At 40.6% G+C, this 53,786-nt stretch overlaps 3 protein-coding genes across 3 annotated transcripts; 1 reads left to right on the forward strand and 2 right to left on the reverse strand.

The window, feature by feature from the left end:
* Positions 1-240: 240 nt before the first annotated feature.
* Positions 241-24,809, reverse strand: LOC115680723 (very-long-chain 3-oxoacyl-CoA reductase 1-like). Its single transcript, XM_056309109.1, has 4 exons — positions 24,516-24,809; positions 23,631-23,962; positions 23,305-23,374; positions 241-486 (listed from the first exon to the last, which is right to left on the reverse strand). The coding sequence occupies exons 1-4, from the start codon at positions 24,807-24,809 to the stop codon at positions 241-243; spliced, it is 942 nt and encodes a 313-aa protein (XP_056165084.1).
* A 2,351-nt stretch (positions 24,810-27,160) lies between these two features.
* On the forward strand, positions 27,161-31,035 carry LOC115681510 (succinate dehydrogenase assembly factor 2, mitochondrial). Its single transcript, XM_030605485.2, has 5 exons — positions 27,161-27,465; positions 27,566-27,679; positions 27,802-27,928; positions 30,585-30,653; positions 30,751-31,035. The coding sequence occupies exons 1-5, from the start codon at positions 27,347-27,349 to the stop codon at positions 30,895-30,897; spliced, it is 576 nt and encodes a 191-aa protein (XP_030461345.1). The 5' UTR covers positions 27,161-27,346; the 3' UTR covers positions 30,898-31,035.
* An 8,445-nt stretch (positions 31,036-39,480) lies between these two features.
* Positions 39,481-41,413, reverse strand: LOC115681501 (probable inactive patatin-like protein 9). The gene is made up of 2 exons (XM_030605472.2): positions 40,082-41,413; positions 39,481-39,934 (listed from the first exon to the last, which is right to left on the reverse strand). The coding sequence occupies exons 1-2, from the start codon at positions 41,012-41,014 to the stop codon at positions 39,701-39,703; spliced, it is 1,167 nt and encodes a 388-aa protein (XP_030461332.2). The 5' UTR covers positions 41,015-41,413; the 3' UTR covers positions 39,481-39,700.
* Positions 41,414-53,786: the final 12,373 nt, after the last annotated feature.

Consider the following 53,786-nt stretch of genomic DNA (forward strand, 5'->3'; position numbering starts at 1 on the left):
CCTAACAAGTGTCCGAACTGTTTAAGAATAGTGTTGGGTCTGCTTTCATAGTATTTTTGTATAGGCTAAGAAATTATCTCTGAACTAGGTTGATCAATATCAAAAAGTATGCCAGTGAAGCAAACAAGGGTTAAGTACCAAAGTCTACAAGTGAAACTTAGGAAATCAATATTAAATGCTTTAAGACATAAATTTTTCTAAATTAGATAAAATACAATGATTTAGGAATCCATATTTGACCTAAAGATGGCGATCTTGCTCAAGCCCCTCCTTTCTCATCCATTTCATGTAGTGTTCGAGATACCATACAGTGATCGTGTCGAATGCATGGAAAACAAACCCTTCCACTGCGTGCGACCAATAGGGGTTGCACTGTCGGTCATAACCGATCCATCGCATGCTTGCTCTGTTGAACATCTCTGCCGATGGCACAAAGATGGGACGCTTCTTCAACATTGTCATCTTTGTAGCTGTGAAAAGGGGAACCTATCATAAGCATTACAAATTATGTCAGTTTTGACGGCCTTTATGCTGTACACAACTTGCATGAAGTTGTAATTCAATAAGTGAAGTTAATCCTCTTGTTTACACCAAAAAATCACCAAGTCCTTGTAATTAATATGACACCGATCTTGAATGAGTGCAAGGCTCGGTGTCAAGTACGATTTGGTTATTGATGAATTACCGATAACGGAAATATTTGTCAATAACCATTATGATTATCAATGACCATCATATGCAACTGTCGATATACGATGGCGATTGGTCGATGATTATCACTAAGTGTTTGATGTGGAATGAAGAAGGCAAAGTGAAGATGCCGATTGAAGATGAAAGATACCGATTGACGGTTAAGTCCAATGGCATTCAAAGAGTTGTAACCGCTTGTGGATAAGGTCAACATGCAATCATGGAGCCTAAAGTTTAGGAATTGCAATTGTAATAGTTTATAATCGCATGAAGAATGTTAACTCTATTTATTTTCGGTTACAATTGCAATCCCTTAACTTTGGGCTCAATAATCACTCGTCGACCTTATCAGCAAGCGGTTACAACTCTATGAATGTCACCGAACTTAACTGTCAATTAATATTTTCATCTTCAATTGGCATATTCACTTTGCCTTCTTCATTCCATGTCCAACACTCGGTGATAATCGTCGACCAATCGCCACCGTATATCAACAGCTAATCGATAATCAGAATGGTTATTGACAAGTATTTCCATTATCAATAATTAATCAATAACCAAATCATACTTGACACCGAGCCCTACACTCATCTAGATCGGCATCATGTCGATTACAAGACTTGATCATTTTTTTTTTGTGTAAACAGTGTGTGTAAAGAGATTTGTGATCATCAATACAAACTTATGTATTTTCTCAGTTTCAGTTTACCAATATATTTCAATTTCCAGCATTTGCATTTCTTTTCGTTTAGATTTAGTTGTTCTTATCCTTGTTACGCAATTCAAATCCCGTCCAAATTGTCACTGAACCGGATTTACAAAGAAATCAAAGATAAACTTAGGTCTTTCACTAATATCTGGAGAAACGCCTCTGATACGCGTGTATGAATCAATTGTTTATACAAGACTGAACACGTGTAATACATGTCTAGCTTTAATTAGCCAAGCTTGTAGTAGTATTAACTCAACTTGCAAGCACAGTCGCTACACATAGCTATGTACAATGTTTACCTCCATGAAGCTCACGGTTTCAAATCGATACTTGGGATAAAATGGAGAAACCAAGGTTTTCTATCTAATTCGATTTACATATTTTTCAGAATTTCCCGAGAGTAATAATCTTGGTGTAATTTACTCGGCTTAGATGCACATGGGGATTATTGTTGTTGTTTTTATTTTTGTTATTATTATCTTATAAGCATGGGAGTTACAAAAAGAATAAGGGGGGAACCGAGGAGCGTCGACGGTGGAAGACTAACGAGATAGAAAGAGGAAAAAAAAGATTTAATAAAAACATTGCTTACAAACAATCAATATTAGGCTTATGTAGCATTACTATTTCTGGGAAGACTCACAAGTGAAAGAGCAAAATTTATTGCGTGGAATGGCTTGAATGAAGAATAACTAATGATGCATCATGGACCAGCACTTTGTATTCTTAAGTTTTTGCTTGAAATGGGGACCAGCATTCAGGATGTGATCAGCAAGCACAAAGCACCAATTGTGTGACTTAAATGTAGTCATCATTTTTCTCAGAAAAACTCCCTACCCCACGCGCCAAAATGACAATGGCAAGAAATTCCTCTCTCTCTCTCTCTGAATGGCTCTACGTAAGAAATACCTTTCGCCAAAGGTTGATCTTCGATGTTTATTGAATCGGGTTTTGCAGCAATTCAGATGGGAAGTAGAATGCGTAACAAAGAACTATAACTAGTTACTCTAAAGGAAAGTACATGCAGGCATTGAAAAGATAAATTGATAAACTGAAAGATACATAGGTTTGTTGATGATTGTGGATACGGTCTAGAATGATTCACCATGGCTTATATAACCTATTACAAAATGTAACCGCTCTCAAGCGGTTAATATTTGAATTATAGGTTACAATTGTATCTCCACGATTTTAGGCTCCATGATCATGTTCCATGATTGCACATCGACCTTATCTATAAGCGGTTAAAACTTTTCAATGGTCATTGGACTCAACCACATCTCCATGATTTTAGGCTCCATCATTGCTCTCCATGATGGCACATCGATCTTCTCTACAAGCCACTATGGCTTCTGAATTGTCGCTGGATCTAACCGTCAATCCACATCGTTATCTTTGGTTTCTATCTCTAACACTTATTTAAATTTATATAAGGGCCAATCCTTAACCAGTTGTCATAGTATGTTAATAATTGTACAATGATCATCGATAAGCATTTTTGCTATCCATGACTCATCGATTGTATAATCACTTGACATCGATTTTTGTACCAATGTCATGTCAATTTAGAAGATTTGGTCATTTTTAAGTGTCAACATATGCCCCATTCTTTTAAACCTTCAAAAAAGGTAAGAAACCTTTTAAAAGCATGATCAGGTGTGTATCATCCCTCTAACCTTTTCCACTTCATAGTCTGACAGTTACTTTTTCTTACCCCTTGAAATCTGGACATGTTATAGCCGCATGCTTCACAAACCATTACCATTACAAACCGTCAAGATTTGAATCAGCATTTTCGAAACATTACCTCTTTTGGCATCATATATATCGTTGGCAATATCCTATTTTTATTTTTGCTTCTATTTGCCTTCCGTCTTCAACCTTGAGCCAAATCTTTCTTCTCTTCTCTTGCTTTGATTCCAAACCTCATTTTTGTTCATTCAGAACTTCCATGGCTCCTAAAACCCCCCACAATCTCATCTTCAACATACTTGTCCCATTTCAACAAGCTCAAGGAGGAAGACTATGACAAACATCTTCTCAAGCTCCTCAATGATTCAGAAAATTCCAAGCAGGTAATTTTGTGTCCCTGTTTAATAAATCAGGGTAAAGCTTGCATTTCTTTGATACCCTTAAAGGAAGATCAATAGGGGTTGACACACAATGCCAGTGCTTCGAAGCCCTATTTGGGTGATTGAATTGGAAATGACCAACAAAAATTGGAGCACGAAGAGTGAAGAGATCAAATTGGCAAATGGAGTGCTCACAGAAGAATCTAAGGAAATACTTGAATTGTGAAATTGATTTTGGTATAGGCCTCGAATGCTTATGTTATTGAATCGAGGCAAAAGGCGTGTCTTGCCAGAGTGTAGAGAAAGAAAATAAAGAGATGTCCAAGCTTGGAGAATCCATAAAGGACCAAAAGAAAACACTTGAGATATGTTCATGCATTGACAAGGATGCATGCGTAATTTTCCTATATAATACAACAAGGATGAACCGACCCAAAGCAAATGGGGCAAATTTGGGACTAAACCTAACGTCTAACGTGTATTTAGTGCTGACGTGGAATTGCCATATCAAAAGCCTTAACGTTAGACGTGGAAAAACTCCACAAAACGTCGTCGTTACTTGCTCGACTTGGGGGAATTAAGGCGTGCTTTTTACTTCTTCAATTCGCGCGACATTCCCTGCTCTGAAGATTGGGGATATTAGGACTTGCTTTTTGCTTCTTCAATTCTCGCTCAAAGAGAGATTCGCTCTTGACAACACAAAGTCGGAGTCAACGAGCTTCTCTGTCCTCCGCACGTTAGCCCCTCTCCGTGCGTTAGCCTCTCGATTCATTTCACTCGAAGGAATTAATCATAGACAGGAGGAATTCCTCTGTGAATCGACTGAATGATGGACAAAGCGTTCCGTCTCTTCCTATACAGGCTTGCGTTCGGTCACTTGGTGGAAAGGGTGGCAGAAACTGCGAACAAGCCTCGTGACAACCAGGTATTTGCTCTTCTGTTTCTTTTGTTCTTTTTGTTTCGCTAAATTTAACAGTCATCGTATCTAATGAAGTATATGTGCATTTGTCTTGTGTTTATTATTTTTTACAATTCTTGTTACGTGTATGATTCTAGTTAGAAGCTACATGTTGGAGGATTGTTGCTGTTGTTTCCTTGTGCCGCCTGTCAGTTAGCACATTTTATTGTTTCCTCGTGGTTGTCACCATCACCTCAAGTATTGCAAATATCAAAAGATGTGCTCAAAGTCCTCCGGTTCCTGAACAGAATTCAATCGCACGAGAATGTTGGTTGATTATTTTGGTAGCTAATCGTTCCCAGGATGTGAATTGTTGTTTAAGGTTCACTTCAATCAATGTGATGTGTTCGATATTGAACTTCTAGGTTGACCATCATTTTACTTGCAAGTTTTGCTCGTTGAAAATTGGAGTATACTAGGTTGAATCAGAAGCAACGGTGACTTCATTCAATTGTTGACTCTTTAATATTTTTTTTAATAATCAGTTTATGACTTTGCGTTTTTTAACATAATGAAAGTAGCAATGATGATAGCTCATTGGACTGGAGTGATAAAGAACCAAATATATCAGATGATGAAGAGTCTGTGACAAGGGAGATGATGAGAGAATTCGAAAAAGCAAGAATGGAAAGAGGAGCAGGAGAAGGCAGATGATGGTTAAGATTTAGTTATAGATTCCACCGATATTGTTTTATATGAAGATGAGGTAGCTGATGAAGATGCAGATTCTGATAATGAATCTATAAGTGGAACTCATATTGATGATCTTGAAGAAACCAGTGGCATATCGGGCCTAATTGTTAATAGGTAAGATCTTATATATGACCATCACGAGGAATTGTTTAGTCTAGGCATGAGATTTGAATCTCATGAACAGTTCAAGAATGATGTGAAAATGTATGCCGTAATTAATGGATTCGATATTTTTTGGCAAAAGAGTGAATATAAAAGAATGGAAGCGAGGTCTGTAAGAGGATGCGGTGAGAGGTTGTACAGCGGTTGAATTTAGAATAAGAAAACTTTTGTTTTAAAGAAAGTTAGATATCCCCATAATTGCAATAGAAGTCTAAAAAATAGGTAAGCCATTGTTACATGGCTTGTTCAAGAGTACATGCTTAAGATTAGAGCCAAACCTATTTACTCAGCTGTAGAAATGCAAGCAAATGCAAGAGAAATGCTTTCCCTAGCACTTAACAAGAAAAATGTTACAGAATTATATGGAAAGCTCTCAGTGATATAATGGGCCCGATAGAGGAGCAATATGATATACTGAGATCTTATTTCTTGTTAAAAAAAAATAGGTAAGCCATTGCTATATGGCTTGCTCAAGAGTACATGCCCAAGATTAGAGCCAAACCTACTTACTCAGCCGTAAAAATGCAGGCAGATGCAAAAGAAATGTTTTATCTGACACTTAACAAGAAAACTGTTATAGAGTTATATGGAAAGCTTTTAGTGATATAATGGGCCCAATAGAGGAGCAATATGATGTACTGATATCTTATTTGGTGGAGCTCAAGAGAGTTAGCAAGGATGGAACATTTGACATAGAAGTCTACCCAGCAACCAAAGTATTTGAGAGATTTTATATGGGTTTTGATGAGTTCTTCTTTTTTTGTTTTTGTTTTTTTGGTATGAGGGATTTGATGAGTTGAAACGGGGGTTTTTAGTAGGATGTATGCATGTCATAGGCTTAGATGGGTGCTTTCTTAAGACTGGATTAAAGGGTATGTTATTGTGTGTTGTATGACAAGATTACGATAAAATGTTTTCGATTGCTTGGGCAGTTGTGGAAATTGAGTCCGAGGTATCTTGGACTTGTTTCTCACCCTGTTATTCATTGACTTGAGCATGGATACGGGCGAGGGTTGGACATTTATCAATGATCAGCAAAAGCTGATATCTCATATTTTGTCTTTATTGGCTGTTACATTACAATAGTACAATTATTGATGTGATTTGTTTGTTTTTTATTAGCTGATTTTTTGGTTGCAAGGACTAATGAATGCAGTTTCATGCCTATCTTCGAAAGCAAAGCATCGAAATTGTGCAAAACTCATACTTAAAATGCTTGAAGGAGTAAGATTTATATTGATAGAGAGGATGGCAAAGAGAAATCATTTAATGGTGGATCGAATAGATCCAATTTGCCCAAGGATTAGAATGAAATTGGAGAAGACTAAGCTCGAGTCCATGTATGGTATTGCTAGACCGGCAATGGGGAATAACTTTGAGGTTCAAGTATTTCACAAAAGATTTTGACTAGACTAGGAAGACTTGTGCTTGTAGGCAATGGGATATACCTAGAATACCATGTAAACATGTCATATGTTGCATTAGTTTCATGAAGTTATAAATCAATGATTACATTGATGGCTGCTTCAAAAAAGATGCTCACGAGAGATGTTATCAATTTCCCCTCCTAGCTAGACATGGCCACGGGCCGGTTTCGGCCCGGAACCGGCCCGGTCAAACCCAGGCCCGGCCCGTTGATCGGGCCTGCGGTTCGGAACCGGAACTGGCCCGTGGCCTACGGGCCCGGTTCCGGTTCCAAATTATTTTTTTTTAAAAATAATAATGAAATTTTTTTTAAAAAAATTCATTATTTAATTTTTTTTTATAAAATAATTTGAACTCTAATTGCCATGCATTGTAAGTGCATTGATCTCTAATTACAATGCTTGGCTTGAGTGTATTAAACTCTAATTATAAGGCTTGGCTTGGGTTTTATACACAATGATTCTAATGCCTTTTCATTCCCATTTGATGTGGGACTCTCGGCTTGCCTTAAACACCTTCAATGTGAGACTCTTGGCTTGTCTTCATGCAAATGCCAAGAGTCCCAAATCGAATGGGAATGAAGAGACCATCAAAGGGGTTGTGTATAAAACCCAAGCCAAGCCATGAGCATGTGAAGTTGTATGCCTTTCATGGCTACAATCCTTTGCTAGTTAAGAGCAAAGGGTTCCACTGGACCACCTAGAACTGGACCGGACCAATGGTCCGGTTCCCGGTTCTATGATTTGCCGGTCCGGTTCCTAGTTCTAAAATTAAGGGACCGGTCTTACCGGTTCGGCTCCCGGTTCCGAGTGGAATCGGACCGAACTGGAAACCGATCACCCCTACAATTTACATTTTGATTACAATTTATATTGAATAATTCATTATTTCATAATTTTATAATTCATTATTTTTTTATTTCATAATTTATTTTTAAAAATTTTAAATTACGAACCGGAACCGGAACTGCTAGGGGCGGTTCCGGTTCCGGTTCACACATGGCCACGAACCGGAACCGCCGGTTCCGAACCGTGGCTATGTCTACTCCTAGCCATGAATGGACAACAAATGTGGCCCAAAGTTGGTGGTGAGCCAATCAAACCCCCATCTTATAGAAGGAAAAGAGGGAGAGAGAAGAAACACATAATCAATGACAAGAATGAACGAAGTAGTGATGGTAAGGAATTGATGAAAGTTTGAGTCCAAATGCAATGTTTAAATTGCCTTCAGTATGGGCATAACAAGAAAACATGCAAGAATTCTATAGCACCTAGGCCACCCAAAGTAATCTTTATTTGACAATTCTATAACTTTTAATTAGAACTTTTTTTTTGGTTGGGGGGGGGGGAGGGGAGCGTTGGTGTTTTTTGAGTTTTTTCACATGTAGACAAAAAGAGAGAGACCAAAGAAGGCCAACGGTGCGTAGGATAGTACATGGGCTAGTAGACCATCTAATGGGGACTCTGCTATCATCAGGAAGGAGAAAGCATAGGTTAGTGTTTTTAGCCACATTTTATTTTTGAAACACTTGTGTATGTTGTGATTAATGTTTTATGCTCATTTTGTATATTGAGGCTTGACAAGGATATGGACTTTTCATGTCTACAACCGGGAATTCATATTAAGGAGCAATATCTTTGTCTAATGTTTTATATGTATATCGAAAAGAAAGACAATTTCATATGTACAAATTTTTTGTTTACTACAGATGCCTGGTAGTGATAGAGTCATTGACAATGAAGTCCATCCTCTACAACAGACAAACAAGTGCAAGGAATGCTCAAGTTTGACCGAGCCAATCTTCAATTGATATCTCAGAACCTCCATGCCCCCAACAATTTGGAATAAGTGGTGGATTGTGAAATTGTTGATGCGAAAGCCAAGCGATCGAACAATAAAATTGACAGAATAAGAAAATAAATCGGACACCAGATTTACATGGTTCGATCGTAGTGACCTACGTCCACGGGGAGAGCAGCACGGAATTCCACTATAGATCAAGCGATACAACGGAGATTACAACCACACTCGAGTCACTCAAACACTCTAAGTGTTTCCCAAGCCCCAATTACACCCAATAGCTCACGCAGTGTTTAGCTCCACAATTCCTCACGAAATAATCTCTCAATCTCGCAAAAGAATTGTACATAAATCTTATCACAAGATTTAATCGCTACGAACACTTGAACTCTTGGTGTAATTCCACAAACAAACTCACGGAGATAATCCACAAGCACTCGACGAAACGGCGCTTCAATATTTTCTCCCTCTCTGTTATCGTCCAAGAGAGCAACCCCAAATATATATATGTTCGTAGTTCCATCGCTTGAAGGATTGTAACAAACCGTCAAAGATAGCCGCTGTACGTACAGGATAAGGAAACCGAATTCCAGTGAGTTTCGGTCAATCCAAACCGAATTCCAGTGAGTTTCGGTCAATCCAATTCAAGTTGACCGAATATTGTCCACACGTTGGACTTTCCAATTTCAAGTCCAAAGGCTGCAATATTTGAATATATGTTTGTCGATAATCTTTCCTTCTCTATTCTGCTTTGCCGATTCTAATTTGATATCAAAACAAAATAGGAAATATCCTATTCAAAATATTCAGACCTCCACACAACTAATTTCGAGTTGGGTTTCGTTTATCGGGCTCAAACTCGAGACATATTTTAACAATCTCCACATTGGCTCGATGTTTGAGCCAAGTCACAATCGCTTTGATAAAATCCGAATTTCGCTACTACTCTCCCACAGCCCCAATGGGCTCAACCGCCACAAATGTCTTTCAAGTTCAAGCCTCGCTTGAACTTCGCCATAGCCGTGGACCTCATCAGAATACCAACTCCACATGCACCTTTAACGGCTCCACAAGGATTTTCCGACACAACCTCCTCAATCGCAGATAAAGCAAAACCATCATTGCATCCATATCTATCGGGAGATCGAATACGTACCTTGTCAATATCAGCAGTTACAGCAACTGTTGGCTCAATAGGCTCCACCTCGCTACAAGTACCATCCGTGTCGATTACTTCGCTAGTACCCGCTACCTCAGGAGTTTCTGGTTGCAACTCCACTTCAAGCTGAACACCGTCCAGATCCGTATAAACACTGCTATTAACACTCCTAGCCAAAAGTACTGAAGACTCGTCAAATGTAACTTCTCTGCTGATAATAGGTGAATTTAATTCCGGGCACCACAACTTATAGCCCCGCTCACCTTGTGCATAACCTAGGAACATGCACTTCATTATCCTTCCATCGAGCTTACCATCACTAACTCGAACATAACATGGACAACCAAATATTCTAAAAGAACAGAATAATCAGCAACGTTACCTGACCACACTTCTTCGGGTGTCCGACATTCAATCGCAGTCGATGGGGATCTATTCTTCAGGTAGCTCGTCGTACTAAGCGCATCCGCCAGGAATCTCCTAGCCATACCAGCACTAGAGAGCATTTTATGGGCCGTCTCTAGTAATGGTTTGCTCATCAACTCTGCAACCTGTTGTGGTTCAATGGCACTAGTGCGGTGTTTCATTATGCCTTCCTTCATGCAGAATTCGTTTAATAGCTTTGAGCAAAACTCCATGCTACTGTCAGTCTGCACCTATTTGATCATTTTACCAGTCTTCTTTTCGATCAAAGCTCTCAACTGCATGATCCTGACAACATCATTAAACTTGTGCCTTAGCACAAACACCCAAGTCTTCCTCGAGGAGTCATCAACAACTGTTAGCATAAATCAGGCACTCTTCCTCGAAGGAAATCACGACAACCTGCGAACATCTAAGTGAATCAATTCTGCAATTCCCGTGGTTTCTCTGACAACCGTACTAAACTGCACTTTCCGCCGTTGATCTAAATCACAGCACCTGCATATATTCAGTTCGTTAGCCACATAACCACATAGCAAATTTCTTTCACTTAGAACCTTCAGGCTTCTCTCGCTAATGTGCCCCAAACGCATATGCCACAATTTAGACTCTCGAACCGATGCTTTCGACGTCTCCGCAGCGAATTCCGTCACTGTCTCACCTTGAAGCTCATACAGGCCACTATGCTTGATTCCTTTCATTATCACCATGGCACCTCGAAGAACTTTCAGAACTCCACCTTCTGAATAATATCGACACCCAGCTGAATCCAGGGCACTCAAGGAAATCAGATTTTTCTTCAACTCTGGAACATGCCTCACTCCAGTCAATGTCCACACGATATCATCATGCATTCTAATTCTAACATCACCAACACCAATAACATCGCATTCAGAATTGTTCCCCAACTGCACTTTACTACTATCCGTGCACTGATAAGTAGTAAACCAGTTCCTGTTTGGTGTAGCGTGAAAAGAACAACCAGAATCCATAATCCATCCGCCAAACAACGAATTATCAGTGACAGACAAGACATAATCAGCATCATCCGAATTACCATCAGCTATAGCTGCAACATCATCCGCAGAATCAACTCTAATTCCCTTACCCTTGTCGTTCTTCAGCTTAAGGCAATCCCTTCTAAGATGCCCCCTCTTGCCACAACTCCAACAGACAATACCACCAGTCCTAGACTGATTTCGTCTATTCGAGTTCATACTACTTCTGCTAACACGTGTACCAGTTCTTCCTCTATTTTCACTTACTAAAGCAGTAGATATATGTTCGCCAGATTCTCTTCTACGGATGTCCTCACTCAGAATTAAATCTCGAACACCATCAAACGTCAAACTTGTTGACCCAGAGGAATTACTAACAGCAGTAACAGTAGTATTCCAACTATCAGGCAATGTGGATAATAAAATCAAAGCACGTACCTCATCTTCAAAGTCAATATCAACTGAACTCAATTGACTAACGATCACAATGAATTCATTAATACGATCAGCAACTGATGCACCTTCGCTCATCTTCAAATTAAACAGACGTCGCATCAAATAAACCTTGTTGATTGCAGAAGGCTTCTCGTACATGTCCAACAGGGCTTTCATCAAACCCGCAGTGGTTGTCTCTTTCACGATGTTAAACGCGACGTTACGTGCCAACGTCAGCCGAATAACACCCAAAGCTCGTCTATCCAGCAATTCCCAATCAGCTTGCTTCATCGTCTCTGGCTTCTCTCCAAACAAGGGCAAGTGCAGTTTCATCTGATATAGATTATCCTCAATTTGCATCTTCCAGAAACCAAAATCTTTCCCATCAAATATGTCGATTCTCACTTTTCCTTCTTCTATCGCCATCGATTCGCTTCAACTCAGCCAAGCCAGGCTCTGATACCAATTGTTGCGAAAGCCAAGCGATCGAACAATAAAATTGACAGAATAAGAAAATAAATCGGACACCAGATTTACGTGGTTCGGTCATAGTGACCTACGTCCACGGGGAGAGCAGCACGGAATTCCACTATAGATCAAGCGATACAACGGAGATTACAACTACGCTCGAGTCACTCAAACACTCTAAGTGTTTCCCAAGCCCCAATTACACCCAATAGCTCACGCAGTGTTTAGCCCCACAATTCCTCACGAAATAATCTATCAATCTCGCAAAAGAATTGTACACAAATCTTATCACAAGATTTAATCGCTACGAACACTTGAACTCTTGGTGTAATTCCACGAACAAACTCACGGAGATAATCCACAAGCACTCGACGAAACGGCGCTTCAATATTTTCTCCCTCTCTGTTATCGTCCAAGAGAGCAACCCCAAATATATATATATATATATATATATATATATATATATATATATATGTTCGTAGTTCCACCGCTTGAAGGATTGTAACAAACCGTCAAAGATAGCCGCTGTATGTACAGGATAAAGAAACCAAATTCCAGTGAGTTTCGGTCAATCCAATTCAAGTTGACCGAATATTGTCCACACGTTGGACTTTCCAATTTCAAGTCCAAAGGCTGCAATATTTGAATATATGTTTGTCGATAATCTTTCCTTCTCTATTCTGCTTTGCCGATTCTAATTTGATATCAAAACAAAATAGGAAATATCCTATTCAAAATATTCAGACCGCCACACAACTAATTTCGAGTCGGGTTTCGTTTATCGGGCTCAAACTCGAGACATATTTTAACAATTGTGGACCAAAAGATGCTAGTGGATGTTCAGTGCTTGCTGTTACATGAGGATATTTTGTTGGAGATTGAAAAGTGCTAATTTTTATGTGTTTTTGTAAGTGGATTTGGCCATGTACTATGTATCTGGTCCGTGGATTTGGTAATTTTGAGTTCAATTTCTAACCCTGGAGTTTAGCATCAGCATTTTGTAAAATTGTCCAGCAACTTTCTGCGCCTTGTATTATCGCTTTTGGCAGGAAAATTAGTAAATTCTATTGTGAATATACTACATGTGATGTTTTTGTATAAATTACATGCATGGTGTGGAATTTTGGAGAAGCTGCGTTAAAATCGCTACGAATGTGAGTGTCAAAAAAATAAATAATAGAAATTGTTGCAAGTTCTCCTGATCAGATTATCAACTTGATGCTGAAGACATAAGCAAAATGCATTTATGAATGGAACATTAGTTTCACAAGGCTTGAGTAACCTTTTCTCTGTGATCTTCCATTTATGAATGGAACATAAGCAAAATGCCGCCGCTTTGACCTTCGCCACCACTCCGCCATTTGCGGAGACTGCTTCTTGGCCGTCATCTATCGCCGCAATCATCCGGGCGTGCTTCAACCGAGACTCTCCTATATTCGGCTCCACCATCTAAAAACTTCAAGCAACATTTTTCCAATCACTATTCACGTTAGGCCTTCCTCACGGCTTCATATGCTCATCTCACATCCCAGAGAAGACTGAGCTCGAGAGTCCCCCACTCTCGGCATCCCCCATTTTCAAAGCTCAAGATATCGTTTTTTTGGGCTTTCGGACGTAAATTCATTCGGCTTGTTGTGATTTTTGCTGCGAAAGAATCGACCTTGACTTTTCACAATTTCTCTACTTGCAATGCTACCGATGGTCACATGCGCTGTTCAAGCTCCTGCGTCATCGCAGAATCCTATGGGGGTGGTCATCACGAAGTCTGGTAGTGGAGCGATGGAGATAGAGATGTTGAAGATGATGAATATAAAGAGAAGAGAGTGTCAACTGTCAAGTAGCTATCACTGTCATCATTTGACATCGATGCCGTCTTGACGAAGGTTGCTCTGTTTCGTCCTACTTTACTGTCAAAAGAGCCTAAACCGCTTTGCACTCGTTCAATCCTCTTTCGCCGATGCCGAGCAACAATGACGACACCTACCCTAACCTTAGTGACCTAGTTTAGTCACTGTTCGTACTCAACGTCTCTGTGCTTTACCCCTTTTGTTCGATGAGCAAACAAAGATGGGGACGAGCACGGGGAGAGATGGAGGGGCAACGGCTAGAAGAGGGACCTAGAGGTTATTGGAGACAACCCAAAAATTGATTTGAAGCGCGCAATAGTCATGGTTGTCATGACCGTCACACCGGAAGTCATGGCCACTGCGAGCTTCATGGCTCAAAACTCCAGCGGCCATGGCCACCGCGTGAGCCCGAAGCTCAAGCAGCAATGGCCATAGCAAGCTTACAACTTGAGCGGCCATGGCCGCATCTCTTTCAGTTTTTCTCAACTGAGGCCGCAGCATTGTGAGGGCAACGGCTGGCAGAGGAGTGAGACGCCAAGGAGGGATGAGGCAAAATAGTAACGGGATGAAGGGTTGTCTTTTTTTCTTTTTTCTCCTTTAGTTTTTTTAATGATGTGTGACATGGCAATTAAATTACATGTCAGCATGTACACATAGATGTCATGTCATATAATAATGGCTGCATGGACGGCATGTTGACGGCAGGACATATTTGGGACTCGAGTAAAAGTTGGAAGTTTTTCTTAAGACAAAAAAAAAAGTTCGGAGCAAATTTGGGACTAAACTTAAAGTTCGGGGTTTTTATATGGAATTAGGCCATTCGACACCTTATTATGCTCGTGCAAATGGACAAGTCAAGGCTTCGAATAAAACCATAGTTAATTTCATTTGAAGGCAACTTGAAGAGAATCCCATTATTGAAGAAAATCCCAGGGAATGAAATTCTCTTTTGTCGACCGTGTTATGGGCTTACCAAACATAAAAAAGATCGAGTACAAGAATAAGTCGTTACATGTTAACATATGGCCAAGAGGCTATCCTTCCATTAGAAATCACAATCTAGTCATTGAGAGAGAATACCGAGTGATATTCTAAACGAAGATTATTATAAGTTGATGGATATGAATCTCAACTAGTTAGATGAAGATGGGGGCGTGAGGGCATTGCCACGATCGATAAATAAAGATTAGTGACTGACGTGATAAGTGGTAATGCTTATCGATTGATAGACATCGATGGGAAAGAATTGCCACGACCAACAAATAAAAACTATCTCAAGATATATTATCCAACTATGTGGGAGATACAAGAAATGCAAGAAGAACGAAAAGAAGAACCAGAAAACGAAATATCACAAAAACTCGCCGTCAAAATGGGTGCATTGATTCAAAATAAAATACTTTAAAGTTTTAACTAGTTACACAAAATCAACATGTCATTTTAGAGCGCTAACAAAGGTGGACAGACATGCTCCCTTCCATTCATTTTCTTGGTTACATTGATATTGGCTGGAGGCATATGTTTGAACTAAATGAGACAGATGGTAACACTCTTCATTAAGTTTATCAGACAGGGGTTGCTACTCTTCCAGAAGTTGACTACCGTGCACCACGAGAATTTGATGAACTTGAATCTCATGATCGAGGTTGTTTAAATTCTTTGAGATCCTTTCCCTCTCTAGCGTTGGTCTGGCAATTCCCTTTCTATCTTGAGCCAAGTATTGAGATTTTTCAGCCGGATCACAAGCCTCTTCCTTTCCTGCACGACTTGGAATGTTCTTTCTCGGCCTGTTTGAAAATTTTACTCCGACCCTTGAGAACCTTCCTTGCATGATAGGCTTGTTCCTTCTTGTCCCAGTACTCATCCTCGAAGGATTATAGTGTGTTTATCTCTTTGCTATTGGACTTGAAGGCTTCTAAGCCATAAACAAAAAGAATTGCAAACTCTTCATATTCCTCTTGGAACTTGGTATTCTTGGTATTAATAACGGGCTCCAAGTCCGCCAATAATACTCTTATTTTCTCTTCCACGGAGATTTGAAATGATGTAAGGATATTTGAAGGAGAGAAGATGGAATAACCTTTCCATCAAGATATGATCTCGACAACAAAAGGAGTATCATTAGGGGGAAGAAGATGAAAACATATTGGATATGATTTCGGACTTCAAAGATCATAACTTCCACATCTTTAACGTTCAACTCGTCTTCAACTTACTTTCTTCTAAGTCCAAAATCATATTCAATATGACTTCTTCTTCTTCTCCACCTCTCCCTATTGATGCTCCTTTTGATAAGACCATATCTTGATGGAAAAGTTTCTTCGATCTCTTCTCCTTTAAATATCCTTACATCATTTCAAATGTTGATGTTAAAAAGGAGATGAGGGTATTATTGGTGGACTTAGAGTGCGTTGATAATACTGAAAAATCCTGAATTCCCGGAGAAATATGAAGAGTTTGCAACTCTTTTTGTTTATGGCTTAGAAGCCTTCAAGTCCAATAGCAAAAAGCTTCCAATCCTTCGAGAATGAGTACCGGAACAAGCCTATCATGCAAGGAAGGTTCTCACAGGCCGGTCATAAAATTTTTTAACATGCTGAGAAGGAACATTTCAAGCTCATGATGGAAAGGGAGATGCATGTGACCAGGCTGAACAATCCCGATACTTGGCTTGAGATAGAAAGGGGAATTGCCAGACTAACGTTGAAGAGGGAAACTATCTCAAAGAGGTCGAACAACCTTGATCATAAGATTCAAGTTCATCACACCCTCCTGGCGTATGCTAGTCAACTTCCGGAAGAGCAACAATCCCTATCTAATGAACCTAATGAAGAATGTGATCATCTTTCTTCTTTAGTTCAAACATGTGCCTGTATCAAATAGCAATGTACCCAAGAAAATGAACTGATGGAAGCATGTTTATCCACCTTTGTTAGTGCTCTGAAACGGCATGTTGATGTTGTGTAATCCGCTAAAACTTTAATGAAGTATTTCTTTTTGAATCGATGCACCCATTTTGACGTTGAGTTCTTGTGATATTTTGTTTGAAAGTTCTTCTCATTCATCTTGCATCTCTCACACAATTGGATGATATGTCTTGAGGTACTTTCCATTTATTGATCGTGACAATTCTTTCCTATCAATGTCCATTAATCAATAAGCGTTGCTACTTAACACGTCACTCACTAAATAGGGTCCTTCCCATGTAAAAGAATATTTGCCAAATCTTTCATTATCTGAATTTATCGGCAATATAATCTTCCAAACCAAGTCACCAACATCAAACTGTTTTAATTAACATGTTTGTTGTATGCTTTGGTAACTTTTTTCTTTTGAGCGATGACACTATCTAACACCGACGCCCTATCTTCATCCAACTCATCAAGATTCACATACATCATCTGATCATAATCTTTGTTTAAAATATCACTCTATATTCTAACTCTCAATGACTGGATTGTTATTTCTAATGGAAGGACAGCCTCATTGCCAAATGTTAACATGTAAGGGGGGATGGCTTTAGTAATTCTTATGCAGTTTCAACCATGCCTCCGCATCTCCAAAGTTTTCAGCTCCACATCTTCAAGTTGCCACCACATCTTGTCTCCAAGTAATTGCTCGTTCAAAGTCGCACCTTGATTCTCCACGTTTATTCGCAGCCACCCTGACTCTCGACCTTATTCCTTCAAATTCTCCTTCTAATCACGATCTGTTGTGCTCCATTATCTTATCCGCAAGCAATTTCAAATTCGAATGCCACTATGCCTAAACTTCGCACCCACTTTGCTCACAAAATGGTTAGTTCTCAGATAATTTATTGTCCAGTTGTCAATTGATGCCTTTGAATCGATATCTTTGCCTTTTCTAGCATTTGGTATCGTATATCGATAACTGATCATGGTTATAGATAAGTATGACCATCGGCAAGAAATCATGTGACCAATATGGCCATCGTTAAGGACTCGTGTAGTCAGTATCTTGCCGATGCCACCTCACTTGGTCTCAGGTCATATGCTTACCTAAATTGATCTCATGTCGATTATGATGACTTGGTTAATTTTTGTGTAAACAAGAGAGGGATTCACAATCATCAACAAAAACTAGGTTTCTTTCAGTTTATCATTTTATCTTTCCAGTTCCTACATTTACTTTCCTTTAGAGTAATCAATTCTAATTCTTCATTACACATTCTACTTCTTGACCGAAATGCCACGGAAGTCAATTCAACAAAAATCAAAGATAACATTCAATGAAAGGTATTTCGTCATGTGGAGCCATTCCCGGCAAAACAATATCACAATATGCAAAATATGTTCTCTTATTAACACATACTTACGCTTTCCTTAATCATGCATAAGGTTTCCTTTTGTATTGATATCTGTTAGAACATGTTGTATAGTTTTGTAGGTTTTCCTTTACATCTCTTCGTTCTCTTTGGTCCCACATAGGAAGAATGCTAGGCTCCTTTACTCCTCTAAGCCTATATAAAGGCTTCTCATGTACATTGTTTCCTACACCATTATAAGAGAATAAATACCATTCTCTTTTAATCTTTTTTTCTTATCATGGTATCAGAGCCAAGATCATTGTCTTGAAGAGTATGCTCTGCGGTTGCCATCAATTGGATCTTCCGCATCAGAAATTAAGACAATGAGCTCATTATCTTTTAAAGTATGCTCTGCGGTTGCCATAAATTGGATCTTCCGCATCAGAAATTAAGATAATGAGTTTAGGGCTTTTGGGCCATCATCCTTGCTCGTTCTAATCAGCGCTTCTTCTTTCTCGATCCTTTCGATCACCTCAATCCATATTTCTAGCTTTGCTAGTGATTTCTTTTTCTGTCGTTATAGGTGATTCTAGTGACCGTATTGACGTCAAACTCGATGGTTCAAACTATTCTCTTTGGAAACCATCGGCAATGGCAGCACTTGTTTACCGCGACTTGTTTGAGCATGTTGAGGGACTTTGTCCTTGTCCTGGTGCTCTTAAAAGTGAATCATCTGATGAAGTTGCGAAACATGCCGCTGAAATTCGAGCATGGAATGTTGCTGATCGAAAGGCATGGCTATCATTTTTGGTTCCATTGATCCTGCTCTTCGCCCACAATTTTCTAATGTTGTTGAGGCGAAAATTTTATGGGATCAGCTTATGTTCACCTAGACAGGGGACATTCGAGTTTATCAGTTGGAGCAAGAAGTTTACAGTGCTACGCAAGGGTCTCGCTCTATTCGAGATTTCTACAATTACATGCACTCACTTTGGAGTCAACTGGATATTCTTGCTCCTATTCTCTGCCCATCATGCCTGAACTGTACTCGGTGTCCATCTACTCGACTTCAGACTCAAGATAGGCACCGTCTACATTCTTTTCTTATGAAGCTCGGCTCTCCCTATGAAGGTGTTCGCAGCCAACTTCTTCACCGCTCTCCAAGACCATCCCTCCTTGACGCTGTCAAAGAATTACAGTCTGAGGAAACTCGTCTTGGTCTTCTTTCCTCCTCGGCAGTTTCTGATTCAACTGCTATTTTGGCTGCTCCACCACGTGTTCCGCCTACAGTTTTGGCTGCTCCACCACGTCCTTCGCCTACTCGTGGTCCTCGCCGCCTTTCATGTACGTATTGTCATCGTCCTGGTCATGATGAGTCACATTGTTGGAAGAAGAGGAATGCTTCACGCCTTTCTGCATCACCACGAGTCACTACCGCATCTCCAATCTCTCAACCTATTACTCTGGTTTCTCCCTCTACGGATGACCGTATTGCTGCTCTTGAGGCCCAACTTGCCCGTTTGAGTCCTTCTCTGCCCAGGTCTTTTCCCGATTCTGGTACTTCTACAACTCTCTCATCTGCTGGAAGCACCCGCTGCAGCTACTCCACCTTCGCGTGATATTTCTACTACTTAGGTACTTGACTCAGGAGCTGCTAGACATATGTCTACTTCCGCTGTTTTTCTCACTAAGCTCTCTGAACTCAAGCAACCAACACATTTCTTTACTGCTAATGGTTCTCCTCTACTAGCTACCCGATAGGGTACTCTTACCGTCTCTGAAGATTTCAATGTCCCTGATGTGTTACATGTTCCCTCTTTGGCTCTCAATTTATTATCTGTTGGACAACTCACTGATACTGGATGTACTGTAAGCTTTACAAATAGCTCTTGCTTTGTACAGGATCGTTTGAGTGGCAAGATGATTGGCAGGGGCAGTAGACGGGATGGACTTTCTATTATGCAACATCTCTATCTTCCAACTTCCTCTCTTCCTCATCCTATGTTGGCTACCCTCGATCTTGTTCGGTGGCATCAGCGTCTTGGACATATTCCGTCTTCTCATCTCACCGTCATTCACCAATAAGGTGCTTTGGGTCCTATTTCTTTTGGTAGTCTTCCTCCATGTTCTATCTGCCCTTTGGCCAAGCAATCTGCTAAGCCTTTTCCTGTTAGTAACTCTAGAACTAGTGCGATCTTCGATCTTGTTCATTCTGATGTTTGGGGTCCTGCCCCGCTCTCTTCCAAGAGTGGTTTCAAATATTATGTATCTTTTATTGATGATTATTCTCGTTATACATGGGTCTATCTTATGCGTCAACGTAGTGATTTCTTTACCATCTATCAGTCTTTTACTTCCATGGTTTCCACACAATTTAATACAAAAATCAAAGTTTTCCGTTCAGATTCAGGGGGAGAATATCTCTCTGGTGTCTTTCGTTCCCTCTTAGCTAGTGATGGTACACTTCCTCAGTTATCTTGTCCTGGGGTTCCAGCTCAAAATGGAGTTGCTGAACGCAAGCACCGTCATATTCTAGAGACCACTCGAGCTCTCTTACTTGGCACATCCGTTCCCACTGAGTTCTGGGCTGAGGCTCTTCTCACGGCTGTTCATCTAATTAATCGCCTACCCTCATCTGTTCTCCATCAAGACACCCCGTTTCAGCGTCTCTACTCTCGACCTCCTAGCTATAATCATCTTCGAGTTTTTGGATGTACTTGTTTTGTCATTCTTCCACTCACTGAACGTACAAAGCTTACCGCCCGCTCTATCCCATGTGCATTATTGGGTTACAGCACTGAGCACAAAGGTTATCGTTGTTATGACCCAAATGCGCGACGTGTATGTATTTCTCGTGATGTTACGTTTCATGAACACATCCCTTTCTTTTCAACAAATACTACACCTCATGTTTCGTCTCCTGTTCCATTTATGGATTTTCCTGTTGATCCTCTACCTGATCCTTCTAGTCCCTCTTCTACATCGGATCTAGATATATTGCCACCTTCTCCATCTTCACCTATCCCTTGTGCTGCACCTCCTGCTGTATCTGCCCTCGACGATTCTGCACAACTAGAGCCACGCCGTAATCCTCCTCGAGATCGGCGTCCACCTGCCCGGTATGTTGCTGCTACTTCTTATTCTACTGAGTTTGGATCCTTTTTAGCTGCTGTTCATGCTGTACAAGAACCTAATAGTTATCGCGAGGCAGTTCAGCATGTAGAATGGCACCAGGCTATGTCTGAGGAACTCTCGGCTTTGGAGAGTACTGGTACTTGGGAGCTTGTGAATCTTCCTCCAGGTCGCTCCCTCGTATCTTACCAATGGATATATAAGATTAAGACTCGTTCTGATGGCAGTATTGAGCGTTACAAAGCTCGTCTGGTTGCTCGAGGTTTCTCGCAAGAGTATGGTATCGACTATGAGGAGACCTTTGCTCCCATAGCAAAGATGACATATGTCCGTGTTTTATTAGCTGTTGCTTCAATTCGCAGTTGGTCTCTCTTTCAGCTTGATGTGAAGAATGCTTTTCTTCACGGTGATCTTCAGGAAGATATCTTTATGCAACCTCCGCCTGGTCTTGCTCATACCTCTGGACAGGTTTGCCACTTGCGACGGGCTCTTTATGGTCTCAAACAGGCCCCTCGTGCTTGGTTTGAGAAGTGCAGTGATGCTATTCAGTCTGCTGGTTTCATTCAAAGTGAGGCTGATCATGCTATGTTTGTTCATACCTCTTCTTCAGGCTGCACTATTCTTCTTCTTTATGTTGATGATATGGTCATCACCGGAAATGATCGTGACCATATTGAGCATACCAAGCGGCACCTTCAGCAACATTTTGCCATGAAGGATCTAGGACCACTGCGCTATTTTCTTGGGCTTGAGATTGCTCGCAGTTCACGTGGTATTCTCATTTCTCAGCAGAAATATACCGCTGATATTCTGTCCAGGGCTGCTCTATCAGATTCACGTACTGCTGCCACTCCTATTGAGCTCAATCAGAAGTTTTGCCCAGACGATGGAGAACCTCTTTCTGATGTCACCCGCTATCGAACCTTGGTTGGCAGTCTTATTTATCTTACTATCTCCCGACCCGACATCGCCTATGCTGTTCATGTTGTCAGTTAGTTTGTTGCTGCTCCTCGAACAACTCATTATGCGGCTGTTCTAAGGATTATGCGCTATCTTCGAGGCACTTTATCGCGTTCCTTATTTCTACCATCCTCTTCTGCTCTCAAGTTGCGTGCCTATTCTGATGCTGATTGGGCTTCCAATGTCACTGATCGCAAATCTATCACTAGTTATTGCATTTTTCTTGGCGATTCACTTATTTCTTGGCGTTCCAAGAAACAACATATTGTCTCACGCTCCTCTACAGAGTCCGAGTATCGTGCTATGGCCGACACTACTTTTGAGATTGTTTGGCTTCGCCGCTTACTTGCTAATATGGGAGTTTCACTTCTGGATCATACTCCTCTGCATTGTGACAACAAGAGTGCCATTCATATCGGTGCAAATCCAGTCTTTCATGAGCGTACCAAACATATTGAGATCGATTGTCATCTGGCTGGTCATCGTCTCCAAGCTCACATTATTTCACTTCCTTTTGTTGGAACTGAGAATCGACTTGCCGATTGTTTTACGAAGGCTCTTACATCACAACGATTTAAATTTCTTCTTTCCAAACTCTCGTTATTTGATCCACCTTGAGTTTGAGGGGGGTGTTAGAACATGTTATATAGTTTTGTAGGTTTTCCTTTACATCTCTTCTTTCTCTTTGGTCCCACATAGGAAGAATGCTAGGCTCCTTTACTCCTCTAAGCCTCTAAGCCTATATAAAGGCTTCTCATGTACATTGTTTCCTACACCATTATAAGAGAATAAATACCATTCTCTTTTAATCTTTCTTTCTTATCAATATCGACTTATACAAACTGAATATTTAAGTTTTAAGCTAGTTTACGAATGAGTGATTACTAAATGTAAACAAATCGATCAATAGCTTTCCCTTGCGTTTAGGCTGACTTTTCTACTATGATGTCATCTAAAGTTCAAACGCAAAACAATTGCCCAATCATCACACAATATATACACAAATTGAATAGAGGTTGAAGGTTGATCATTCACCCACATATATGCACTGAAAAAGTTTGACATCTATCTAAGCATTCTATAACAAATGATAACACATGTACCTGGCACTGAATATCGATCCCTTGGTCCTTGTACTCAAGAACGACGCTTTTTGAGAACATTGCCATAAAACTGTGATAAATAAATAAAACACTATGTGCAGTTAACATATGTATGCATGAAACCTCAGTTCATGAAAAATAAGAGTAATGATTCCTTAAGTAGTTACTTAATTAGTATCGTAATGTGTCAGGATCGCTTATTAACATATTCCTAAAAAAATTTATATACTTTCCCCAATATTCGAAGACTAACAAATGCAATGGATGTTAGTATATGTTACGTGGTGAAAAAAGATACATAGGAGTATGGATGATACGAAACTTACGCTTTGGTTGAGGAACACAAGGTTTGAAGAGGAAACGAAGAGACGTAAACGGTGGAACCAGAGCCAATATTCACAATCGCTCCTCTCTTCTTCTTCAACATTCCATCGATTACTCCCTTCGTTACCCACACCGCTGCGTGCACATTCACTCTCAATATGCACTCCATCGATTCATCATCCACTTCGTGAAAGTACTTCGCATATGGATGACCGTAAGCCGCTCCGGCATTATTCACCACCACCCCAACATTGAGCCCCTCGGTCGCCTCCGCAACCGCGGCCTCTATTTCCAATCCACTCAGCTTTGCTAAGTCAGCGACTACGGTCTTGACCTGGAGAAAGGGCAAAAGAACACTACAAGTGCCATAACTTGTGTACGGCGCTCACTTTGGTGCCATAAGTTTTTTTTGGATCACTTTAGTGCTAAAATTTTTGAAAACGATCACTTAAGTGCTAAAATTTTTGAAAAACGATTGCTTAAGTGCCAACTCCGGTGCCGTACACAATTTTTCGCCGGAAATCCGACGTGGCATTTTTTATTAATTTCTGAAGCGACGTGGCTCGCGGAGGCTCGCCGGAGATTGGCACTTAAGTGATCGTTTTTCAAAAATTTTAGTCGAAGTGATCCAAAAAACTTATGACACTTAAGTGATCGTTTTCCTCCGACTTGGCACCAAAGTGATCCGAAAAAAAGTTATGGCACCAAAGTGATCTTCGTACACGAGTTATAGCACTTATAGTGTCCTTTTGCCCTGGAGAAAGTATCTTGTCAATTGTAAATTCCCTTATTAGGCATGACATGCAATCACTTTGTTAAAGTAAACAGGTATTATGTTCGTTATATCACATTCTTAATTTAACAAGCACAATAAGATAGTTTCTGACCTGGATCTCTTTTTCGTATCTCTGCATCAACTCGCTCAAGGTGGCTTCGAGCTTATTAGGATTTCGACCCACGAGCACGAGGTTGAGGCCCTTGGACGCAAGCTCGAAGGCTAGGGCTTTCCCGATGCCGTCGGTGGGGCCGGTGACGACAGCCCACAAGCCGTACTCGCGCAAGTTCTTCGGCTTCTTAAGGAATGTGGCATGAAGCCATCGTACGAAGACGAGCAGGTTTTTGAAGATCGAGATGAACCCTAACAGGGCGGCCGCCGTGATCATCAAGTCCTCAAGTTCCATTGCTTTGCGCGTGTTGGATAAGAACTTGAGATAGCAAAACGGCTTGGGTTTTTTCATAGATAAAGGCTATCCAAGTCGGTATGAACTTTGTTTGCTTCCCGAGAAGACTGTTTTTACTCCGTTTCATATGGATTTGAACGAATAAATTATCTGCCCTTTTGATATTGATTTGCCAAGATTTCGCCATCTCGTGAATCCTAGAAGCAAGGGAAAATCTACATTAAATGCGTTTACCAATTGACTGTTTCGCCATTCAATTTGGGTAGCCAGAGAAGATCTCGGCAAGTATCTTTTTAGTTACTACTTTTGTTGAAAAAAAATCCCCAAGTTTGTCTGCGTGTAAATCTATAAAATTACTCAGTCAAACACTAGAACCTATGCTACTTTTAGTAGAACTTAAAAAAGTTTCCCTAAAATCACTTGTTAAGCTTCCTTAAATACGTTTTGAATTTTTTTGCTAATTAAAGATTTTCGCGCAAGCAGTCTTATCCATCCTTGCATTGTTGATTATATTTATGCGCTTTCTCAAATCATTAGTATATAAAGTAATTACTCTTAAAGTAATTAGCCTTCCTTAAAATTGTGTACTTCTTCACTTTACAAAGTGTCTTGAAAAGTATTTTCCTGTCCCTAATATGCTTAATTAGTGTACAGGGATACTTGTAAACAAAATCCTTGTTTTTGGAGTTTAAGTCATTCACAAGAAGGTATAATAATCTTTATTTAATTCTCCTTTCTATGAAAAATAAACTCAACCTGAGACAATAAAAAAAATGACATTGGTCGTCTTTTTTTTTCCTAAGAAACCAGAAAATAGTGGGGATTGTTATGACACAGTGCACTTGAACATGCTTAGATTTTGGTTCACGAATATTTATGCGGTCCATAAATTTTAATTCTCAATATATTCTTATGTATTAAAGTCCATTGATTATCGAATTTAAAGTTATATTGCCTTTTTGAGTGTGAAATTGTCATAGCTTTTTTTAATATTATAATTGATTAATTAGGAACAAGTTTAATAGAGAAAGACAGGCTCAAAGGAAAAAAGCGATTGTATTGTCAAAGGTTGTAATAAGCTGGGTTCATAAATGCTTAATTAGGATACAAAATTAGGGTTCCATTCTGTATCCTAATTCGCAGCAACCATTGAAAACCTTAATTAGGCAAAGTTAGTAGCGAAACCTAATTCTGTGTGTCCTCATTTCAATTTGTAAAGTCTATCATGAACTCCATACACCAAATTCTATGTTTGGAAGAGCCTTGACAGGTAAGGGTGTGTATGGTAACATTTCTGATCCCGAGAACATTTTCTGTTTAGAATTTTTTTTTTCTATATGAGGAGGTTGATTGTAAATCTTTGGGCATTACAATAGATAGGTGCATGGGTCTATTTAGCTTTCGGGTGTAGGGTTTAGGGTGTATGACACAGAGTGTAAGGTGTAGGCTTTTGGGTTTACGATGTAGATTATAGGGTACAGTGTAGGGTTTGGGGTTTAGGGTTTGATAAGCTTATTTTTTTAAAATGACCTTAATTTTCTTTTAGTTCTCGGATTTTTTTTTGGTCAGTAGTTCTTAGAATTAAAAAAGTAAATTTTTTTTTCTTTTTATTTTTGTTCCAAATCTATTCCCTATCACTGATCTATTCCGGGAAATAAAAAAATTAATTTGTTCCGAGGAACAAAAGAACATAAAATCAGAGAAATATAAATGTTACCAAATAGGCCCCTAAGTAGCGGTCAATTAGGCATCAACCACTTCTCTCAACATTTAGGACCACTAAAGACGAAATTGTACGGAATGCTAATGGAGAGTTAATTTGGAAAAATAACTTTGGGTTAAAAAATTGTCGGACCAATTTAATATTTTATATGGTATTGGCTCATTAATTTATTTAGGGCTAATATCACAAAAAATCCTAAATTGATACATATGTGAAAAATTTACCCCAAATTAATTTTTTTACCCCAAAAAATCTCAAACTGGTACACTTATGACAAAATTTACCAATCAAAACCCAAAACTGATACATTTATGGCAATCTTACTCACCGTTAGTTTCCTTTAAATTGAATTAATAACACGAAGAATCACAAATTAGTATACTTGTGACAAATTAGAGAGTAAAACCCCAAACTGATACATTTTTCAATTGCCATGTGTTATCCAAGTCAACAATTTGACAGTAAAATTTAACGGAAACTAACAGAGGGTAATCACAGAGCGTATCAATTTGAAATTTTTTGTGGTCAAAAAATTAATTTTGGGTAAATTGTTTTTGGTGATATTAAACTTTTTATTTTTGTTTCTGATGGGCACCATCCACCGATATAAAAGAGGTTTAATTCAAAGCATGGTTTTCGCTCCCCTGAGGCCACGATTTCCGTTTCTTCACCACCAATTCCAACAAAAAGTTCCGGCGCAAGAGGAATTCGTCTTCTTCTTCGATCTGTCACAGCCAGCCTCCGCATCAGCATCGATTTCGATTCAAACTCTCGTCATCGTGCAAGCGAAGGAGCTCAATCGAGATCGTGGGAAATGGCCAGCGTGAGGAGGTCGCTCGTGGGCGCGCACAGGATCTTCAGGGCCGCCGCCGCGTCCCGCCGGAGCTCGGTCGCCGCTCCACCTCCGAGCCGCTACTCCGAGGCCCTCCTCAGGTTTTCCGTCGCTCTTCTCGCTGACCCTTTTCATGAATTGCTGTTTCAGATGAAGTTGTTTGATGGGTTGTGTTTGTTTGGTTGCCCTTTCTCTGCGCAGGCCTCGGAATGGCTGGGTCTCGCAGTTTTCTAGCGGTGGTGACGGCGTTGCTGGCGATCGGTTCCTAGACATTGATATCTCCAATGAAGAGAGCAAGAGGCGATGGTGCAACAGGTTCTTTTTTTTTTTTTATGTGTATTTACTGTTGCAGTTTATGGGATTTTCTTTAGATGATACTGCGAATTGATTCGGACAAGATGGTATGATTGATTGGTTTTGGGTTTGCAATCGAGTAGGTTGTTGTACAGGAGCAGGCAGAGAGGGTTTCTGGAGCTGGATCTGGTGCTGGGGAAATGGGTGGAGGATAATATTGAATCCATGGATGTCAATGGGATTAAAGCGCTCATCGGTGTTCTTGACTTGGTATTTCTTCCTCGACCCTGCTCTCTGTCTCTCTCTCTGTTTGGCCGATTTTACATGCTCGTGTCGCAATCTAGTTATGCAATTTCGACTTTTCATTGTCTTGTTTGTCGCCTTAGACGCCCGTGAAGGCATCTGTCTTTTGTATTTCCTTTGTCCATGGCAACAGATTTATGACTGTAAGCGAGATAGAGTGATTGGTTGAGATCAATGAGTTATGAAGGAGGAAACAGCTACTTTTAATCTTTTGCGCGCGGAATAGATTGTTTTCGAAGAATTATGCGCAATTATGTGTTTTGGATTTGGGTTAATGTGTGGATAATGGTGATAGTTTTGTTAGGTTTTAACCAAGTGTTAATTTTATTCAACGCTTTGGCCAGAAAAATATCTAGCATTGAAGCTTCAAATCTTGCAAAATGATCTGTTTAAAGTACTTATTGAGTCAATAGTTTTGCTCCTATCAGATGTACCTTTTCTGTAGTCTGGTTATTATGTTTGAAAAAAATTCTTATTTCAGCCACGCAGTTGCAGGGTAAGAGGTGCTATTTTAGAGTTTGTGTGGAGAGAGAGAGAGAGAGAGAGAGAGAGAGAGAGAGAGAGAGAGAGGCAATGGAGATATTTTCCCTTCAGGCGTTAGTGGCATAACCTGCTGCCTTTTGAAGCAGTGTAATCTTGGGTTGCTGTGCCTGTGGTGGTGCTTACTTTGTTGTCTTCTCTAATATAACTTTGTCCGAGTTTTTGGGGATGACATAAATTGTTACCGTAATGGTGCTTGGGCATAAAATTATAAGTTGTGTTCTTTATGGCTGGAATATGCTTATTTTTTGTGAGAGCGGTGCCCTCTTTGTAGAATGTTTGTGTTCATGATTTTAAATGGATGCATGCAAACAATGTTATGATCCACAAATTTAAGTTAGCTTATGTGAGATGCTTAAGGACATTGAAAAATTCTTGTCCCTGTGGCGGAGCTAGGCCATCCCATCTTCTTAGTAGGGGCAATTAAGAGAACTAACATAATTACTATTTTTATTAAACTTTTATGAAATATACATCTAAGCTTTCGATCTGGTAATCATTTATGCTTCCAATATTATTTTTTTTGCAAATAAATTGTTCGAGCTCTTCTCAGTGTCTATAACTATAGAAGAACATGCACATACCTGTGATTCTCCAAAAGTAATCTTCTGTCTAAGAACAATATGCCAACGTGTATGTCAATCAACAATTCACTTTGTTTAATCAGATCAAAGTATCATTTTACTTATTTTAACTGAGATCCATCATTCAATTTCTCCCTATTTTCATTGTCAAAGAGCCAAAGATTGAAAGTAAGAAAAGATCAGGCAACACCGACTGTCAAGGAAGAGGAGGGGGGTGCGAACGATGAGAGAGAGGTTTGCTTTAAAGACTGAATGCCTTAAGGAATCGCCAAACAACAAATAGCTTCATATTTCAGAACAAAAAGTTAGGGATTTTAAAGGATTATGAAAGAATAATCAACTTTCTTTTTTCTTCCCGTTGAAGTGAATGTCTCGGATCCTCAGTCTCTACTCTGCAGACGGACAGAAGATGCAATGGCCTGCAAAGAGTAGAATTCTGCGTGCCAAAAAACAACATGTTGCTGCAAAATCATAAGTTTCGTGTAACATCTGGGGTGAATAATGACCCTCAAGCCTGAGACGATTACTTCTTCATCATTTTTTTTTGTCCAATCCCCTGATTTGAAAAAGGAATGAGTTCCTCATGAAGCTTGCTCCTTGTGGCAGGAGCTAATAGCTTATAGGTAGTAACAGTTACGATGCTGCAGAATCAATAATCACCATTGGGACCGTATTTTTCTCTTGCCAAAGCAAGGAGACTGTTTTTCTCTTTTTACTAATGCTCATTCAATCCTTTATGAAGGAGTCATTGTCCGGCTGACATTGGGTTTCCTTCTGTCTGGGAGTGGGAATTACTTTATTTGGGTTGTTAGCACTTATCAGACCAGCTTATAATGCAGGAAAAGACCAAATAACGATCCTTTAGTCCATTAATTTTGCTTGCTCAATGACTTCTTGTGCTGAGCAGTAAGCACTGAAATTTCTGTGTTTCACTTTTAAGAGTTGTCAATTTCTGTTAAAAATTGGTGTGCTTGATTTACTCAAGGTTTACTATGATTATTCTAATAGTATACTTTGATTGTAATATAGCATAATAAAGATTAATATCAACAATCACTTATAATATGGCCATCAATAGTAAATAATAGATAAGCCTAACTACTTTCAGCAAAATAGGTCAATGTAGTTTGGGTCATTAAACAAGTGGATACGATCCACTTAATTGAACAGTTTGGACAGGTCAATGTTGGGTTTATGGGTTGAATTAAAACTCAACCTGGTTCTAATCGTGTCAAGCACAGAACTAGCATAGACTAAACCTGCTGACTTCCTGTCTGGTTTGAATTGTAGGTCTCTTGTGTCTGGCATTGTCACCCCTACTCCTGTACTCTACATCTACGTCTTCTTTCCTTTGTTTGAGTTGGTAACGTGATGGAAAGTATCTATGTAGTTAAATGTTGCGGATGCATCTCTAGGCATCTTGTATACGAGTACTATAGATTGCAATCAGTTACTCATGTGACTTGTATGCGTCGTGATCTTTTATTTCCTATCACCAGGAAAACCCTGATCTGTGGAAGTGGCTGACTAACCAGGAGCAACCCCCAGAGGCTGTGAAAATGAATCCGGTGAGGTCAAACACGCCAAGAAGTGTCAGTTGCTTTCAATTTGAATAGGTAGTCTCGGTACCTCATCTTCGCTAACTATCGCGGTTTCGTTCATCAGGTTTTCTCCGCAATGCAAGAGAAAGTCATGAACAACCTCAACAGTCACTCCGCTCCCGAGACAAGGGCGTTACCCGGGCAGCCATGGGTGAGAGGGTGGGATGATATCAAGAAAGGCCGAGATGGCCCCATTGCCGGGAATCAGTAACTCTGGCTATATTTGCAAAATTAGCAGGTTTGGAGTACATTACAAGTGATGGGCAAGGATTTAAAGCTGTGTTAAGTTTGTTATTATAATGTGTAATATATATTGTCTATGACATAAATAAGGGCAGTGGTTGCATAAGGAGGAGATAATTTTGCCCCTCATTTCTGTTTCAGCATTTCTTTTCGTCTATTGTGCGTGAGTAATGTCTGCTTTGAATTTATGCGTTACCTTGCTCCGCTAGAACACCGGAAAACAGAGTCTGTTTTGCTCAATGTACCGAATGCGGGCTCTCTTTGTTCAAAAGGGGTCTCAGCATAACCTATGTGTAACTGCGGAAGCAAGGAACACTCTTTTGCAAGAGTGAACATCGGTGGTACATTTTTCTGGGATGAGAAGTCCTAGAGATGGAGAATTCATCAGACAGAATTTCATCTTCCTGGATGCAAAACACTACGTGATGATGAGGATCCTAGTAATATCCAAAAATCAATCATTAACACGTAGAACCAAAAATGGGGGCACTTTAGTTGTCGGGTACTATCAGCGGAAGGTGGGGGTGATTATGATGTTGCATTCTATTGGACCGCCCTGTACTGATGCTACTGACTTGGGTTCCTGGCCGTACTGAAACCGCGATCGAATCACAAAAGAATCAAAGCCACGCAGTGAAGTCAGTATTCAGTACATGCAGTGCTAGGCCTAGGCCAGCACATGAAAAGCTTGCACAGACCGTGCAAGTGTACGTGACTATGCATTAAAACCGCAAGAAGGGTGCGGGGAAAAGAGAGGGGAAAACGAATCTTAGACAGAAATACATAACTGAGAATGAATTTAGATCAAGCTCGTCATGTTCTATTTTTGGGTGCGTGATGGTCTTGGACAAGTACGAGTTTTTCCTCTTGATTTTGGAGACTGAAATTAGGAAAGTTTAAAGACGACTGTCCAAAAGGGCTGGTCGAATTGGAACTGATCTTGCCATCTTAATGCCTCGTTTCTTGAATGGCGTGACCCAATAAAAGACTAGGTGATGTCCGGCAGACATCGTTGGAGCAATTTAGGGGGATGGATTGGATTCTGTCTTTCAATGGTGGTGGGGGGAGTTGGTGGGGGTAGTTCAAGAATCTATATATGCCCTCAAGAACCTTTAAATGCTTTCTCTCATTTTGACATAAACATTTATATCATGATATAACAAAACATATCTAAAGGGTATGGCAAGGGAATTGAATGTCAGAAAAGTTGTGTTTATTTAAACCCACGTTTTTCTTGGAAGTTTCTTTAATGTGGGTGTCTTTAGTTGCTTTGAGGGAAAATAATACAAACAGTTTCTGAACTTTGGCCCAATATGCAATGTAGTCTCTAAACTTTTAATTCGTTCAATATAGTTTCTGAATTTTTTATTTGTTCAATGTCGTCCCTGAACTTTTGGTACATGTTCAATTTAATCCCTAAACTGTATAAAAAAAAAATGTAGTCCTTGAACTTGAATTAATAGAAGAACTACATTGAACATTTTTATATAGTTCAAAGACTATATTGAACATATACCAAAAATCTATGGACCACAATAAACAAATTAAAAGTTCAGAAACCACATTGAATAAATTAAAAATTCAGAGACCACATTGTATATTGGGCCAAAGTTCAGGAACTAATTGTTTGTGTCATTATCCCTTATTTTGGACACTAACATCAAACACTCAAAAGACTAGAGATCATGTTATCCAAATCGACAAAGGAGTATATAACTCGGGGAGATTCTCTTTTGTTGAATGAACCAGAGGTGTCGGCTCACCAGGCTACCTAGAAGCCCACGAAACACTCCGCAAGACCCCATGAAGTGCTTAAGTTTAGATAAGGTTCTTGCTAAAATGTCTTTTAGTATATAAAACAAGGTTCGTGCAAAATTATGTCGCTTCTAAACTGGATTGCCTCGTATAAATTCCAACTCCAAAATTGTTTAAGAAAGTAGAATTCATAAAGGTCTTCTATACATTCCATCACAAGTGTTGTTCTTTAAACCGGTCGATTTCAATTACCATGCCAAAAATCCAATACAATGATAATCGGTCGGTTCTATTAACCCCATCACTCATCGAATACAAAGATCCGACCCAATTTTCCCCTGCAATTTTGACATGGGTTCGATTCGGCTGTTAGTGTATAAATCCTATTAAAAGTGGCGATTTGCAAACTTAAATTCAAGAACACGTTAGAACACATTTAAATGAGGACCCTTCATTAAAAATGGCTAAAGAAAGAGAGACCATATCAATAAGTTAAGGGTTGGTTGGCAGCTGAAACAGGGCCCCTTTTGGCACTCATTCTGCCTTCTTTCCATAACGTAATCAAATTCTTGATAGGTGAAGGGAATCATTCTCTTTATAAAAACAAAGAAATTGGCCATGAAAGAAAAGTGAAAGCAGCCTCTCGATGCTTGGTTTGGTGGGGAATGAATGAAGAGGATTTTGTGGGAGCAATTAACTTAGGTCTTTAATCAAATCGGTTCTTGATTGTCCCACGCATCATATTGTACAAAGACTTGCCTAACATTAGGTAAACCCTAGAGAAACATTAAAGAGAGTGAGGTACGTACTTAGGTCCTGAGCAAGACCTTAAAAGGCTTTGTCTCAGCCTCGTCGGGATCTCGAGATCCCAGGATATAAAATAATAAGAGGGTATTCCCTCCTCCTTGGAGAAGACAAAGATACAAAGGGGGAATTGGAGGTGCAAGGCGCGCGGACACCGACGCGTTAAAATAAAGAATGCATTCGTGGAGTCCGCCCCTAAAATGGGGATAGGCCAAGGAGGCTCTCGTAGGAGGGCAAAATCTCATAATTTGGTGAGGTTAACTCTTAACCGAACATTAAGGACCATTGACTTTTGGCTTTTGAGTTATGGAATGAATTTTGCCATGTGATGATGAAGGGTGGTGTTAATTTGTGTTCTCAAAGTACATTTTGAGCATCGCTGAATATTAGAAAATGAGATTTTGTTTTAGTTAGTAATGAACTGTAATTAATAACTACTAAAAAGCAAAAGAATTCATGTGTACTGTTTTAAGCACCAGCAATAGGGGAAAAGGTTATTCCCATTAGCTTCTTCAGTCATCGAATGATTATATATAAGTGGAAGGACGGACAACCACTGAAATGAACAACCAGCACATGAAGATATTAGGGCCAACTTGTGGAGAAGTGGTGTTTACGACAAGATACGCATGCATAACACTTCATCTTATCTTTTGGATTAGGTACACTATAACCCCTTAATCAGTCAAATATATAATCAACTTTCAAACTTTTCTGTGAAGTCAAGCCACCCGATGTATCTGTGCAATCGAGTTCTTCCGTCATTTTTCGGCAATTTCACTTATGTGAAGTGAAATCATTGTGAGCTCACATGAGATTTCATATTAGCAAATCAAAAAAACGAAATAGGGAGGACTCGGGAGGGTGATAAGAGAAACCTCATTCACTTCAAACATACTGTACATATGTAGGTCAATGAGTTATATTGTCATAAACATAATCAATATAGCTCAATGGGTGTCTTAAAAGTTCTGCTAAGCATTGTGGTAATAATGATTGTCTCAAGCTCTCCCTTTCCACTACCCTCAACTTGAATTCTCGATAGCCCCACTGCATTGTAGTAGGGCAAACCTTCACCTCCACACCATAATATCATAAACATAGCTAAGTACACAGGACTTTAATCAAATCTAATTAATGAATCTATCTTATTATGTGCATGGCCAGCGGGCAACCACCAAGGACCTTCTTGGTATGCATCATCATCATCATCATCGCCTACAGCAACCGGTCATACCCGATATTGTGTTCTAAGAGTCGGGTCTCAGTGAACCCCAATCTTATCTTTGAAATCATATCACATAATTGCAGTCGATAAAGCCCCCTAGAATCTGCTTTTCCAAAAGATGGACGGCCGCTTCCTAAAGAAAGGGGTGATAAGAAACCACATCGATTGAAAGGGGGATGGAGGAAGCCTATCAAATAATTAGTAAAGGGCCTAAAGGCTAGGGGATCGTACCACTTACCAAGTCGCTTTTCATTAATCGCTCTTTATTGCATTATTTACCATGATTTGGTGTGAAAAGAAGGGAAAGTAGAATGAGTCTAGTGTGCAAAAGACTGGTTTGGAGCCTTGTCTAGGGTTAGAATCTTTAGCTTTTCACTCTTTTTGTAGCTAAACGATTGATCAGCTTTGTCACGACAAGGATTGCATGTAGCTATGAAAAAGGAATTATATAGGGGAATGAGTGGTGAGAAAAGTTTGGGATTACCCTCTTTGGAGGTTCGAATATAATCAGATTATGAGACTTGTAAGGTGTTTTATGGATAGTCGGATTACTGGTTCTCCATGCACAAGTCCCTAAATTATAAAACAAAACAAGAAAAGCTCGGGATTACCTATAGTACTAGTGAAAGAATATGTTGCACAATAATATAATAAAGACAACACTCCAAAAAATCACTTATAAATAAAAATATCGCGTACATAATACTAGTATTTGGAGAGGGGATGAAAAGCTAAAGAATAGAACACATCATTTTAGCATACATAAAACAGAGTCTATCTTCAAATTCTTCCGTTCTCTTTCTTGTTTGAGTCTTTTACAATGGAAAACGCGTCTAAAAATGTTAAGGTGAGGGCACCCAGCATGCGTACGACAACAATGGTGGACACTAGAGTAAATTCGCAAGCGAGATGAAGGAACTTTGCAACACCTAATTGGTAAAAGTACGAAATAGAGAAATTTCATTTGAAATGTCACGGAGTAGAACATATATTTGGTTAAGAATTATACCAAATATGGAGCACGCGTGGACAATAAAAAAGGTAAACAGCATAAATGAAGATAGTTTATTAACAAGCATCTTTAGAGCACCGGTTATGTTAACAAAAAAAAGCGAAAAAGAAAACGATACTTTCCAAAGGCACTTTAAAAATGAAAAAAAAAAATTACATTTCTAATAAACTACTTACCACGGATAATAAAACTTTAATTTCCCAAGGCACATTAGGAGGCACTCCTTAATATTTTTTTTTTCTAGATAAAAGTAGGCGTGGAAACTAATTTAAAATAAAATAAATAAAATAAAATAGCGCATAGAGCCATGTATAGAATTTGGAGTGTATGGGGTCCAGTAGTGGACAAATTACATATATCGCATAGAGCCACGTATGGAATTTCGTCTTTACTGCACGTATTAAATATAATACAATACAATACGATACAATATAATATAATATAATATAATAAATTAAATCCACGAGAAAAGGAGGGAGGATTAATTATTTAAAATTTAATGCGGTGGGCCAACGTCCGAAATCAAACTGATATTTTGTCGGGTTCGGTCCGGCTGCATCCTTATTGCGAGCCGTTTTAGCCGACTTTCGAGCCGCCAATTTCGGGGTCTCCGTGCCACGTCAGCACCGTATGTTCGCCCGGTCAAAGTGCGTCCACCGAAAAAAACATTGGTAAAAAGTTCGATGCATTATTAGGTGACTGAAATGGAAGTTCAATTTCCTAGTTGCCTGCCAATACCACCTAAGTTAGCGACTGCGGTTCTGTTTTTTTCGTGAAAAATAAATATTTTAAAATATATATATTTTTAAAATCGACTGCTCGTATCTCTTACAAATGGGTCGACGTGAAATATTATCACTGTTCATGAAAATGTTTAAATATAAATTATGTAACATGTCCCGGTATGATTAATGTTTGTTTAGACACGTGAGGATATGTGATTGTTAGTCAATCATTTGACTCGTTTCGATGCCACCACGAACCCAACACATTCTAAAAGTAAAGTACGATGTGTCGACACGAATGAGTCCCGTTGTGCATTGCGAACTTGCGCCTTTCCAACCCAAAAAATAAAAGCGCTTGTGCCTTCTCTCGATATCATGTCACACGTGAAAAGCATGATGTATGCGGTCCGGTAAGGATGCGATCTAGGAGGCAAGATCGTCACATCCAATAGGGATCGGCCAACTCGAATGCTCCAAAAGAGTCCTGAACACCCAATTATACGTGATCACCAGCCTCGATTCTTGGCAGGACGGCGCATCATCGAGCGCGAGTCTCGACGACGTTCATCGACCCATCCGCTCGAGTTGGAGAGGGCACGATCAAATCAATTTCCCTCGAAACTTTCTTAGAATTTCCCCTCGTGGGGTGATCACGCGGTCATCCTGGAGATACATGCGCCTCACAACACGTCCCGTCCTTGCGTAATATGAACAGGCAATGATCTCGATATAGACCGATGTTCACATCTATCATGCATCATCGTTCAATGTCACTTAATCATTTCACTTATTCACTTGTGCATCTCTTTAGCATATCTAATGGCTTATAGATCCAAATAAAGGCACAGTCGATGTCTCATCACATAACTGCTCTGCGCAATTTCGTTGCGTAACTTTCAATTCGGGTAACTAATATTCCCGTGACATGTTCCCCGTGTGCAAACGTCCCCGTGCTGTACGGGATAGAATAACTCCATCCACTAATTTCAACCTTTTTCTCTCTCATGCATGTTCTCTAGTGGTTTCGAATTAAAGATCACAAATGACATTTTCAAATGAAGTTTCTATTATCTTATGGACATAATTGGCAAAGGTGTTTGAGAACTGTCGGCTCCACTTCAAAAAAAAAAAAAAACTTTTAGTACGAGCCGATAAAATACTTAACTATTAAATCACGTCTTCATTTAAAATCTTAAATTTTTAAAATAGCTGGCAGTAATCTTACAACGGCCTAGGAAACCTCCTGACTACTCCTTCCAGCAAACGTCGAGACTGGAATAGAATATCTACGGTTTCTGCGCACGTCCGACCCGTGAATTCCATAAGATCGACAATCTCGCACTCGATCGGGCACTCCGTCGGAAAAGGGGATTCTGTATTCTTTACGCGATGCCGATGGCAGAGTACGACATCAGCCTGAGAGAGTTGGCAAAGGTCCCCCACTCCCCCCCCTGGTCCCGGACCCTATATGGCAAAACGAAAACAACCCCTTACATTAAGCCGTAAATCTTGTCTTACCCAATGTCATGATCGTCCAACTCCGACCTTAATGTTGGTGGGGCTGCCCTTTTGTACATGTTCTCTACCTAACTCATAAAAAGGTATATCCCATCCCCCACGCCCAAACCCAACCCGACCTGACCCCCACGGAAAAAGTTGGGACAAAACCCAACATTTAAAAAGGCGAAAAAACCTCTATCCTCCCTCCACACACACCACCAAAAATCGGCACCGTTTCGATACGGGAAAATAACATAAATAGTCTCTTAACTTTAGCTCAATGTGTAATATGGTCCATAAACTTCTAATTTATTCAATATAATCCCTAGAATTTTGGTACATATTTAATTTAGTCCCCGTACTAATATTGAACATTTTCATATAGTTCAAGGATTATATTAAATATGTACAAAAAGTTCAGGGACCATGTTACATATCGAGTTAAAGTTCATGAATCACGTCGAACAAATTAAAAATTTATGGATCACATTACAAATTAAGCTAAAGTTTAGAAATGATTTGTGATATTATCCCTTTTCAATTCTATAATAGTCCTCTCTCGATGGTCACTCGTGTCGACAAGCTTGCAAGTAGAGAGAGCGGCCCCGAGTACACCCCTTCGGGTACCTACCGAAAGAGGACAAAAGGACGAATTCAAGATGAGCAAATGGCAGGCACTGCCGAGGGGGGACTTCTCAAAAGAGCTGGGGGCCTCTTTCTCCTTTCTGTTGCTTCCATCCTTGTAAAGAAAGTAAATTTCTTGGGGAGCGAAAGTTTCCATCTGCCCGCCCTTGTTCGTGCAAATCATGCCCCTAATTCACCTGATATCCTTAGGATTTCATGCCCCTTCTCTGTACTTTCTTTTCAATTGGGTCATGCAGACTTCGTTTGCGAAAGAAACTTTGGAACTGGGGGCTTCAAGAAGTTTTGGTTCTTTCTCCATTTTTCATATCTTGTTCTTTGGTTATACAGGAGAGAGACAGCTGTTGGGGGTCAGATCTCAGATGTCCTTGGGGGGTCAATTTAGGCCAAAAGAGTTCAGCAATAGTTAATGTGACGACCCATTTGTTTAGTCCTTGTTCGCAGCACTTGGGCTGCATCGTTAGCTCTCAGATCTCGCAGTGAAAACCGTGTGCATTCAATGATGGTCAATGGAGGAGTTGACGTTCTGATATGGAAGATTTATGCTGGATTTCTTCTAATCGGGGAAACAAAGGACAATAACTAAGAGCTCTGTGCTCTTCATTCTTGCACTTATGTTTTAAGAAGAAGCATCTCTTTGTAACACCCTAAGGAGTTCACCAAGCCCTAGATGAAGCCGATTCGACGACGCCGACGACAGATCCATGTTCGAATCGCGACGCGCCCCGTTCGATATAAGACCATGTCGATTTAGCTTTTACTTGTGGGGATCGATATGATCGGAATCGAAGAGTCGGGTATTCCATCTTGCATCTCTCATTATCGCTAGCGATGTTGTTGTGCTCGATGGCATCATTTTTATGTTGAGTAACGTACCAACTAAACTACCAAAAGCAGCTACAAACTCCATTTTTCATTCTTGCACATACAACATGGAGAGACATGTCGGGGCGACTAATGGCTCCATCTAAATAATCTAAAAGCCACGGAAAAAGCAAAGGCCATGTTAAGCTGAAGCTCGTTACACAAAGTTACAACAAAAGTGGGAAACCCAAAAAACAAAAAAAATAGCAGACTAAGGCAAGAAAATTGAAGACACAGCTAGTCAACGGCCGCTAACGAGGGGGCTAACGGCGGGGTGGGAGTCCTTGCAGGGGCTCGGCGGCGCGCTACTCCGCCCTGAGGAGGCGGCGACGAGCCGGTGCGCGAAGCCGTCGAGGCGCTGCCCGTTCGTCTCCGTCAGCAGCCGCTTCCCGCCGAACGGCAGCGACTCCACCCCCCTCTCCGCCAGCACCTCCTCCTCCTCGCCGCTCCGCCACTCTCTCCCCACCCCACTCGCCTGCGCATTTTCAACGAGATTTCTTCAATTTCAATATATATATATTAATGCTTAGCAAATTATGGCATTTCGACGAGAGAAAATGAATTATATTAAATGAAAAATGGGTTTTCATTTATATATATATAATTTATTTATTTTTATTACCTGAATCCTGACGTAGTCTGCTCGGTTCCAACAGAAGGCGTTCCCCAACATCTGGTCCACCGTCTCCGACACTCCGTCCAGCGCGATGCCCACCACGGCCGACGTCGAGCACTCGCCGTCGCGCCGGGCCTTCCCGCCGGCCGACCCGTTGCCCAGGGACAGCACCAGCAGGTCCTCCACGCCGTTCACCGACGGGAAGTCCCGCTTGTTGTGGAGCACGTGCGTGACGGCGGCGGCGGTCGGGTTGTTCATCACCAGGCCGCCGTCGACGGCGGCGCAGGAGGTCTTCCCGTCCACGGAGGACAGCGGGAACGGCTTGAAGTGCCCCGGCGTCGCCGAGGTGGCCCGGCAGGCCTTCCAGAGCTCGAAGTCGAAGCTCGGCGACTCGGTCGCGTCGGCGCGCGAGAACACGAACGGGGCGGAGCTGTTGAGGTCGAAGCAAGGGATCAGCAGGGGCTTGCGCGCGTCCTTCAAGGTCAGGGGCTTGCCGTCGTCCCGCGTGAACAGCTCCTTCAGCGCCCTGTCCATGCTCTTCCCGGAGAACCTCCGCCGGTCTCGCCGGAACAGCCCCCCGAGCCGCGAGGGCCGGAACATCTCGGGGCCCCGCACCGCGAGCGCCTCGACGGCCTCCCGCGCGGAGTACATCGGGCGGCCGGACCCGTCCCCGGCCGCGAGCATGGCGGCGAGGACGCCCCCCACGCCGGTCCCGGCCAGGACGTCGAAGAAGTCGGCGACGGAGGAGTGGGGGTCGCCGGTGCGGAGGCGGATCTGGTCCTCGAGGCGGACGAGGGCGGCGCCGGCGACAATGCAGGATTCGGGGCCGCCGCCGCCGTCGATGCAGAGGAGGCGGGTGCGCTTGGCGGGCTCGCAGTGGGAGAGCCACTTCTGCTCGAGCTTGGTGAAGATCTCCAGGGTGACCTTGCTCAGCTCCATTCTGCTCCTCCCGCTGTGTCGCTGCCTGTGGGCTACGGTCAGTGTATTTAGCTGGAGTTTAAGGGGGAAGGTTATTCAATGAAGAAGGGGGGCAGCAGCAGCAGCAGCAGCAGCGTCGTCCCGTGAAGAGAGCTGGGGGCTCGCGCTTCGGGGACGGGAGGGCATTAATGGCGGCAGGCTTTGCTCTGTCTCTCTGTCTCTCTCTCTCTCCGGAGCTCAATGGCTATGGCGGGGGAATACTGCAACTGTGCAGAGGAAGAAGAAGCTGTAGGAAGAGGAGAGAGAGGTCACTGTGCGATCTGTGAGGAAGGGGGAGTGGTTTGATCTGAAGAGGAGGGGTTAAAGAAAGAAACTGAGAGTGAAGAGGAGTGGTGGTGGTGGTGGTGGGTGGTGGTTATGTGTTATGTTTATATACGACCTTTCTGTCGCGCTTTTTTATTTGATTTATTTTTTTAATTTTTTTTTAGTGACGTGCACAAATAGGATCTTCTCTCTCTTTATTTTCTCGCTGCTCAATTAGATTTACAATATATATTTATAGGTTCAAGTCTTTTTTATAAATAAATAAGATGGTATGTAAACAAACCCATGACGGGTTGCAGAAATATAGCTACGAGGAAGAGATATGCATACATAAAACTATTTTCTGAATCCTTAAAATGTTCGGAATTTTCAGCTTGGGAATCGGAGGTTATTTGATCTGATCTCGAGAATTGCGTACAAAATACTTCGGATCAAACACATTTGAACAGGTTAATGACCCACCACAAAAAAAAAAAACCGTTTGAATGTGTCAGGGCCCGAACCCTTAATGGATTTATGAGATTTTGTCGGCGTTTCTTGAACCTTTAAATAGTTTGGCCTTCATACCTTTGCTTCTGGATCATAAAGCACGCGAATTTGGATAGCATTGTATAAAATGTAACACGTTAGATAACAATTGTACTAAAACTCCGTTTGTTTTGCTGAAAATGAATGGTTTCGAAGATATTTTCCTAAAAATAATCGCTTGTATTTATTTGAAAAAATGAATAAACAAAAAAAAATTCATCGTCCATGAAAATATTTGGATATATTTTATTATCGATAATGAAAATATTTTTCATTTAAAAATGATTTCAAGTGATACAAGTAATTATTTTTAGGAAAATGTTTTACAAATCATTCATGTTCCGTGAATCAAATGGAGCCTAAGTACCGAGAAACCAGTAAGCAACGGCTGTACCTTAGATACTTTTATATATATATTTATAAAGTCTATAATATATAATATGTTGTGTTGAGAAACTTTTTTCCAAATGTCATAGATTTTTTTGTCATTAAACACCCATGCAATTCTAGAGTTTTTCTTTTTCAAATAATAATTCAAATTTTCTCCTAGTAAATCTGTGGGAGAAGATCACTTGCTATCTCCATCCGTAGAGAAATATTTAGTTCTATCATAATTGTTTTTATACGTCGGATAATTGACAATATCTAATAGTCACGAGATAGAGAAATATATTGAAAGTATCTAAGTCCATCGCAATTCCGAATATAATATCTAATATTATCCTATGTGGAGTAGGTAATACTAAAACTGACAGAAGTGCATTTAATGTGGATATTCATCAGCAAAAGTCTCTTTCCTTCCTAGAGAAAGTTTAACAAAAACTCTTTGAGCCCTTAATTTAAATACAAATATCTAAATATATTATATTAAGGGTTAATACTATAAAAAACCTGAAACTGGTACACATATAATAAATTTACCCAAAATTAATTTTTTGACAATCAAAAACCTCAAACCAATACACCTATGACAATTTACCTTTCGTTAGTTTCCATTAAATTTTTCTATCAAATTTCTAAATTGCATGACATGTGATAGTAGATGAGTGTATTAGTTTGGGGTTTCACCCCCCGTTTGTCACAGATTTACCAATTTGTGATTTTTTCGTGGTATTAATCCAATTTAACGGAGGATAAATTTGTCACGGGTGTACCAGTTCAAAGTCTATTGTGGTCAAGAAATTAGTTTGAGGTAAATTTGTTACATGTGTACCAGTTTGGAATTTTTCGTGGTATTAATCCAATTTAACAGAGGATAAATTTGTCACGGGTGTACCAGTTCGGAGTCTACTGTGGTCAAGAAATTAGTTTGGGGTAAATTTGTTACATATGTACCAGTTTGGGGTTTTTCGTGGTATTAACCCTCATATTAAAACTCATATTACATAAATTAGGAGAGATATTTTTTGTTAATTTCATTTTTTTTATTTTTTTAAAGATGAACGCCAATTCAACACATAAGGCTTTCCCATTTCTAATAAACGTTTATATGTTTCCAACAAAAGTAACAATTTAAGAGAATATCTTTTGATATATCAATCTATAATTCTCTATAGGTAGTATAACCGATTATGTCTGAAGCATCTAATTCTTTAATTGTTTCTCGATATATACATATACATGGTAAACTTTAAGTCTACTATACATAGTAATATTTCTTAGGCATATGTTCATTAGAAATACTAAAATTTGTTATGAAAGTATAATTGAGTTCTAAAACTTACAATATGTGCAATCAAGTTCTAAAACTTATTAGATTGATTTAATCGAGTCCTAAAGTTAACACCATTTAACTTACTAATAGAAAACGCTGACGTGGCTTGTTTTAATATTTCCTCTCTCCTACATAACGATAATGTGGCTAAATTAGAAAACATAAAACTAAAACAACGTCGTTTTGCCCTATATTTTAATTTTTAGTATTAATTTTTAATTAAATGTTAAAAATAAGCTAAAAAGAATGGACCCACAACTAGCTGCAGTAGGCAAGCCCTCGCCGATGGCCGCCACTACAACTATCGAGAAGGGTTGGCAGAGGTCGCTCGAGCCTTTTTCAAAGCCCGACAAACCTCACCAGCCCCAGGCGAGGCCCTGATGTGGGGGAGGGCGCGATCCTCACCCCAGACCTGAGTGAGGGTGGCGCCCTCCCCCAGATCGAGCCTTGCAGGCCCTTGCCGAGGCCTCGCTCGGGGCTTGCAAGGGTTGCCGAGCTTTGGGAAGGCTCAGGTGACCTTCGCCGACCCTTCCCGTCGAATGTGGTGGCAGCCACTGATGAGGTCTTGGCCATAGTCGCTGAGTGTGGGTCTTTTTATTTTTATTTATAACTTTTAGCTTTTTAAATTTAATTTAGTTTAATTTTTTTTAACATGGCGCTTGTTTGACCCCACATAATCACCTTGTGTCTCAAAAAGTAATAAAATAAGATATATCAGCATTTTTCATAATTTAGTTGGACGAAGTTAATGGAATGACTTAATTGAATCAACCTGACAAGTTTTAGGATTTGATTACACTTTTTGAAAGTTTTATGATTTAATTGTACTTTCGTAACAAGTTTTAGGAAATCCAGTGCACATATCCCTACTTCTAATACTTTCTTCGCATCGCACAAGAAATGACTTTCTTTTCCTTATAAATTGTTAATAATTTGTGTGAATAGATTTTTCAAGATGGATTAAAAGATTTGATATCATTTCTCTGTCTCATCCCATCCCATTATTAGAGCTATAATGCAATTTTTCCTGTTCCACAACTATTCATTTGATCTCCGATTCATTAAAATGTCACGCTTTGATAGTTTTTTTTTAATGCTAAAAAAGTATTTTATTGTGCCATGGGATTTTCCAAACCATTTATTTTCCATAAAATAAATGAAGCTTTAGTAGTCGTTTTTACACGAATTTTTATTTCATGAAATTCCTTGTAATTTTGTAAAGACGTATGTTATTTTATGCAAAATAAGTTTACACCTATTGGAACCCACATCGCACGTGTATCATGTGACTAAAAAAACGGCAAGCACGAGGGGATGGTTATTAACGAGATACTTACACAAATGATCTATAAACTTTGCTCCAATGTGTAATGTAGTCTCTAAAATTTTAATTTGTTCATATATGAACTTTAACCCAATGTGTAATGTCGTCTGTGAACTTTTAATTTGTTCAGTGTGGTCTCTAAACTTTTGGTGAGTGTTAAATCTAGTCCTTGAATTATTATATCACTCAATTCAATATAGTGCTTGGATAAATTAAATATGTACAAAAAGTCCAAGGACCACATTGAACAAATTAAAATTTCAGGAACCACATTGCATATTGGGTTAAAATTTAGGGACCACATTGAACAAATTAGAAGTTTGAGGACAACATTGCACACTAGAGCAAAGTTTAAGGACTTTTTGTGTCATTTCTCTCAATTAACCATGGAATTTGGAAAAAGGTCTGCCTGCAAATTAAACAAAATAGCGCTATGTTCTAATTATTAGAACGCACGGTAGAAGTCGACTAACTTTATATATAAAAGCTATGGTCTAAATTCGAGCTTGGTAAGATATATAATCACACTAACCTTCATCGAAAAGTTCATATTAATGAATTATAGGCATGATTACAGTGAGACAAGCGACTTTTGTTCTTGGAAAATTGATGTGCTTGGACATCGAATGCCGTAAAAACATGTAGAAACAAGGGTTAATACCATAAAAAACTTCAAACTGGTATATCTGTGATAATTTTACCCAAAATTAATTTTTTGACCACAAAAAATCATAAACTGGTACACTTGTGACAGATTTACCCCAAACTAATATTTTGACCACTAAAAACCCCAAACTAGTAAATTTGTGACAAATTTACCCTCCGTTAGTTTCCGTTAAATTGAATTAATACAAAAAAATTCACAAACTATTATACCTGTGACAAGCAGAGGGTCAAACATAAAATTGACATATCAGTCAATTGTCATGTGTCATTTAATAAAGCAATTTGACAGTAAAATTTAATGGAAACAAACTGAGAGTAAATTTATCACAGGTGTACCATTTGGGGTTTTTGTTGATCAAACTATTAATTTTTAATAAAATTATCATAAATAAATTAGTTTGGGATTTTTTTTTATGATATTAACTCTACAAACAAAAGGAAAAAGGAGCGAAGGCTTGTGTAATCTAAAGAAAACATCATATTTTTTCTTTTTCAGGCGTGTTTTTTTGTCAGAGAATCGGGTTCATCGTCGGTCTTTTGATCCCTCGATCGGTGGACTCCCGGTCAGCGCCACGTTCTTTGACAGGCTTCGTCAACAGGTGATCAAAGCCGCCTTAGAAAAGCCTGGTGGAAAATAATAATAATGAAAAAAAAGAAAACCCCCCATTTCTGAAGGTCTTAAGGTGAATCTAGGCAATTAAATTGCCAACACGGTGTTGGCTCGGGCAGCAAGAGCCTCATCAATTCTCTCCAAATCTTTTTCTTCCTTGGAGAGGGAGAGTATAAGGATCTGTTTAGTAACATTTTTATTTTTTTGTTTTTCTGTTATTTTGTTCTCCGGAACAGAAAAAGAACAGAAATCCGTTTAGTAAAAAACATATACATTTTGTTTCTAGAACAAAAAAAGTGATCCTGGAATAGATTTAGAACATAAACAAAAAGCAAAAAAAATCTACTTATTTGTTTCTGGAACAAAAACAAGAAAAGATTTTTTCTGGAATCGTCCAAAAACAAGAAACAATCCATCGGTCGCAACCTGCCCGCCGCCGCCTCTCGCCGTCCTTCGCCGCCACCCACCGCCTGCCTTCCGCCGCCGCCCGTCTCCCGCCCACTGGCCGCCTCTTGTCGTCGACCATTGTCCTCCGCCACTCGACGCTTGTCGCCACCTGCCATCGGCTGCCGTCCTCCACCGCTGGCCGCAGTGCTCCATCACCCAACGTCGGCCGCCACCCGACGCTGGCCGCCTCCCCTCGCCAACCACCCGATGCCGGCAATCACCCACCACCGGTCGCCATCCTCCGCCGCCGGCGGCCACGCACCACTAGCCGCCATCTTCCGCCGCCGGCCACCACCCGGCGCTGGCTGCCATCAGCCGTCAGCCACCTCCCGCCCCTGGCCACCCGACGCCGGCGGTCACTCACCATCGGCCGCAATCCTTCGCCACCGGCCGCCGTGTTCCATCGACCGACGCTGGCCACCCTCCGCCGCCAGCCACCTCTCATCGCTGCCCCCCGCTGCCATCATCGCCGCCCGACACCACCGTGCTCCGCCGCTGACCGCCGTGCTCCACTGCCTCACGCCACCAGCCGCCATCCTCTGCCACCGCCGACCACCGTCCTCCACCCGCCACCGCCACCCGCCGTCCTCCGCCGGTAGCCCAGAAGGGAGAAACTCGTCCATAGAATAGAAATGGATCATTCGCGCCCTAAACGCGTTTCTATTCTTTTTCTATTCCAGGAATAGAAATTTTGTGCAGTTACTAAATGCTATTTTTTGCTCAGAAACTGTTCCAAGAAATAGAAATAGAAAAAATAATTTCTGATCAGAAATTGTTTCTGAGAACAGAAACGTTGCTATGCAGACCCTAAAAAGAATTTACAGAGAGATCCCTCCATTAGTACCGGGGAGTTCCTTCCCCAATTTCCCCTTAAGCCTTTTAAGGTACTGCTCGAGAGCCCTTAAGATGAATCTAGGTAATTAATTTACCAACAAGGTGTTGGCTCGGGCAGCAAGAGAATTCGATCCTCTCCTCGTGGTCTTTGATTTAAGTCTTGTTGGGAGAGTTCCGCGTAAAATATCTTGAATGCTCCCCGGCTAACGAGAGGAGCGCGCCCTTAGGATTGATCGAGGAAATGGATCGATTGAGTTGTGCGGATGCCGACTCGGGAACTACTTGACCGTTAGAATTCTAGATCCAACATTTCTCATAAGCAACCCCATTCATGCAAAGCCTACTCGAGAAATGAATGAGACTTCATTTTCCTTGCTCACGACGTATACTTTTGCAATTGGGATAGTTACACAAATAGTCCCTGAATTTTGGTCAAACGTGCAATGTGGTCCCTGAATTTTTAATTTGTTCAATGTGATCACTAAACTTTAAAACAATGCAATGTAGTCCTTGAACTTTAAATTCATTCAACATGGTTTCTGAAATTTTAGTAAATGTTCGATCTAGTCCACAAACTATGTGTAAATATCTAGTGTTATCTTTTCATTAATTCAAATTAATGGATGATATTGAATATTTTCATGTAGTTTAGGGATTAAATTGAACATTTACCTAAAGTTAATGAATTATATCGAACAAATTAAAAGTTCAGTGAGCATATTGCTCATTTGACCAAAGTTCAAACATAATTTGTGTCATTAGCCTATTACAATCCGTGTCACGAGAGGCAACTTCGCTCCACAAATAATAATGCAGGTGAATCCAATAGATAATAACAAGATTGTACCTTCCTCTACTTGCACATCCTCTCAAATAAATAAATAAATTAATTAATTAATCTTAAAAAAATAAATTGAAAAATCCACCCATTTAAGGAGAAAAAAACCCGGACACCATTTCACTCTCGCACGGACCACCCACCATTACTCCATGTCCCCATGCCATTACTACCATGCAATGCACACGTGTGGCCCCTCTCTCTCAACATTATTCGGAAAAATGACACAAACAGTTTTCGAACTTTGATCAAATATATAATGTGATATCTGAACTTTTAATTTGTTCAATACAGTTCCTGAGTTTTAACCCAATGTACAATATAGTCCTTGAACATTTAGTTCCTGAACTATGTTCAATGTAGTTCAAGTTATTACATTGAATATAGTTTAAGGTACCAAAAGTTCAGAGATCACATTTAATATCAAGTTAAAGTTTACGGAATTCATTAAATAAATTAAAAGCTAAGGAATACATTGCTAACTGTTTATGTCATTATCCCACGTTATTTCTTGCACCAGACGTTCACAATCCTACTTAATCACAGCCGCTTGGTCGCGCTGGGCTCACAGCATTGGAGGGTCGAGATCGAGCGGGACTCGCGGATGTCCCTGGTCTAGGTCAAGAACCTGGTCCCCGGGTATGCGCATTAGATCCGTGATAAGATCCTGTCTCCCGGGTTGCAGTTGCAGGGGAGGAACTCGCGTAAGCTTTCCCACCCTCCTCCCCCATTTCTTTGTCTTCTTCTCCGAAGAGAGAGAGAGAGAGAGAGAAATGCAACCGTCCCATCCATCTCGTCGCTCTCTTCGGCGCTATCTCCTGCTTAGGCGGTGGTGGACATGGTGTCATGGACTTGAGGTTGATGAGGTCTGGAGCCAAAGAGATAAATATGCCGACAGAGAGAGACAGAGAGAGACGAGAGGAGACGAGATTGATGTGGACGTATTAATCAAAGCAGCTGGCGTTTTCTCATGTCATGCTTCCCCGTCCCAGCCCACCGACACGCAACTCGTCTCTAATCAATGAACCATAAGCTTTTCTCTTTCTTTTTCCAATCAGATCTAGTGAGGATCCATCAATCTTCCGCATCGGAAATGATTGATTTTACGTCGCTCGTGCAGCGACGTCTGCGTACTTTGCATGTTGCCCGCCACTCCCAGAGGTTGGTGGCGACGTTCCATCGGGACTGATTCGGAGGGGCCTGTTTTTGGATACGGCCGGTGGTTCGGCTCTCTTCTTTTAATAGAAACTTTAAGCAGTTGAGGTTTGATTTTCACTCATGATACTTAAAACATTCTAAATATAACCGTGTTAAGGATTCGCTCGGAGTGACTCCTCTTTACACAACGTCCATAAACCTTTCGATTCTCTCGCGAAATAATCGAGGGTTTATTCAACGTGGTTGTCGTGTTCGTTCAGCCAAACAAACTGCATGCAGTTCTAGTTTTCCTTTTCCCGCTGTTCTAGCCCAAGATATGGTGAACGATCTCCCACTGCGGTAACTAGTTTGGGTGAAACGAAGGTGGAGCAGGCGACGCCATGCCGAAGAAGGATCTCGAGGATGATCCGTACGATCCGTGTTGACTGAGTCGCGTACGAGTCGTGTATGGATGGAGGAGAAACTTCTTTCACGAATCAAAGACATAGGTACGCTGTACAGGTGGTTGCGAGTGTCCTTGTCCCCCCAGCTGCAAGATTCGGAGGATTCTGCAGATCTTTCAGGGCAAAAGAAAAAGCAGAAAAGGAAACCCCCCCCTACCTAATCAACTCAACGCGCGAATCTTATAACTCCATACAGTAAAATTGGCAAATTCCTAACCACGAAATTTTATTAAGGATTAATATTATCAAAAATTCCAAATTGATACATTTATAAAAAATCTATCCCAAATTAATTTTTTAATTATAAAAAAAATTCTAAATTAGTATACCCGTGATAAATTTACCCTTTGTTAGTTTCATGACACGTGACAATTGATAAGTGTATCAGTTTGGGATTTTATCTCTATTTTTTGTAAGTGTACCAATTTATGATTTTTCGTAGCATTAACTCAATTTAACGAGAACTAACGGAAATGTACCAGTTTGGTGGTTAAAAAATTAGTTTGGGATAAATTTGTTACATGTATACCAGTTTGGGTTTTCGGTGGTTAAAAAATTATTTTGAGGTAAATTTATCACGAATATATCAGTTTTTGGTTTATTATGGTATTAACCCTTTTATTAACGGGTGTCCCAGATAAGCGCGTAATTAAATAAAAGAAACAATGCGGTTTCAATGCACTAATTTTCGTTTCATAAAATGCGCAATAAGTGCTTTAAAAAAGTTGAAACTTTCCCGATAAAATATGCTTACCCATTTTTATAAATCTATATCACCGAAAAGATGCGCATACCTATGGATAGGGTACATACATTAGGTTAGCTAAATGATGGTCTACGCTTCTTTTAAAACACATATTAGCTTCAACAAATAACTTCAAAATGTCGACATAAAAAATTTCTGAATTTGATGAATTTATTTCGCAAAAAATAAATGATTACCGACACAAAACCTTGAAGTTCTAAGTGAGTAGCTAGGTGCTACAAGATGTGGTTTGAGTACTCTCTATACTGTTGCACGGAACCATCGTACCTAACTTACCGTGCAAGCCAAATCAATCGTGTCCAGCACTGGAACGAAAGAGATGGAGCCGTCGTGCTGGGTTCCACGACAGGAACCCGAGGTCGAAGATCGTATTGGTTTTCGTTTTGTGTTTTCCTAGGAGATATTGAGATCGATGCTTGTGTGCTGGCTGGCTGCTGCTGCTGCTTCGTGGGGGGAGAGAGTCTGCGCGGGACACGTGGGAAACATGCGGGTGCGTGCGTCGGACCTCCTCGTGCGCGCCATCGGTTTCTGGGGTTCCCCTTCACGACCCCGACAGTCTCTGAAATTCACCATCTCCATGCGCATCTGGTTCGAGGCCAGGGACGATCGATGGATGGGTGAGCGAGTGAAGCGAACGACAGAGAGTAAAAAACTCCGAGTTCGACCGAATGATTTCCGGGTCAAAGGCGCACCTTCCCGGAGAGCTGACCGATCAGATTCGTCACGACACCTGAAATTTCGCCAGGGGGGTACGTGACAGCAACTTACGTCTCACGTTCATGCTGCGTTTGTGGCATGAATGAAACTTCAGAAGGCAAACTGTTTCGATTACGAAGTGGACTTAGCAGAGCGAGGGTTTTCGGAATAATGTGTCTGAAATTGCTAAAAGGAATGTCCTTAGTCGCAGTCACATCAAGCTTATAACACTCCTAACAAAAAGTCCGGTTCCAAATTAAACCCAACACGGGGAAAAGGACGTAGCATTAAATTACGTCCTGGCCAATAATGGTCGGAGATGGTCAGAGGAGCTCGAGAGAGGCGGCGACGGCGGCGCCCGTGTCGAGGGGCGACCCCGAGGTCTAGGGACTTAAACATTTCGACCGAATCGAAGGGAACTCGAATTATTTCGAAGCCCATTGAACAATGACAATAACATCACATAAGCATCAATCTAAGCATTAGGGTAATAATACCAACAAAATACCAAGAAAACAGAAGGAAAAAAGGGACTAGATGTGCTGAATGAGCTGTGAGTAGAACTCACGGGGGGGGAGCAAACCTAATTCATAGGATGGAAGGCTTATTAGATAGGGGACACCCCACGAATGGAACAAAAGATAACGTATTTCAATTGTCACATGTATCTTTTCCCCGTGAAGAAAGCTCCAATCTGCAGATGCTCTCAAAGGAGTCACCAGCTGTCTTCTTTGACCTCTATATGTATGTTTTGCCATTAATGTATTTTCCAAATTCATTTGCATGCGACCATGTAATGGCAATATTCCAGCGATTGCATACATTAATATAGAGGATCTTGTCCTTTGGATCCATGCCTACCCCCTCTCCATGCCCACCCCCTCTCCATGCCCATGAATTCTTGCTGGCTTTGGACATCTCAAATGGGCAGAAAACGGGGCATTCTTGTATCGATATCTCAATTTCAATTCGAACACCGAGAGAAAATAAAAAAAAATATACCAAAACCCATGTCGATGTTAGTGATCATTCCGGTCCTTATTCGATCGAGCGGATCTCTAAGGTTCGAATGCCGAATCTCGACGCTTCGAGCTCACTGAGGCGAGTGCATTTAATAACCTCAAGATCTGAAGCCAGTTCTTGGGAGGACACCCACGCACGACGTGCTGTTCATAGGAAGACTAACATTGACCATGACTAGGTAGTTATTTAATCATCATCACAAAGGCTAATTAGAATACGATTGGACGTTAATTATAACGGGGCTCGTGTGGGTGTACCTTAGTACGTGATCACGTGGCTCGCTAGCTTGTGATGAGGGGGGAAAAGGCGCAAGTGGGGAGAGGGTCGTGTCCGCGTCCGGTGAAGTTTCGAGCTCACCCGCGACTCATGTGAGCTCAGATCATATCCGCCGTTAAATCAATTGGATTTCACGGGAGGTCTCGTTTCATTCGACGATTTTAAGTTAAGTCAAAGCCTCACGTGAATTGAGAATAAGAATAATAATTTTTTGTGCCCGTGTGGGTTGTCTTTGATTGTTACGAGACAAAGATGTGGAGATGTACAACTATACACAAGATGCGATTTACTCGCTTGTCATTTATGACTCGGAGAGAGAGAGAGAGAGAGAGAGAGAGAGAGAGAGAGAGAGAGAGAGTCTGCTTATTCTAGCCCCACTCTCAGTATGGAAAACGATATAAACTAATTAAGCCATTTTTCTGATAGAGATTTAAGCCAAAATGGAAAAGGACAAACAAAAATGACATGAAAAACAGTTTTAGGTTACCATGAAATTTATCCCTTTTTAAACTCTTTGATCAATTGACGCCGGAAGATTTCTAGCTCGAAAATTAGAGATTATCCATTCGAATTTCGCTAACTACGTGCAAACCATTCCGAGTCAAGATCGCCTGCGTAGATCAAAGGTCCGGATCTAAACGGTTCGGGGGATTTTACCGGATATTTCAAGGATCAACACGCCGGCAAAATGTACATTAATTGATGGTACGCCATGCATAACATGGCCACCCCAATTGTCTTGCACAGAAGGAAAAGGGAATCATGCTGTGCAGATAAAAAAGAAGAGAGAAAAAACAGGAGGGTGAATGGGGTTTTGGTGAGAATCTGAGGAGCAGCAGCATATGTCTGCAGGAAAGACGACGGGAAGCTTCTCCCGTCGTTATTTGTTTACTAGTGGCCGTGGCTTTAGCGGAGGAAAGATTCCGCCACCAGCCCACCGCCGACAGTGTCGTACCTAGTTGGCAAAGTCAAACTTGTTAAAACCAAATGGACGTATACCGAGGCGTATTCCGTGATTTCGAAGCATTTATGCAAAGAGACAAGTGAGGTCAAATACTTTAAACTCGAACGCCAGGAGTGTATAGGAACCGAGTCGAGTCGTTTGATACTACAGCTCAACTTGATCCACATAGCTAGCTTGACTCG

Source organism: Syzygium oleosum, unplaced genomic scaffold (genome assembly GCF_021117445.2).
Source record: "Syzygium oleosum isolate NSW1041296 unplaced genomic scaffold, Sole_v2.1 Sole_v2.01, whole genome shotgun sequence".
Classification (NCBI taxonomy): Eukaryota; Viridiplantae; Streptophyta; class Magnoliopsida; order Myrtales; family Myrtaceae; genus Syzygium; species Syzygium oleosum.

What these genes read in the sequence shown, in the direction of transcription:
- LOC115680723 (XM_056309109.1), bottom strand. Translation starts at nt 24,809, where the DNA reads ATGGAACTTGAGGACTTGATGATCACGGCGGCCGCCCTGTTAGGGTTC. An exon ending in TTGTGTTCCTCAACCAAAGC is followed by an intron (nt 23,375 to 23,630) that starts GTAAGTTTCGTA and finishes TATTTATCACAG; the next exon opens with TTTTATGGCAATGTTCTCAA. An exon ending in GGATCGATATTCAGTGCCAG is followed by an intron (nt 487 to 23,304) that starts GTACATGTGTTA and finishes TGCTTATGATAG; the next exon opens with GTTCCCCTTTTCACAGCTAC.
- LOC115681510 (XM_030605485.2), top strand. Translation starts at nt 27,347, where the DNA reads ATGGCCAGCGTGAGGAGGTCGCTCGTGGGCGCGCACAGGATCTTCAGG. An exon ending in AAGAGGCGATGGTGCAACAG is followed by an intron (nt 27,680 to 27,801) that starts GTTCTTTTTTTT and finishes GCAATCGAGTAG; the next exon opens with GTTGTTGTACAGGAGCAGGC. An exon ending in TCATCGGTGTTCTTGACTTG is followed by an intron (nt 27,929 to 30,584) that starts GTATTTCTTCCT and finishes TCCTATCACCAG; the next exon opens with GAAAACCCTGATCTGTGGAA.
- LOC115681501 (XM_030605472.2), bottom strand. Translation starts at nt 41,014, where the DNA reads ATGGAGCTGAGCAAGGTCACCCTGGAGATCTTCACCAAGCTCGAGCAG. An exon ending in CAGACTACGTCAGGATTCAG is followed by an intron (nt 39,935 to 40,081) that starts GTAATAAAAATA and finishes GAAAATGCGCAG; the next exon opens with GCGAGTGGGGTGGGGAGAGA.